We start from the raw sequence: 60,948 nt of genomic DNA, 5'->3' as shown, positions 1-60,948 counted from the left end.
TTTACCCAAATTTCATGGCTTTGAAAGTGAGCAACCCTACATCCATTTAGGAAAGTTCTTAACTATTTGCAACACTTTCAAAAACCAGAATTTGAATGACAAGGGTGTCTAATTGCGTCTCTTTCCTCTATCCCTAGAAGATAAGGCTACCTCATGGTTAAACTCTATTTCTCCAAATTCTATTCGATCATGGGATGAACTTGCAAAGAAATTCATGAACAAATTTTACCCTATGCAAAAGACAGAGTCAATGAGAGATTCCATAAGCAATTTTAGAGGGAAAAATGGAGAACAATTTCACCAAACTTGGGAGCGTTTTCATGATTTAATTCTTAAATGCCCACACCATGGCTTTGATAAAGCCCAGCTAGTTCAATTTTTCTATAAGGGGCTTTCACCTATGAACCGAACCATGATCGAGTCTATACACCAAGGTAAATTCAAGGCCCAAACCCCTGACCAAGCCTACACATTCTTAGAGGAACTAGTTGAGAATGCCCAAAATTGGAATTCGAATACTGATGAATTTTCTAGGAATGACCAAACCAATAAAACATCTTCTTGGTATGAGATCAAACCTGAAAATGAATTAAAATCTGTGATGCATAGTCTAACCATGCTTTTGCACTCATGTCCACAAATGCGTAATGTAATGTATGTTCTAGTTCATCTCATCCTCCTGAAGCATGTCATGTTTATTCTACCTCTGAATGCTCAAGTGTGCGCCTTTAATACCTATAGAAGACTAACGGCTAATACCTTTAGCCAAACTTACCATCCTGATACTAGAAACCATCCTAATTTTTCTTGGCGACAAAATTTGCCTCCCCAAAACTTAGGTGGTCAACCCAGTTTCCAAGGTAATTCCAATAGGCAACCTCAATCTCAAGGTTTGCTCATTCCTCAAAGTCATTTCCCACCGAACACCTAGTTGAGTAACAATCATGATCTCGCACTTGATCCCATGAGCAATTATGTTCCTCCTGTCCCACAGAACCAACATGTTTCCCACTATGAGGACACTCTAAAAATGCTTGCCCTTGATCTCGACCAATCAAAAAAACAATCTAATCAGAGACTTCAAAAGTTAGAAAGTCACTTTGACCTTTTGAATTAGAACCAACTGCAATTCCAACAGTCCATGCAAAATCAGTTGAGTCAACTCACTTCAGTAAAGAGGTACCTTGCCTAGCCAACCTGAAATCAACCCTCAAGCCAAAGGGGTTCAGCACATTGAAACTTCCTCTTCCACTAACCAATCACATGGCCATGTGAATTCCATCATCACACTTAGGTCAGGGAAACAAATTGATAATAAGGTTGAGCTACCCACCCAACATGAACCTGAACCATCAGAGTCTCATCCATCAAACCATCCAACAGCCAAAAAGGACCCAAATTCTCAAATTGATAATCCTACTCTTCCGCCATATATTCTAGCTACACCTTTCCCTTCCCGACTGATTAACAATAAAAAGGATTCGCAATACAGTGAGATCTCTAAAATTTTTCAAAATCTTCAAATTAATATTCCATTTCTCACTGCCATTAAGCAAATTCCTTCTTATGCAAAGTTCATCAAAGACTTAGTCAAGAGGAAAAACCAACATTCCGAAGGACGCCTTTATAGCCCAACATTGTTCCTCATTCCTCCAAAACCAAGCTGTGGTTAAACATAAAGACCCTGGTAGTCCGACTCTCACTTGTAGGATTGGCGAAACTTTTGCTGACCAGGCTCTGTTGGATTTAGGTGCTAGTGTGAACTTGTTACCTTATTCTGTGTACCAAGAGTTAGGATTAAACAATTTGAGGAACACCGATGTTAGAATCCAATTAGCTGATCGATCCCTTAAGATTCCAAGGGGTGTCATTGAGGATGTGATTGTCAAAGTGGCAGATTTTTATTATCCAGTCGACTTCATTGTTTTAGACACCCAACCTACTCAAGGTAAACAGATTCCCATCATTTTAGGTCGACCATTCTTAGCTACCGCCAATGCATTGATCAACTGTAGAAATGGGAACATGACCTTAACCTTTAGAAATATGAAAGTGGAAGTGAATGTGTTTAGTTTGATGAAACAACCCCCAGACTCAGATTTTATTGAAGAAGTTTGTCTCATCGAGTCATTGACCGCTAAAACCTTTGAGTAATCCTATCCTGAGGATCCACTCCACCAATGTCTAGCTCATTTTGGTGCTGATTTTGATGCGGATAATTATATTGGTGAGGTCAATGCCTTATTAGATTCCACTCCAATCTTTGACACACCCAAGTACAAACTCCACTTTGAATCATTGTCTTCACCAAATAACCCTAGATCTGAATCAGTGAAAGCGTCCCCTAAGGTCGAATTAAAGCCTCTCCCTGAGACTTTAAAATACTCTTGCCTAAGTGAATCTAATACTTTTCCTGTGGTGATAGCCTCTGACCTAACCCATAACCAGGAGACCCAGCTACTTGCGGTGCTTAGGGCGAATAAAGAAGCCATAGGTTGGTCTATTGATGATATCAAAGGCATTAGTACTTTATTAGTGCAACATCGTATTCATTTGGAGAACGATGAAAAACCCTGTAGGCAACCCTTAAGGAAACTGAATCCTAACTTGAAGGAAGTTGTCGGTACAGAAGTTATCAAACTCCTTGATGCCGGTATCATATATCCAATCTCTGATAGCTAGTGGGTAAGTCCAGTCGAAGTGGTTCCTAAGAAGTCCGGCATTACTGTCGTTCCGAATGATCGTAATGAGTTAGTTCCTACCCGTGTCCAAACAGGATGGCAAGTTAGCATCGACTATCAAAAGCTCAATAGTGCAACTAGGAAGGATCATTTTCCTCTACCATTTATTGACCAAATGTTAGAGAAATTGGCTATAATCAAATCCCTGTCCACCCTGATGACCAACACAAGACCACTTTCACCTGCCCATTTGGTACATTTGCTTATCGTTGTATGCCATTTGGTTTATGCAATGCATCCACTACATTCCAGTGGTGCATGGTGAGTATCTTTAGTAACATGGTTGATAAGTTTCTAGAAATTTTCATGGATGACTTCTCTGTCTTTGGCTCGTCATTTGACCAATATCTGCACCATCTTACTCTCGTGTTGCAGCATTGTCGTGATACTAACCTCGTTCTTAATTAGGAAAAAAGTCATTTCAGGCTGGTTTTTATAGGCGTTTCATCGAAGACTTAAGATAGCACGGCCTTTGACCCATCTTTTAGCTCACGATGCCCCATTTGAGTTTACTGATGCTTGTCACTCTGCTTTTGAGCAATTAAAATCCGCACTCACTACTGCACCCATAATCAGGTCACCTGATTGGACCCTACCTTTTGAGATCATGTGTGATACATCAGATTATGTAGTCGAGGCTATTTTAGGGCAAAGAGTTGATAAAGCACCTTATGTCATCTATTATGCTAGTAAGACCTTGAATGATGCCCAACTCAATTACTCGACCACTGAGAAAGAATTGTTGGCAGTAGTGTTCTCCTTTGACAAGTTTCGCTCTTATTTGAAAGGATCTAAGGTAATCATTTATACCGATCATGCTGCGTTGAGACATCTTCTCTCCAAGAAAGATGCCAAACCTAGGTTAATACGATGGATCTTACTCCTTCAGGAATTTGACCTTGAAATCTGTGATAAGAAAGGCTCTACAAATGAAGTCGCTGATCATTTGTCTCGTCTAGTTGTTGATTTGATTTGCAATTCTCTTCTCATCTCTAATTATTTCCTTGATGAGCAACTTTTTGCGGTATCTCCTGCACCATGGTATGCCGATATTGTCAATTACATTGTCACAAATCAAATCCCTTCTACTTGGTCCAAGCAAGAGAGAGAGAAATTCCTAACTAAGGTTAAGGAATATTTTTGGGATGACCCCTACTTGTTTAAGTATTGTCAAGATCAAATCATTCATAGGTGTGTCCCCGAGGTAGACCAAGAGTCCATTTCATTCTGTCATGATCAGGCCTGTGGTGGCCATTTTAGCTCTAAACGGACCGCTGCAAAAATCTTACAATCAGGCTTTTATTGGCCCACCATTTTTAAGGACACTCATACCTACTGTGTAGCATGTCCTAGATGTCAACTCTTAGGTAAGATTACCAAAAGGAATGAATGACCCCAACAATCCATACTAGTGGTTGAAATCTTTGATGTTTGGGGTATTGACTTCATGGGACCCTTTATCTGTTCATATGGGTATACCTACATCCTTCTAGCAGTTGATTATGTATCCAAATGGGTAGAAGCCTTAGCTACCAGGACAGCCGACCATAAGGTTGTGGTGAAATTCTTGAAAGACTTAATTTTGTCTCGCTTCGGTACACCTCGAGTCATAATTAGTGATAATGGTTCACATTTCTGCAACAAAGTCTTTGCTAGTCTAATGTCTAAATATGGGATCACCCATAAGGTAGCCCTATCTTACCACCCACAAACCAATGGTCAAGCTGAGGTATCCAATAGGGAGATCAAGCATATTTTAGAGACAACGGTTAAACCAGAAAGGATTAGAGTCTCTGCCTCAATGATGCTTTATGGGCATATCGTACTGCCTATAAGACCCCTATAGGAATGTCTCCATACCGATTGGTCTATGGAAAAGCCTGCCACTTGCCTGTCGTACTGAAACATCGTGCTTATTGGGCCATTAAGGCCATGAACTTTGATTATGATCAAGCCGGTGAACGTAGGACACTTCAACTCAATGAGTTGGAAGAAATCCGAAATGATGCGTATGAGAATTCAAAAATTTATAAAGCTAAGACTAAATTGGAACATGACAAACAAATTTTAAGAAAAAGAGTTTTTCAAAGGCCAAAAGGTTCTTTTATATAACTCCCGTCTTACATTGTTTCCTGGGAAGTTGAGGTCACGATGGTCTGGTCCATATTATGTACACCATGTTGCTAGTCATGGTGCCATTGAGGTACAAGATCCCAAAACTGGAAAGCTATTTAAAGTCAATGCTCATCGTTTAAAGCCTTTCCTTGAGTTTGAGGCTCATGTCATTCAGGAAATTTTCCTCGTTAATCCGGTCTATTCGGATTAATCTCTTTATGGGGGCGCTTCCCTCATTGTGTCTGGCTGAAGACGTTAAACTTAGCGCTTCTGGGAGGCAACCCAGTCGGTTGTGTCTTTTTAGTTACCTTAGATTGATTTTCGAGTCTTAACTAGTTGTGACTCACTCATACTCGTTAGCTCCGTAACTGTTTAGTATTTGAATGTGGTTATATTTTGTTTGGGGGTGCTATATTTCTCTGCTATGGTTTTCAATTATTTTCCATAACCTCTTTTGCAGTAATTGTTCTCCACATCGAAACAAGTAAGGTAATATGTTCCAATGTTTCTCTATATATCTCCACCTCTACTTGTCCATTTAATTTCCATATTCTTTGGTGTCAACACTAGGGATAGTGTTGTCTTTTGTTTGGGGGTGGGGCAATGCTTTTGCTTCTATGAAAATTATAAGTTAAATTGCATGTCATGTCAAATTTGGGTGAATTATTGTTCATGTATGATTGGGAATTGGTATTTTAGGGCAATTTTGAATCTTTAATTCATGTTTTGGTATATGCGGTCCACATCATTGTCCAGTTTGACTATTGTTAATGATAATTAGTCTCTAGCGTACGTCACTTCTCACAGATGCACATTAGTATCTTTTTGTGGGGTATAGGCCTAACCTTATATGATATATTACATATGTTGGATACGAGTTAGTAGACCTTGAAAAGTAGATGTCCTTGGCATGATGATATAGAAATATGCATTATTAGTTAATACCTTTCACAAAGTAACCAGGTCTCTTGCCTCAGTAAGTAGTGAGTGTTCACGTCAAAAAGTGGAGGGTTAGGAAAAAATGAAAGTGTTGGTTTAGGTTCGAAGCCTAGTTGACTTGAGTTAATAAGCTCTTTGGGGTGTCTTTACACCTAATGCCCTAAAACAATCTGGTTATGAGTCATTAGCCTAAAGCTCGTTACATGGGTCATCTAGAAAGCTTAAGGGACTTAAACATTGCATAGCTTGTCATCTTAAGAAAAGTCATGAATTCATGCATTGGGTACTCTAACTTAGAAGGGAATATTAATGAGTTGAAACTATTGTGATGTGTAATATAAGGACAAAAGGGTAAAACACATATTTGGTTGCTAGTTCACTTCAAAAGGAAACTAGGGATTGATTGTTATTGGAAATATGTTGAATTGAACTTTGTGTGGGGACCACAGTATTATTGCATGTAATTAGAGGTTTGGGATTGCTTGAGAATATTAATCTTTCTTTTACTTGACTTAATAGCTAATTTGATGATGATGTGTATGTAATCGTTTTTGATTCCTGGAAGTAATTGAGTTAAGTGCAAAGTGTGCACAATTTTGGATGTTTGTGGGTATCATCTCTGGAAATCCTCACGAGGCTATAGCTCGTCTACTAGGGTAACCTAAGGGTTTAAGGCCTTATTGCATATGGTAAATGGAATCGAAAGTAGCTTGCGAAAGTGGCATATTTTTAGTTAGGAGTCAGTTAAAATAATAATTTTGTAAACTTATCTCTTTTTGCCTTTAATTGCTAGAGGACTAGCAAAAACTTGTTTGGGGGTAATTTGATAAGCGCACAAAACTTGTTATTTTATACTTAATAATAAATGATTAATTAATATTTTTTATTAAATAAATATGCTTATATATGCTTTTCATGTTTTATAGGGGCTGAGTTTTGGAATAAGAAGAAAAGAGACAAAAGTAACAGAAATATGGGATTATACGATCAATCAAGCCAAATTGGAATATATAGCAAGACAGATTGAAAAACATGTCAAGTCAAAGATCAAGCCAAATTGGAAAGTAACAAGATTTTAGGAAGATTTTATTTTATTTTTATTTTCACTTCTGTAATTAGAATTTTCTCCTCCCGATCGTTCTATTCTAAACTCTATAAATAGGGACATATGTAGAGGAGGTTAGATGTACATTGTTAGTGAGATAAAATAATAAAAGTTAGAGAATTTTTGTCTTTCAAATTTATTTCTTATAATTTTTGTTATGAAGATTATTTTTATTTCTTTATTTTGTTTTCTTATTATGCTAGCTTAAACATCCCTTTTCAAGGGAGTGATGAAGCCACCATGGCTGATATATAAGTAAATTTAGTTTAAATTCTTTTATGAAATTTTCTCTTTTGAGCATTATTTTACTCTTTTATTCTGTGTTCTTATTTTGATAAAAAAAAAAAAAAAAAAAAAATTAGAAAAAAGATTCTTCGTGTTTGCCAACTAATGGTAATTCGGAGAATGCCTATTTATATTTACCAAAGATATATCAGATTAAGTAAAATATGTTCTCAAACAATTAATATTGCACGCTATTATTTTCCTTTATCTTTCCAAGTTGTAATTGGACTGGTGGAGTGATTTGCTTATAATAAGAAAATTTGCATACAAAGAAATAAACAAATTTATTTATAGTAAGCTGTGGTGGTGGTGGAAAATTTGAGACTTTTGCATACCCATTTAAACTTATCAAACACCTTACTTTATAGCTAATTTTTCATTCACCCGGAAACTGATTTGAGAAAGTAAATATACCACGTTCATCTTCTTTTGGAGAAGAATGCGTTTACTTATAGATCCACACTCCAAATTTCATTCAAAGTTTTTATTTTATAAGTTCCGTTTTGAACATTTCACCTCATGTAGAACATGTAAGAACTCAATGAAATAAATTTTAAAACAACACATTATTAAACAATAGTATGAAAAATGCTCACCATAACAGGCTTATTTTGTTGCTTCGTGACTGTAAAATCCCAAAATCCGAATCCTTTACCTTTCCGGCGGTATTATATATTACCATTGCTGGCAGAATCCCTTCACAATCACTAAAAAGCTAAAACAACTTCAAATCATCTACTGAATCATTTAGATTATTTATATAAACATATGAGCACACTGACAATTAAGCCCAAGCCCAAGCCCGGACCGGACCTGGTCGGGCGGACGGGGAGCGCGCGTGTGTGGTTAATGGTTTGGACCCAAGCTTGCCAAGGTCCTTCCCCTCTTATAAACTTGGGTGCCCTTGGGCCCAAACCCAAATCCCAAACTTGGCTTATTTAAACTCCAATTAGTTTCATCTTATTTTCAATGTGAGACAAGTATTTCCCACATTTTGCATACCCATTTAAACTTATCAAATACCTTACGTTGGAGTTAATTTCTCATTCACTCGGAAACGGATTTGAGAAAGTAAATATACCACGTTCATCTCCTTGCGGAGACGAATGCGTTCGCCTATAGATCAACAAAAAATTCTTAGCGGAACTTACTCTAAATTTTATCCAAAGTTTTTGTTTTGTAAGCCGCATTTCCAACATTTTATCTCCATTAAAACATGAAAGAACTCAATGAAATGAATTTTAAAACAACAAATTATTAAACAACGGTTTGAAAAATGCTCACCATAATAGGCTTCCTTCGTTGCTTTGTGACTGCAAAACCTCACAAATTTAAATCCTCTATTCTTCCCGCCGGTACTACATTTTTCCTTTGCTGACAAATTCCCTTCCCAATCACTAAAAAGCTAAAACAACTTCAAATCATCTACTGATTCATTTAGATTCTTTACATAGACATGTGAGCACACTAATTCATTGTGCTCGTGGACAAACTTGCGCTTTGAGTTCCTTTTCTTCCGACCCTCATTTAGAAATTTGGAAACAAAACTGCCCAAAAACAAAAAACAAAAAAAAAAGTTGGATTCCCATTCGAAAACAAAATATTAAACTACTAAGGTTGAGAAATTACAGTTTTTTATCGTTGAACTTCATCCCATGAAGATCATTAATATCCTTAAGGGCAGATTTCTCTTCATCAAATAGGACTACTCCAGAGCGAAAATAAGTTTAATTCTTAATCTTTTCACCATTTGGTACTCAAAACCGTCCCGAAACTACTACATTGGCACGCCAATGGATCGCAGCTAATTGATGCTTCAAGGATCACTAATATAATTCTGGAAAAACCCATCTTTCTTGTTGCAGCATATCTCTCATACCACATGACTGGCATTTATTTCCCATGATTTCAGCAGAATTAAAAGCAACTGATTAAAAAAAGACAAGTAGTTCAATCAGGACAAACAGAACAAAGCAAAGGCTTTATTTATAATTCTCAAATTTTCCATTTTAATCTGCAGCACCCATATCACAGATTCTTAAATTAACTATTTTGATTATGTTTTATTTCCTTTTTTTTTTTTAATTCTTGTTATAGTTTTACTTTTCTGGTATATCTGTTTGGATGAAGAGTTTGTAGAAGTAGCATATATCATGAAACAATCTTTAGAGTTTGTAGAAGTAGCATAGATCATGAAACAACTATTAAAAGACTAATTGTAAAGGAAACTTGCTACATTGGGTTCCAATTAAGTTCATATTTTTAGTTTCAACAAGTATTCATCTTACTAGAGGACTCCCTTGTGAAAAGTCTTAGTTGTCATAGTATAAGCACAAGCTCAAGCCGGGACAGGACCGTACTGGGTCGGGCGGGCGGGGCGCGTGCGTGTGTGGTAAATTGTTTGGACCCAAGCTTGCCTATGTCCTTCAGTTCTTAAAAACTTGGGTTCCCTTATGCCCAAACCTAAATCCAAAACTTGGATTATTTTAACTCAAATTGGTTTCATCTTATTTTCAATGTGGGACAAATACTTCGCACATTTTGCATACTCATTTAAGCTTATCAAACACCTTACTTTGGAGCTAATTTCTCATTCACCCAAAAACGGATTTGAGAAAATAAATATACTACGTTCATCATTTCCTTGTGAGAGTAACGCGTTCGCCTATAGATCCGCAAAAAATTCTAAACAGAACCTATTCCAAATTTCATCCAAAGTTTATGTTTTGTAAGTCCCGTTTCGAATATTTCACCTCCAAACATGTAAGAACTCAAAGGAATGAATTTTAAAATAGCAAATTATTAAACAACAGCGTGAAAAATGCTCACCATAATAGGCTTCCTTCGCAACTGCAAAATCCCACAATTCCGAATCCTCTACTCTTCTTGCCGGTACTATATATTACCTTAGCTGACAGAATCCCTTCACAATCATTAAAAAGCTGAAACAACTTTAAATCATCTACTTATTCATTTAGATTCTTTAAATAGACATATGAGCACACTAACAATTCATTGTGCCCGTGAACAAACTTGTGCTTTGAGTTCCTTTTCTTCGGCCCACATTCACAAATTTAGAAACAAAACTGCCAAAAAAAAAAAAGTTTAGATTCCCATTCAAATAAAAAAAGATCAAACTCTTAAGGTTGAGAAATTCAGTTTTTTGTCGTTAAACTTCATCCCATGAAGATCATGAATAGCCTTAAGGGCATATTTCTTTTCATCAAATAGGAGTACTCCAAAACGAAAATAAGTTTGTTTCTAAACCTTTTCTCCAATTTTGGTACGCAGAATCGTCCCAAAGCTACTACATAGGCACGCCAATTGATTGCATCTAATTGATGCTTCAAGGATTACTAATATAATTATGGAAAAATCCATCTTTCTTGTTGCAGCATCTCCCTCATACCACATAACTGACATTTATTTCCCCATTATTTCAACAGAATTTAAAGCGTTTGCAGCTGATTAAAAAAAGATAAGTAGTTGAATCAAGACAAAACAGAATAAAGCAAATGATTTAGTTCTAATTCTCAAATTCTCTGTTATTTTGCAACACCCATATCACACATTCTTGAATTAATTATCTTGATTTCACCCACAATATATTTTATTCCTTTTTTTTTTTTTAATTCTTGTAATGGTTGTGCTTTTCTGGTATATCTGTTTGAATGAAGAGTTTGTAAAAGTAGCATAGATTATTAAACAACCATTAAGAGACTAATCATAAATGAAACTTGTTACATTAGGTTCCAATTAAGTTCATATTTCTAGTTTTAACATGTATTCATCTGACTAGAGGACTCCCCTGTGAAAAGTCTTAGTTATCATAGTATAAGCCCAAGCCCGGACCGGACCGAGTCGAGCGGGCAAGGCACATGCGTATGTGGTAAATGGTATGGACCCAAGCTTGCCTAGGTCCTTCCCTTCTTAAAAACTTGGGTGCTCTTGGACCCAAACCCAAATCTCAAACTTGGCTTATTTAAACTTTAATTGGTTTCATCTTAATTTCAATATGAGATAAGTACTTCCCACATTTTGCATACCTAATTAAGTTTATCAAAACACCTTACTTTGTTACTAATTTTTTATTCACCTGGAAACGGATTTGAGAAAGTAATTATACCATGTTCATCTTCGTGTGAAAAGGAACGCGTTCGTTTATAGTTCCGTAAAAAATTCTAAGTAGAACCTACTCCAAATTTCATCCAAAGTTTCTGTTTTGTAAGCCCCATTTCGAACATTTCAACTCCTGTAAAACATATAAGAACTCAATGAAATGAATTTTAAAACAACAAATTATTAACAACAGTGTGAAAAATGCTCATCATAACAGGCTTCCTTCGCTGCTTTGTGACTGCAAAACCTTACAAATTGGAATCTCTATTATTCCCGTCGGTACTACATATTACCTTTGCTGACAGAATCCCTTTACAATCACTAAAAAGCTGAAACAACTTCAAATCATCTATTGATTCATTTAGATTCTTTACATAGACATATGAGCACACTGACAATTAAGCCTAAGCCCGAACCGGACCAAGTCGAGCAGGGCGCGTGTGTGTGTGGTAAATGGTTTAGACCCAAGCTTGCCTAGGTCCTTCTCCTTTTAAAAACTTGGGTGCCCTTGGGCCTAAACCCAAATCCCAAACTTGGCTTATTTAAACTTGAATTGGTTTCATCTTATTTTCAATGTCGGACAAGTATTTCCCACATTTTGCATACCCATTTAATGTTATCAAACACCTTTCTTTGGAGCTAATTTCTCATTCACCCAGAAATGGATTTGAGAAAGTAAATATATCATGTTCATCTCCTTGCGGAGAAGAATGTGTTCACCTATAGCTCCACAAAAAATTCTTTGCGGAACCTACTCTAGCTTTCATCCAAAACTTCTGTTTTGTAAATCCTATTTCCAATATTTCACCTCCTATAAAGCATGTAAGAACTCAATGAAATATGCTCACCATAACAGGCTTCCTTCGCTGTTTCGTAATTGGAAAACCCCATAAATTCGAATCCTTTATTCTTCCAGCTAGTACTATATAGTACATTTGCTGACAGAATCCCTTCACAATCACTAAAAAGCTTAAATAACTTCAAATCATCAACTGATTCATTTAGATTCTTTACATAAACATATGAGCACATTAACAATTGAGCCGAAGCCGAAGCCTGGACAGGACCGGGATCTGGTGGGCGTGACGCGTGTGTGTGTGGTAAATGATTTAGACCCAAGCTTGTCTAGGTCCTTCCCCTCTTAAAAACTTGGGTGTCTTTAAGCCTTAACCCAAATCCTAAACTTGGTTATTTAAGCCTTAACCCAAATCCTAAACTTGGTTATTTAAACTTTAATTGGTTTCATCTTATTTTCAATGTAGGACAAGTACTTCCTACATTTTGCATACCCATTTAAGCTTATCAAACACCTTACTTTGGAGTTAATTTCTCATTCACCTGGAAATGAATTTGAGATAGTAAATATACCACGTTTATCTCCTTGTGGAGAGGAGCGCGTTCATCTATAGATCTGTAAAAAATTCTTAGCGGATCTTACTCTAAATTTTATCCAAAGTTTCTATTTTTAAGCCCCATTTCCAACATTTCACCTCTTGTAAAACATGTAAGAACTCAATGAAATGAATTTTAAAACAGCAAATTGTTAAACAATAGTGTGAAAAATGCTTACCATAACAAGCTTCCTTCGCTGCTCCGTGACTGTGAAACTCCACAAATCTGAATCTTCTACTCTTCCTGTTGGTACTATATATTTCCTTTGTTGACAAAATGTCTTCACAATCACTAAAAAGATGAAATAATTTCGAATTGTCTACTGATTCATTTATATTATTTACATAAATATGTGAGCACACTGACAATTAATCTCAAGCCCAAGCCCGGACTAAACCGTGTCACGCGAGCGGGGCACGTGCGTGTGTGGTAAATGGTTTGAAACCAAGCTTGCCTAGGTCCTTCTATATTTAAAAACTTGGGTGCCCTAGGGCCCAAACCTAAATCCCAAACTTGGCTTATTTGAACTTCAATTGGTTTAATCTTATTTTCAATTTGGGATAAGTACTTCCCATATTTTGCATACCCATTTAAGCTTATCAAACACCTTACTTTGGAGCTAATTTCTCATTCACTTGGAAATGGATTTGAGAAAGTAAATACACCACGTTCATCTCTCTTTGCGAAGAAGAACGCGTTCGTCTATAGATCCGCGAAAAAATTCTTAGCGGAACTTACTCTAAATTTCTTCCAAAGTTTCTGTTTTGTAAGCCTCGTTTCTAATATATCACCTCCTGTAAAACATATAAGAACTCAATGAAATGAATTTTAAAATAACAAATTATTAAACAACAGTGTGAAAAATGCTCACCATAACATGCTTCATTCGTTGCTTCGTGACTGCAAAATCATACAAATTCGAATCCTCGGGACGCGCACACGTGTGGTAAATAGTTTGGACCCAAGCTTGCCTAGGTCCTTCCCATCTTAAAAACTTGGGTGCCCTTGGGCCAAACCCAAATCCCAAACTTAGCTTATTTAAACTCTAATTGGTTGCATTTTATTTTCAATGTGGGACAAGTACTTCCCACATTTTGCATACCTATTTAAGCTTATCAAACACCTTAGTTTGGAGATAATTTCTCATTCACCCAGAACGAATTTGAGAAAGTAAATATACCATGTTTATTTCCATTCGGAAAGGAACGCGTTCGTCCATAGATTTGCAAAAAATTATTAGTGGAACCTACTCTAATTTTCAGCCAAGGTTTCTGTTTTGCAAGCCCTGTTTCCAACATTTCACCTCCTATAAAATATGTAAAAACTCAATGAAATGAATTTTAAAACAACAGCCTGAAAAATGTTCACCATAACATACTTCTTTCGCTGCTTCGTGACTGTAAAACCCCATAAATCTGAATCCTTTACTCTTCCCGCTAGTACTATATTTTTTCTTTGCTGATAGAATCCCTTCCCAATCACTAAAAAGCTGAAACAACTTCAAATCATCTACTGATTTATTTAGATGCTTTACATAGACATATGAGCACACTGACAATTCATTGTGCCCATGGACAAACTTGTACTTTGAGTTCCTTTTTTTCCAGCCCTCATTCACAAATTTGGAAGCAAAACTGCCCAAAAAAAAAAAAAAAAAGAGTTGAGATTCCCATTCGAAAACAAAAGATCAAACTACTAAGGTTGAGAAATTACAATTTTTTGCTGTTGAACTTCATCCCATGAAGATCATGAATAGCCTTAAGGGCAGATTTCCCTTCATCAAATAGTACTACTGCAAAGCGAAAATAAGTTTGCTTCTCAACTTTTTCACCAATTTTGGTACGTAGAACCGTCCCGAAGCTACTACATAGGCACGCTAATTGATCGTAGCTTATTAATGCTTCAACGATCACTAATATAATTCTGGAAAAACCAATCATTCTTGTTGTAGCATCTTTCTCACACCACATGACTGACATTTATTTCCCCATGATTTTAGTAGAATTTGAAGCCTTTGCAGCTGATTAAAAAAAGACAAGTAGTTGAATCAAGACAAAACAGAACAAAGCAAATGATTTAGTTCTAATTCTCAAAATTTCCATATTAATTTACGACACCCATATCACAGATTCTTGAATTAATTATCTTGATTTTACCCACAATATGTTTTATTCCCTTTTCTTTTTTCTTTTTTTTTGTTATGGTTTTGTTTTTCTGATATATTTTTGTTTGGATGAAGAGTTCGTAGAAGTAGCATAGATCATGAGTTTGTAGAAGTAACATAGATCATGAAACAACCATTAAGAGACTAATCGTAAATGAAACTTGCTTTATTGGGTTCCAATTAAGTTTATATTTCTAGTTTCAACAAGTATTCATCTGACTAGAGGACTCCCCTGTGAAAAGTCTTAATTGTTATAGTACGAGTGTTTCTCTCTTGAATAATGAAAAGTTCAAAAATATGACACACATATAAAGGAATTAAACAGAAAAGAGAAGGGAAGGTCAATTAAATCCTAACTTACTTCTTCTGTGAACAAAACAATGAGCAAAGAGAATAGCATAATAGATTGCATATATTCTGCATTCAATATAGCCTTGGTATTCTTTTCCTTCTTGTAAGATAATTGAAAGCAGTAAAAAAACCTTTGGGTAGACTACACAGACACCCTTGAGGTTTAGGGAAAGGCCAAGCAGAGGAAAGTTGGCCTATTTTTGGACAATGACACCCCTTTAAGTTTGAAAAATGGACAAAGAGACCCTGAAGATAGTGAATTGACCTTATTACCCTTTGAAATAAAATTACCATTTTAATTGACTTAAATACCCTTTGATTAAACCCAAACCCAAACCCGAATCTGAACCCGCTTGTGTGTATATTATACAGTTCACCAGAGGAGAGAGACTGTGACAGAAGCGGTGACAGCTGTAAAGGAACCGTAGATTTGTTACGAATGGTATGCCGGATAGGCATGAGTTTCAGCCCGCGAATTTGAACTCCAAAAGAACCCTAGATTTGTTGAAATGACAGAGTAATAGTGCTACCGGAGGTGACTCAAGGATGAAGAAGAAACCCAGAAGCATCGGCGATGATTGCGACAGTGGCTGCGAAACCCAGAAGCATCGGCGAAACCCTGAAATTGTCGGTAAGGACCAAGCTCCGATGACGATGAGGCCATAAACTGAACAGTATGGCGAGGTTTAGAAAACGAGCAACAAGAGACTGACGAGCAGAAACAATCTGGCGAGGACCAAGCTCTGATGACGACAAGGTTCAGATGAACACAGTCCGGCGACTGTCACCTGCAAGGCTGAGGAGGCTGAAGTGACCATCGCCTCTACTATCCGATTAGAGCCCTTTTCCGCGCACAAATAAGAATTGGGGATGGTGATGGCGCAAATAAGGGAGTGATATATATATATGTGTGTGTGTGTGTGTGTGTGTGTGTGTGTGTGTGTGTGTGTGTGTGTGTGTGTTCGCGTGTGTATAGAGAGAGAAGGGAAAAGGGTGGTGGCAGCGGCGGCGGCGGCACCAATCTCATCCTTAAATCTTCGCTGCAGGCTTAAACATCAACTATCTGCCGCTGTCAAGAATCAAAGACGCTAGCGTGGGGAACGTCTCTGTCAATCCAAGTCAAACCCGGCTTCTCCGAGGCCGAGTTCGCCGCCCAAATCGAGGCTGAGCTTCGGTGAGGTCGAGGAGGTGGCGGTGGCAGAGCTCCTCTTCGGTGTCTTCTTTAATGGGTGGTGATTATGGAGGTTAGGGGTTGGTGATTATGGAGGTTGGGGGCGATGGTGACTGGTCGTTGGGGTGTGTGTGTGTGTAAAAAAGTATATACAGAGAGAGATGAAAAAGGTAATTTGGTCATTTAAGTTTTTAATATTTTATAATTAAAATTAATAAAATAGTGAAGGGTAAAATGGACTTTTCACATGATTTAAGGCTCTGTTTGGAGGGAAAATTTCACAAGGAGTGTGTTTGTCCAAAAATAAGCCAACTTTCCTCTGTTTGGCCTTTCCCCAAACCTTAGGGGGTGTCTTTGTACTTTACCCAAAATCTTTTTAGTTCAAATTTCACTATCACCTTAATAATCAAAATTGAAACAAACTAGAACAAAAGAAGGCCACGTGAAGGAAGTCTGGCCTTAGTGGCCTTCTCCTCCTTACAAGAGAAAAACTGCTTTAGTTGAAAGCATAGTAGCTATTTGCATAAAAGAAAATCTTTGGATTTATTTGGTTCAGTTTTTGAGAACGTTTTTCTATAAACGAGGGGCAAAAAATTAAAAAAAAATGTATAGAAATTTGTTTAATTGCAGTTTTTAAAAGACTGTTAACTGAAAATTCAGTTCAAAATGACAAATTTTTCAAGAACTCTTTTCTATAGTTCTATAAATACAACTTTTATGTTATCCTCCATTCTCAAAAACTGAACCAAAGAGGTCCATCTCTCTATTGGAAAAGTGGGTATTGCAGTAATCAACATTGTCCACGTATGGTTGTTTAGTTCATTTTGTACAATTAAAGAATATATGTATATAGTTTGAAACTTTTGCAAATGGTAAGAACGAGGGATGTGCAGTCACACACACAATCAATTTGAGGTTATTTCCCCAACAACGATGTAAGTGTGAAAAACCAATATTAAGCCGTGTCATTGTTAACAGGCAATGCAGAGTTGTTAATGTTCACGTGGCACAGGACATTAACATTTTTTTAGTATTATAAAAATAAAAATAAAAATTAGTTTTCACTCTGTATTGATTTTTCCCTCCCCTCAAATGTTGCACCCATAAATTTTCATTTATTTAATAGTTAAATTTAATATTATTTCATTCCTTTAAAAAAAAAAAATTGTAACTGGTAAGCCTTTTAAATGAGGGATAATTACATATTATCTCTCCTGTACATTACATACTCCTCAGTCCTCATTCATAAAATCGAAAAATGTAGTCTACTGTCATATTTAACATTTACTTAAAATTCAAACATACACTTAAAAAGTTTAAAAATATTACTTTGTTTATAAATAAAAAAAAATAGATATTTTCCATTAAAAATAATAACTACTATAATAGGTATAACAATAATTTAACATTTTTAAGTCAACGACTAACACCGAAATATGTCAGTGTTATAATTAAAATCATAAGAAAGATTTTTATTACTTAAACAATATACGTAAGTGTCATTATTTTTAATATTTTTACTATACTAATTTTAACTTAGTCCAAAAAAAAATATTAATAAAATTAGTCTACCTAATCAAGTCCAAGTTAACCCAGTTAACAAGCCTACCATATTAAAATAAAACTCTAAGCCAAAGAAGGCCAGGGCCGGACCCAAGGCCACAAAGGTGGTCGCCAAGGGCCTCAAAATTTATAGGCCCATGGATGATGGGTCACCAAAGAACAACATATTTTTTTTAGGGCAAATCATATCAGCCTCCTCAATTGCCTCCATCTCTATTCGCGTTCTCAACTCTGATCTTGACCCCCGCCCCCCCCTCTCTCTCTCTCTCTGCAACTGTAAACTACAAAATCTACAAGAATCAGAAGTTCAAAACCCATATATTTCAGTTTATCTATCTGTCTGCAAGAATTAAAAGTGCAAAACCCATATCGGAAACCCATATCTTTCAGTTTCCATCGCCCGCTGTTCCAGTTCGGGTTCGCCGTTCGCAAGCTTAGGCCGCTGTCTCTCAACTCTCAAGCTTGCCCCTTTCTCTCTCTCTGCAACTGCTAACTTGTATGTATGGGTTTTGTTTTAATTTTTTTTTCTAAATCAACTAATCTATCTCTGTAATTCTTATTTTGCAAACTAAATTCTATTTGGTGAAATTTTTTATCATCTTTTTTATATAAATTTTTTATTTTATTTTGTGAATTTTATTTATAAATATTTGTGAAGATAATGACTGAAACAGGATCTCCCTTTGCAGGATTTGAAAGACTAATTGGTTATCATCTTTTTTAAATATATATATGTATATATATATATTTTTTACAATATAAATTAGCAAAATATGCATTGCATATTGAGGTAACCATCGTAATCTACATTTTATTTCAGCAAAAGAAATTTTTTTTTTAATTATTTCTATAACTTCTATTTTTATTTTTATTTTTATTTTATTTTTGGCAATTATGTCTACAAGAAAATCTGGGCATGTAAAAAAAAAAAAAAAAAAAAAATCTGAATTGGATTAGAAATCTGCATAGATTGAATCTGAAACAATTTTTATCAACATGCCAAGCTTTTTGAAGATGGAAATCTTTTCAGAACTAAAAAAAAAAAAAAAAATCATAACGAGAACTTTGACAAGCAAAAGTACTTAAAATCGGGTAAAGCTCTAAAGTTACTTCTTGAAAATTAAAATACTTACAAAAAAACATGCTTTTGAGTGAATTCCATATCGTTGGAAGGGGCTTGCCATGAACTACCTCACACTCTGCTTCCACTTGTAGATTCTCAAATAGGATTAGTAAATTGGTTAAAAGAAGAGATAGGGTACTGAGTGGTGAATTGTTCAGAAATAAATTGGTAATTTTTTTTATTAATCACTCAAATAGGATTTTCTATGCCTGAGAAACATTGTTAGTTAACTAAAATTGAATTAAAGGACATTTGATTTTGGTTGATGTATTTTGATTTAGCTCACCCCATTGATAAATCGTGGATTTTTTGTTTCACGTAGAAATACAATCTCTGTAATGCACGAAGGATATATTCAATCTATCTGTCATATTTTTATTTTTAAATTTTGGTTTTTTATTTTATTTTCTTATCAGAATGCAGAATATTAGGATATTGATTTGTTAATTTTGAAGATTATTCCTAAACTGATGCATTGTACTTTGTTATTGGATTAATTCAACATAAGAACTGAGTATAATATGTGCTAATCACACCTATCCGTAATCACACCTCTTTCTACGAATAGGTGTCTAACATTTTAAGTGAAAGCATAGTTGAGTTGGGTTGATATATGATACATATAGTACTTAGATGGGGGTGTTTTAATTGTTATGAGTGAGATTGTGAAACCTTTTCCTCACAACTTGAGTGTTTTCTTATTTTTAGGGTTAGTATTGAGCATTAACATTTAGAAAGAACAAGGTTCAAGAAACATGCCTCCTTACTCATCAGGTAACAAACTCTTACTTTTTCTAAAATTTTAATTCGCATTTTTAATTTTTTAGCTATTGGTTACGTTTATTTATTCATGTTTTACATACTGATTTTTTGTTTATGTTTTTGTTTTTGTTTCTACATACATATATATAATATTATTATGATGTGATGCTCGAACAATTTATTAATGGGAATTAAAAACTTGGTAATTTAGTTTTCAATTTCAGAATATATGTTTTACAAGTTTATGAACACTTTTAAAATCTTTCCTCTCTCCTAATAATATAGGTTTCTTATCTGAAAGAAGAGTGTTGATGGGAATGGGTGGAGTTGGCAAAAAGAAAATAGGTATGTTTTTTTTGCCTAGCTAATTGAATTATATAAATCCCCTTACCGTTACCGTTGGAGCAGTAATGTTGGTTTTAAAATGACCAATTATGATAGGAAGTCTCTTTTCAATTTATCTTATTAAAATGTATATCTATGCAAGAGAATTACGTGATTCTAGATGAGGATGTTAATGTCAACGTTATGAGGATGTTGATGTCAATGTTGACTACGACGGATGATGCTGATAGTATGTTTATGCACTCAAATTAAGTCAAAGCACTTAGAATTGAGGGAAATTTAGAGTTGAAGACGTACCATTGAACATAGTGTCTAATTCTTTTAGTTACAAGAATCTTTGGTCACTTTTAGTTCGTGAAATTCTAAAGCAATGGTTGTAATATGATCTACTTGGGCTCTCTTCTTTTTCATTTCTCTAAACCCTAATTTTATTTGTGAAAAAGAAAAAGAAGACAAAGACTCCTCTATGCGGTGAAGATTGTGTGTAGACAGCGCCAACAAGACGGGAACGAAGAACTTCCCCCTCACTACTCGATCCGATACCCATTTTCTCTTCCTGAACAAACGAACAGAGCATATCGGACCCATAACAACAACCTCTTGCCAAAGCTCTTCCTATCTCACCTATGGGTCGAGATCAGTCACATACAGAGAACCACCGTACGGTGGTCGTCATCCTCGTGGTGGTGATAATGATGGTTTTGGCATTATTTTTTTTGTTTTCAAATAACAAGGGCAAAATTGAGAGAGAGAGAGAGAGAGCGTGTGTTGTGTGTGAGAGACTGAGAGGGGAAACTTTGTGATGAAGACTCCGTTTTGTTTCGACGTAAAATATTCTTTTTGGAAAATATTTTTCTTTTTCAGGTAAAATATTTTTTTATTTTTACTTTGTCCGTAGGTTGAGGTCGAGTGGGAGTGGGTTAAAAACATGTAAAATAATTTGTCGAAAATTGATGGATAAGTTATTTTTGTTAAATTTTAAATTTTTTTTTTCTTCGTAAATATTTTATGACAACTAAGTACCAAAAAATAAAAAATAAATATTTTCTGTCCAAACAAACGGAGCCGAAATGTAAAGCATTTTACGGGCACAGCAGTGCAGGGTTGTTACGGTTCATGTTATGGTTCACGTGGCATAGAGGACATTAACAATTTTTTAGTATTATAAAAATAAAAATAAAAAATTACTTTTCACTTTGTATTAATTTTTCCCTCCCCTCAAATGTTACACATAAATTTTCATTTATTTAATAGTTAAATCTAATACTATTTCATTCCTTTGAAAAAAGAAAAAAAAAATTTGTAACTGGTAAGCCTTTTAAATGTGGGATAATTACATATTATATCTCCTGTACATTACATACTCCTCGGTTCTCATTCATAAAATCCAAAAATGTAGTCTACTAATGTCATATTCAACATTTTCTTAAAATTGAAGCATACCCTTAAAAAGTGTAAAAATATTATTTTGTTTAAAAAAAAAATTAGATAGTTTACAATAAAAATAATAACTACTACAATAGGAATAATAATAATTTAACATTTTTAAGACAAAGTCTAATATCGGAATATGTCGGGTTTATAATTAAAATCACAAGAAAGATTTTTATTACTTGACCAATCTACAAGGGAGATGAGTGTCGTTATTTTTTTAATTAAACGCATCAACTTAAGATTTATAAATATCAATTCTTATGTTAAGTGGTCTTCAAAACTTCAATAAAAAAGTAACTAAAATTTACTAAAAAGTTATTTTTATTGAATTACATTGTAAAATATAATGTTTCAGTACTTTTAAGGTTCAGTTTCTATATTTTTTAAAATGATAGGAATGCATCTCTAATAGATTTTGTATATTGGTTTTCCAAAGGATTTTAGTTCACTTTTAAAACATTATTAGAAGCCAAACACAAAAAATAAAAAATAATTATAATAATAATAATTTTAAAAAATCCAAAAAAGGAAACATTTTTTATGTAAAAAGTTTTACATAAAAAAAAAATTACGAAAACATTTTACGTGGAAACAAAGGAGCCTAAAACGAATTTTTATAAATTATCACTAATGTGGATATTAGATTCTATCTTTCTCTAATCACTAGACACTTCATATCTTCTTCTTCTTCTTCTGTTTAAAAAAAAACAAATTTAATTATAATAAATAAATAAAGCAATGTATAAAAGAAAGAAAATGTACATATTGGGCCTGTTTCAGGTCCAACCTTGGTCCATGTGAAGTAGGCATTACAAAGCGTGAAATTATAAAAGGATCCTTAATAGGTCCAACCAAACGAGAGCAAATAAGGCCCAAACTTGAAACCCCAAAAAAGGCCCGTAGAAAAGCAGGTACCCTTTCACAAATTTTTTTATTTTTTTTAAAGGAATAATTACATAAAAATGGTATTTTGGTAGTCAAATGTCAAAAAGTCTAGTCAAACTTAATTTTTCTAAATTAATGGAATTTTTTCAAATACTGACTTGGAGATGGAAAGTTACTGTAGATTGTCTTTTGATTCCTAAACTGCCCTCCACACTCTTTGCGAAGGCAACCACCAAAAAAGGCTTCCCTATCTCCGTCTTCAATCAAACCATCTCCAAGGTCGATGAAACCTTAGATCAAACCCATCATGAAGGCAACCTCCCCTTGGCCGGCCACTAAACTCCACGCAACTTCGTCCTCTCGCTCCAAAAACCTAGATCGGTCATCATCCTCGTCAAGGCGGGCTCACCCATCGACCAAACCATCGCCGCCCTATCCGAGCACATGGATGCCAGAGACACCATCATCAACGGTGGCAACGAGTGGTACGAAAACACCGAGAGACGGATCCTTGAGGTCGCCGATAAGGGTATTCTTTATCTCGGGATGGGCATTTTCGGCGGCGAAGAGGGTGCTCGTCACGGACCTTCTTTGATGCCTGGAGGCTCGTACCAAGCTTATCCGTGTGTGACCTGTATTGGTGAAGGAGGGTCTGGTAATTTCTTGAAGATGGTACACAATGGGATTGAGTATGGAGATTTGCAGTTAATTTCATGAAGATGGTACACAATTGATTGAGTATGAAGCCTTTTTCGGCGGTTGCCAGAGCAAAGAGTGTGGAAGGCAATTTAGGAATTAAGAAACAATCTACAATAACTTTCCATGTCCAAACATATATGCCATGGTTACTTTACTCTGACATGTTATAAAGTTCTAAATTTGATATTTTTAGATAATATTTCAAACCTAATAGTAAGTAGCAGTCAAAATTTGTATCCATTTTTTTCATGATATTATTACCACTCGAGTAGTCTCTTGAAAACTCACTTGCATGGATCAGATTTATCATGTTGAATTCTCCAAAAAAAAAAAAACGAGTAGTCTCTTGAAAACTCACTTGCATGGATCAGATTTATCATGTTGAATTCTCCAAAAAAAAAAAAAAAAAAAAAAAATTGTCTTTCGAATTATTATGATTTCGAGTAAATACTTACATAATCTTCTTCTATTCGAGGTTCGAGCCTCAACTAGGCCCCTGTTTGGCATGTATTTTGTTTCTACTGTTTTTGTTTTAGTTACTACTTACAATGTTGATTTTGGTAATAAAAGCATGTTTGGTGCGGTCTTATTTTATTTTACACAGTGATAAAACTCTTCGTAAACAGTGATCCAAAACTAAAATACCAAAAAAATTTTTTTTCCTTATTTTGACAACTGTTTATGACCCAAAGTCATAACTGTGTATGTTTCTGCTTTCGACATTTCCATAACAAAATATCGTTCCTAAACCGTAGTTCTGATTTTTTTTCAAAACACTCTTACAACAAAAACAACATTTCTGTTTTAGCCAAAAACAAAACATTTAAAACAAAGTGCATTCCAAACAAGCCTAATTGTATTAATATTACAGATTATAACATTTTCAATATTGATCAATAGAAAGAGCCAGTCTAACCTGATGATCAACAGCTTTACAGCTTTCTTTGACTTCTAATAAATTGGGACAGAGATGCGTGTGTTGCTCTGTACGTGTTTGTAGGTACGTAGCAGTGCTTGGTTAAAAACAATGATATATCCTTAACCCTAGATCCTTTCATTTAAAAGAGTATCTCACAACCTAAACATTGTTTCCGATAAATCCATTAGTCGAAGAACATTGTCGTACAAATTTATCAGAAACTAAAATCCATTAACAAATTAAAGATATCCGATCAAGATTTCAACAAACATAGAAACACAACATATTTAGGAATAACAAATTTGATGTCCCATTTGATTAAATTCTTCAGAAACTCTTTAAAGAAAGAGTATGTCACTGGTCTAGAGTTTCTTCACGGCTCTAGATACCCCCTGCCAAACAACTAATGACAACAATACCTAGAGTCTCTCACGCACTCACTATTGGAGTTTCTCACTGTGATTTACACCTGGACCACTCTCTAGAACTTCCTACACATACTAGATATTTATAACTGTAAAAAATTCTCCACAATTTTAAAGTATTTTACAACACAAATACATGCAAGCTTTCCAACATTCTAGATATTTACAACTCTCCCTGCAATATTCCACTAACACTAAACACAATTTTGGAAGACCTAGAATGCCACACCTCCTCATCGCACACGTGTCACTTGCACGACGTAATCTCCTTACACAATTACGTAGGGGGAGTGACACACAGTCTGCTGCTATGGCAGTCCTTCTGTTTGAGGCCTTCTCCTCCTTACAAGAGAACTGCTTTAGTTGAAAGCATAGTAGCTATATGCATAAAAGAAAATCTTTGGATCTATTTGGTTATATTTTTTAGAACATTTTTCTATAAAAAAGCACCGAAAATAAAATATATATATATAAAAATTTGTTTGATTGCAGTTTTTTTAAGACTGTTAACTGAAAATTCAGTTCAAAAGGATGAGTTTTTCGAGAACTCTCTTTTATATAATTCTATAAATACAATTTTTCTATTATCCATTCCCAACAGCTGAACCAAAGAGGCCCATCTCTCTATTGTAAAAGTGGGTATTAGTTAGATATGTATTGTTCTATATTTACACATTTTCATTTTCGGATGCAGTAATCAACAGGCAGTGCAGGGTTGTTACTAGTCACTTGCCACATAAGGACATTAACAATTTTTTAGAATGATAAAAATAAAAATAAAAAATTAGTTTTCACTCTCTATTAATTTTTCCCTCCCCTCCAATGTTACACACATAAATTTTCATTTATTTAATAGTTAAATCTAATATTATTTCATTCCTTTGAAAATTTTTTTTGTAAGTGGTAAGCCTTTTAAACGAGGGATAATTACATATATATTATGTCTTCTGCACATTACATACTCCTCAGTCCTCATTCATAAAATCAAAAATGTAGTCTGCTAATGTCATATTTAACATTTACTTAAAATTCAAACATACCTTAAAAAGTTCAATAATATTACTTTGTTTATAAAAAAAAAATAGATATTTTGCAATAAAAATAATAACTACTACAATAGGTATAACAATAATTTAACATTTTTAAGTCAAAGTCTAACACCGAAATATGTCAGTGTCATAATTAAAATCATAAGAAAGATTTTTATTACTTAAGCAATGTACAAGGAAGGTAAGTGTCATTATTTCTTTAATTAAACACAACAACTTAAGATTTATAAATATCAATTCCTATGCTAAGTGGTCTTCAAAACTTCAATAAAAAGTAACTAAAATTTACTAAAATATTATTTTTATTGAATTACATTGTAAAATATAATGTTTCAGTACCTTTTTAGGTTCAGATTCTATTTTTTTTTTAAATGATAGGAATGCATCTCTAATAGCTTTGTATATTGGTTTTCCAAAGGATTTAGTTCACTTTTAAAACAAAGGCAAACACAAGAACTTTTTTTCTCAGAAAATAAAAAGAAAAAAACATTTTATATATAAATTTTTTTACATAAAATAGAATAAAAAAATTAACTGAACATTTTATGCGGAAACAAAGGGGCCTAAAACGAATAAATTATCACTCATGTGGATATTAGATTATTAAAAGTAACATTTGAACGGACAGTGAGGAAAAATGGACACCTTTTCCAATTCACTCCTCTTTGCCCACTGAGGCTCCCACTCTCAAACTTTTTTTATTTTCATTTTATATCTATAGAAAATTTTTAAACTTCTCTTTTATATTTTCATTTTTTTGTATAGATTTTTAGAATTCTAAAACTGCCCCACACCACACTTATCTTTAACCTCCAATTGATTCTCTCTTTCTCTAACCACTAGACACTTCATATCTTCTTCTTTTTTTTCTTTTTCTTAAAAAAAAAAAAACAAATTTAATTATAAGAAATAAATAAATAAAGCAATTGTATGGAGGAAAGAAAATGTAAATATTGGGCCTCTATCTGGACCAACCTTGGTACAAGGCGTAAAATCATTAAAGGATCCTTAATAGGTCCAACCAAACGAGAGCATATAAGGCCCAAACTTGAAACCCCAAAAAGGCCCATAGCAAAGCAGGTGCCCTTTCACTATATATATATTTTTAAATAAAGGATCAAAATATTTAACAAGGCGAGAAAAAGCTCTAAATAAAGCATACTTGTGTACTTACGTTCTATCGAGTTAAAGGGTTAGCTTAGTGTACAAGGCTTTTCCCACAGTACATGCAAATCATGAATTTACATCTTGTTAAAAAAATGTAAAAATCCATATTATAAAATGAGCAATTTCTTACTCATTTGATTTAAACTAATTACCAATTAATTTTTATTTGAAGAATCTAAATAAAAATAGTTAAAGTTTTCGATGCAAAGACAAATTTCATTCATTAACAATGAAAATGAAACAAAGAAAGAAAAAAAAAAAAATTCTACATGAAACATATAAGAAAGTAACTTAAAAGTCATGGTCCACAACTAAATTTTTGTTTGTTCAAGTTGTTTTGAAGCGATGCATTTGGATCGGGTGCTTCGCATGATGCCAGGTCTAACTCTGATGTAGAGTTCCAAATCAGTTAGTCATCTCCCTCCTGCTCTTTGCGGATGACATTATTGTCTTTTGTGATGCTAGCCTCCTTCAGTTGAGGTATTTACGGTGTGTGTTGGCCTGCTTTCAAGTTGTTTCCAGGTTAAAGATCAACATTAGGAAAGTGAGATTTGTCCCAGTCGGTGAGGTGGAGGATGTTCATGCCTTGGCTGATACTCTGGGGTATGGTGCTGGCTCTCTCCCGATCTCCTACTTAAGACTCCCTTTGGGAGTCTCGTCAAAAGAGAGTTGCTGTGTGGGATCCGATTGTTGAGAGGTTCGAGAAGAGGCTTGCAGGTTGCAGGTTGCAGGTTGGAAGAAGCAATATTGTTCCCCTATTAATAAGGGGGGTTTGGGTATTTGAAGGTTAGATGTGTTTAGTAAGGCATTGTTGGACAAGTGATTGTGGAAGTTTGGAACAGAGAGGACCAAGCTTTGGAGGTGCGTTATCGCTTGTCATTATGGGGAGGGGGAGGGAGAGGGAGGATGGCACTCAAACAAGGCTAGAACCCCAGCAGGAATGGGCTCCTGGAAGCTAATACGTAGAGGGTGGGATGTATTCTCTAAATGCATTCGATCCAAGGTTAGAAGCGAAAGGTATGTTAGGTTTTGGGAAGACAGATAGTGTGGGAATTTGGTTTTAGCCTTCAAATTGCCGCATCTTTACCAGATTGTTGTGTTTAGAGATGCTGTGGTTGCTGACTATTATCGTCTCAATAATGGGAGGGAGACTTGGGATGTGCAGTTTCATCGACAGTTCCATGATTGGGAACTTTTGGAAGTTTTAGACTTCCTAGCCTTCATTCATAGCCAGGTGGGGGTCGGGGTGGGCATGAATGAGATGCTGTGGGTGGGTACCTCAAGAGGGGTTTTCGAAGTCAAGTCATTCTACAATTGTATGTTGGAGCACCTGGGCCCCATTTTTCCTTGGAAAGCCATTTGGAGGTCGAAAGCTCCTAACTATTGATAATCTTAGAAAAAGGAGTCATGTTAGTGGTTAACAAGTGTTGTTTGTGCAAGATAACGGGTGAATATGTCAACCATGTTCTTATTCATTGCTCGGAGGCTTGGGATGTTTGGTATATGTTTTGGGGTGCTTTTGGTCTTCCATGGGTGTTCTCAGATTCCACGGTAGACTTGTTAGAGACTTGGAAAGGTGTACAGTGGAGAGCCGAGTTAAAGATGCTTGAAGGTCCACTCTTTTTGTATTTGGTGGGCCTTGTGGCGTGAGAGAAATATGATACTCCCATTTGGGCTATTAAATACAATATTCTTACTTCTTTATTCTTTTGAGTAAATGGGCGGAACTATAATTCAATGGATTCTCTTTTGGATTTTGTGGATAGCTTAAAGCTATAGTGTTGTCTTGGATGGCTATTGTCTTCTTTGGGAGCGCTCCCCTTTTGAGCGCCTTTTATAAAATCTTACTTATAAAATAATATATATATAATACAATATTATAAAGATTATTGGATATAATGGCAAAAATAATTAAAACTTCTTTTTTCCTTCTCTCTTAAGGAACATAATAAATACGAACTTATTTTCTTCTCTTCTATCTAACCGAATAAAAAGAAGGAAATATACAATGTCTTTCCTAGGATGTCTCATCCATCCCTTCTTTTCTCCCTTCCATACAATTTTTTTTCTTCTTTCCTACTGAATAGAGCACAAACGTTATACATTATCCTCTGTCCATATCAACAATTACATTCGTCTAAAATACTGTTGGTGAATTAAGGATCCCAGTGCTCTTAATATTAAGTGGTGTGGCTGGGGAGCGTGGCCACTTCTCAACTTACCAAAAAAGAAAATTAAGGATCCACGTGCTCTTTATATTAAGTGGTATGTGTATATATACATTCAATCATATTTGAGTGTGTGTATTTATTCATCAATACAAATACATATATATACCTATCTATATTCACATTGTGGGTAATCCATGTTTCTTCATCCAACAGTACGCAATATAATCCCATATATTCGACAGCCATTGCCTAATTATCTTCAAACTAATACATATAAGAGAATAAATATATGTATGTTAGTTCCATCACAAAGGTACAAGGAAAAAAACATTTTGCAGATCCTAAAAATGCATACTATATTTTATATATAATTGGGGAGATAAAGGATAAAAATACTATATAGAGATTTCTTTTATATATATATATATATATATTATATAGAGATTTCTCATTGCAAATTTTAAATATATATGCATACAAGTGAATATGGAGGCGAGGCATGATTGACTTGCCAGATCAGGTGCTCCTACTTGATACTTTCCACCTTCAAGCTTCTCTGTCCAAGACTCCTGCAGGAAATTTGTTTCTTGTAAATATATTAAATGATTAACTGTATAAAAACACGGGTAGCTGATTAGAACATGAAGATACTAGGGTGAATGCAGGAACTTGGGGAAACTGACGCTGAAAATGATTTTGACACTTATCGTGAGTTTGTCAGGGTTTTGAGGCTACAACCTTGTTTGTTTACAGGGTTAGCCTTTATCTCACTTATTTAATATTAATAACATGTTTTAAAATCTTATCTTTATATATATATACATATGTATGTATGTATATGTATGTTTATCTATATAGACGCGCATATGAATTTAAAATTTGTCACATTTATGGTCTCACTATGCCGGCATGGTGCAACTGTGCAAGTGCCAACACCAAAAGCCTCGCTGGAGGTCAGGAAGGCCACTAGGAAGTTAAGCTCATAGCCAAATTTATAGACACAGTTCAAGTAACAAAAGGGGTTGCTGCCATGAATGCAGGAACTTACAACACAGACCCGGGCATCAAATATAGCATTGTAATAAAGGTGTTACCCAAAACATAATGCAAAATAGAATAAATAAGTAAATAGAATTTTCATCAGAGTAATTGCAACAATATTGATTGGGAGAACTAAATCATACACTTGTTAAAAAAATGAATCAATTTATAAAATAGACCATATAAACATAGAGAGGATGGAAGACAATTACTGCGGAAGTGCAGGAACTGAAGTAGGCCACCGTGGGAGCACAAAGAGGGAGACCAAATGGTGCAGAAACTTGGTGGCACGGGAATGTGCAATTTTACAGACTGTTTCAAATTTTTTGCTCCTCCGCATGTTGTACTCCATAATACAACCCGGTGACCAGAGATATAGAATATCTCTGTCAAAGGGGTGAAAAGCTACTACTGTCAAAGGGGAAAGAAGGGATTGTACTTTTAGCCAAAGCTTGTGCACCACCGACCATTCAACCCTATCACTACTGTAGTTGTCATTGAGTTCCCAAATGGTGAGAGTGTAACCCCCAAATTGGGCAAACATGAGATGCCCGTTACACACTCCTTGGGCATGTTTACAGTTTCTGGCATGAAAACCCTTTGGCATGTCTATGGTACGATGTGGAAGGCTGGGGTTGTATGGATCAAAACCGAAGAAAATGCTCTTGAATCTCCAATATAACATTCCTTTGTAATCCACTGCACAAAACGAACCAAAAAAGGGCTCGTTGGGGCAAGATATAAAAGACTCTGTCCATGTTCCCGTCTCTGATGAAAATATCTCCAAATCGAGAGTGTTCCGATGCACTAATACTAATTCATTCCCACTACAGATTCTCACCACCCTGAAGCTACTTTTTTTGAAATCTTCAACATGAATTCTAGTAGTAAACCCAAAGCGAAAAATTTTTTGTAAAGTGAGTGGTGGAGGAAGCTCAACCCACTGCATTGTGAGGGGGTTGCATACATAGTAAACCCTATGAGAAGTCAAACTTGTAGAGCATAACACTAACCCATTGTTAGACGCTAAGAGGTGAAGGTGATCACCGAGCCCTCTTGCTGGCTGTTGCTGTTGATCATCTGCTGCTGCTGTAACTACTGCTGCTGACGATGATGATAATGGGTTGGGATGGGGAAGGAAATTCAAAGAAAATCCACGAGATTGGGAAAAAATGGGCATTTCAGATGTAAAACTGATTCCTAGTTCGTTAGGGTTAGGTTTAAGGTTAGGGTTATAATCAACTGAATTTGGTGAATGAGCATCGAACTGGTAAAAGAGTGCCAAAGGGGGAGAGGGATTGATGGTGGTCTCGAATTGGATATAAGATCGAACAAAATAGGGACTGGAGATCCAATTAAGCCAACGTTTTGAGACGCACTTGCAGCGATGAATATCTTTGAGAGGCAGTCTCAGAAGAATTTCATCGAACACTTCGTGGGGTAGATTGTCAAGGAAGGAAGATGATGGGAAAAGTTGATAGCCAATCTTGGATCGTTTATCACCATCATCGTCCCCCACAACAACGCCTCCATCACCACATCCTTCTTCAACCCACGCCATCTCCAAATCTTACTAAAAGGGCTCGTTCAATTGAAATTGAAGCCATATAAAATAAACACTGAACTGTCCCAAACAAAAAACGACACCTGTCCTAAGTAACAAGTGGGCCTGGGAGAAAAGAAAAGATACTCCCACTATTTTTCTCATTCTATCATACATACTAATGAAATATTACCTTTATTCCTCCAAAATTATTATAAAAAATTCAGTATTGTCCCTTCTCCGTAGGGCTGGCCACGGATCGGATCGGATCGGATTAGGTATAAATTCTAATCCCGATCCGCTTGCAACGAATTGGGAGATTTTGAATCCGTCACCAATCCGTTAGCCTACGGATCGGATCGGATCGAATCCATGAAATAACGGATCGGATCGGATCCAATCCGATGATCTCATCTTCATCTCCATCTCCATTTTCTTCTCCAATCTCCTCTTAGGGTTCATGTGGTTACGTAGTCTTTTCGCATGCGTCTAATCCACCGATTTTCTTCTTCTCCGATCTCTTCTTAGGGTCATTCTTTCTTCTTCGACTCTCTCTCATCATCATCATCATCAACAAATGAAAGCCAGACCTTTCCATCATGTTGATTTTCTTCTTCAAATCATTCTCAATCTCATCGATTCATCATCAATGAGAACAAAAACAATCAGCTGTTGGTAGTCTCTGATTTCTTCGGTCGCAACCTAACCCTAAATCCGAAAGAAATTCAAACCGATTTGACTGACTCTTCACTAGCCATGTGACCTTGGTTCACTGTAATCTCCCTCTCAAGAGAGGACTTGTTCAATTCCAAGCAACACTGTGGTCTCCAGATGCTTATTTCAGATCCAGATGCTTAAAGATTATTTCAGATTCAATCCCTGGGGACTTGTTCTAACACTGAAAAGATGAAGCTAAATAGCTGTGTGTGCTTAATGAATTGTTTTTCTGATTTCTCTTTGCTCTACAAATCTGTCAGTGGTCCACTGGTCAACTCCCAAAGTAATAAATAATAAATAATTAATTATATTGTATAATATTTATTTATATAAATATATATATATATATATATATATATATATATATATATATACACAGATTAGCCACGGATCGGATCAGATTTTTGACAAGGTAATCCGTAATCCGATCCGTGAACTACGGATTCACATTTGTTAAACCCATCACCGATCCGTAAGTTCAGCAATCCGATCCAATCTGTACGGATCAGATCGGATCCACAGATTCACTGATTTTTTGTCCAGCCCTACCTCTCCGTTTCTGATCGGTCCGCATCAGAATAAACCTGAGCTATGTCAGAATCTTCTATTCACTATTACATTTACGACTAAAATATATCTTTTAACAAAATTAACATATTCATCAATTTTCAACAAATTATTTTACACGCTCTACTTGATGGACTCGACTTCAACTTCGATCTAGACCATTGCCAAATATCAAAATTTTAAAATAAAAAAATATATATTTTACATAAAAATATATATATATACTTTTTGAAAAAAATATTTTTCTCCAAAACAAATAGAGCTTATTTGCAAAATACCGATTATATTTTATTAAATGATCATAATATACTAGCATTATTCTTGACTTTGACTTATTGAGCACGGTCTATACCATTCAATTTTCTTCTTTTATGTTATATCAATCATTTAAAACAACAATGTGGATTTTCATATTGGTAGACATGGAAACTATATGGACAAGAATTAAGACTTGCTTACTCATGTCATCTCTGCTCATTGTTTATATGGTCCAATCACAAACTCAGAAATAGTTTGTAATTATAAAATCAGTGATTTTCTTATTTACCACTACTCTCTTGGTCTATAATTTTTTTATTTACCACTTTCTTGATTTTGTAATTGCGAACTATTTGTGCGTATGTGATTGGACCACATAAGCGGTGATTTCGCATTCTAAAGTAGAAAATCAAATATCCATATTATTACGGGTGGGCGCTTGCCCATTTACCCAAAAACTCAAACTGTTGAGTAGTGCTGCATACCCACCCATTTATACAGGGCCGGCTTGAGTCTTAGGCGAGTTAGGCGGTTACCTAAGGCCCCAACCAATAAGAAGGCCCATAATTTTTTTATTTCTGTATATATTATAACTTTCCTAAAACAATTATAGTATTTTATTTAATTATTAAACTTCCACGTATAGAGAAATTTGACAGTTGACTTAAAAATTTTCGATTATTTATTTTTTTGAGGGCCCCCATTTTTTTTTTCTTTATACATTATAACTTACCTAAATATTTTATTTTTTTATATCATTAAACCTCAACAAATACAAAATTTAACAGTGTGCGCAAAATATTTCTATCCTTATATTATCTTCTTCTTTTTTTCTCTCTCTTATCCTCATTACATACATTCAAATTAAATATTAAATATATATTTAAGTGAAAATTGGTGAAACTTCTATATTTTTCTAGAACTCCTATTAATTTTTCTTTTCTCTTTTTTTATTTTTTTATTCCTTATCCTTATATTATCTTCTTCTTTTTTTCTTTTCCTTCTCTTATCCTCACTCCAAAAGAAGATTTTGAATATACTTATATTCTATTAAAGAATTTATTGGAGTTTTAGACCAAATTATTCAAAATCAGTTTTATTATTCTATAACTTAAATTAGTTTATAGTTTATTAATTTTTGTTATCATAAAATTATATATTTTGTTTATAATTTTTATTTATATTGTTAAATATGACTATTAGAAAGCACATATCCAATTAATTAACGATGAAACTAGAGTTTGTAAAAAATTTAGTAATAGCTTTAAAAGTCACTAAACAAATAATTAACTGGCATAAATATATGAATAGATTTAATTAAAATGCCACTTTATTTTTTTTGCCTAAGGCCTCATATTGTATTGAGCCGCCCCTGCATCTATACCCAATCATCCGGATCCGATGTGGGACAAATGGCTCCTTGTAACATTCTCCCCCACCCGAACTCGCAACGCCCTCGTTGCGGCTGGGCCAATCTGCCTACCCGAATTCCAGGACGCCTTCTGGGCCGGACGCTTGGCGTGGCATCGGATCAAGGATTGGGTCCGGGTCTGATACCAACTGTAACGAGTGGGCGCTTGCCCATTTATCCAAAAGCTCACACTTTTGCGCCTTTCTACCCACTCATCTATACTTAATCACTTTTCTATTCGGATCCGATGTGGGACAATTGGCTCCTTGTAACACATATCCTTTTGAGGATAAAGTGAATGCGTGAGGATAAAGTGAATGCGTGAATATGTTTTAATGTAAATATGAAATAAAATAATAATAATAATACAAGCCCTATATTCAAAATGACTGTCTTGGGTGACAATGGCATTACATCAATAAAATAACAGAAAATCTCAAGCTAAGAAAACTATACAGAAAAGACTTACTCACCGGTGAGTAGGTCATCTCTGCTCACCGCTTATGTGGTCCAATCATAAACACATAAATAGTTTGCAATTAAAAAATCAAAATAGTGATAAATAAGGACAATAACTTTTTTTGAAATAAATTCGGTGTAATTTTCTTATTTACCACTTTCCTGGTTTTGTAATTGCAAACTATTTGTACCTTTGTGATTGAACCACATAAACGGTGAGTAGGTCTTTACTCACCGATGAGTAGGGAAATCTTATACAAACCATATCGCATTCTAAAATAAAAAATCAAAGATCAATAATAATAATAATAATAATAATAATAATACCAGCCCTGTATTCAGAATGACTGTCTTGGCTGACAATGGCATTAGAGCAATATAATAACAGAGAATCTAAAGCTAAGGAAGTGAGATGTAGAACCACAATAAGAATCATGTGAGTAGAAGTAGAATGACTTGATGCTATATTACTAGTGCTTATGGAAACTATTGTTTAGAACTCCCACCAATACCACCTTCCTCAAAGAAAAATAGATACAGTAATTAATTATAATTACATGACGATAAATTTGCTCTCAAAGCTTGGAAGTTTTTTCTTAAATTGTGCTAACAGAAAAAAAATATATATATATATATACACATATATTTGGTAAAACTATAAACTATCGTCAGTGAAACAAGTATCAAGTATACAAAAAAATTCATCATATTCAAGTTTTGATTGGATCAAATTACTAAAATCAATTTTACTTTAATTATAATTGAATTTTAATATTTGAATTCAGATTGGAATCATTGGATATCATTTAAATATTTAACTGAATTTTAATCGATTAAGATACAAGTCGAAGTTGGAAAAATCTCGACCCAACTCGTTGATAGCCCTATGATAGATGAGTGTTTTGATACTACAAAGATAAAATAAGGTGTTATCTAAATTTTCATTTTTTAGCCTTAATTCAATAAGATTCGTGTCATGTTTGGATAGGCAAAAGACATAATAATTTGATGTAGGTACTAGCCATACGATATAATATTAGGACAATACTTGGTCCTCTCATGGGAAGTTGAGTTCAACTCCAAGTGAGGTGGACCAATGGAATTAGAACACATGTTCAAAAAAATTAATAAGTAAAAAGATGGGTATTACCCATTTCTAAAATCAGTGAAACAAGTATTATAAACTATCGTCAGTGAAACAAGTATCAAGTATACAAAAAAATTCATCATATTCAAGTTTTGATTGGATCAAATTACTAAAATCAATTTTACTTTAATTATAATTGAATTTTAATATTTGAATTCAGATTGGAATCATTGGATATCATTTAAATATTTAACTGAATTTTAATCGATTAAGATACAAGTCGAAGTTGGAAAAATCTCGACCCAACTCGTTGATAGCCCTATGATAGATGAGTGTTTTGATACTACAAAGATAAAATAAGGTGTTATCTAAAATTTTCATTTTTTAGCCTTAATTCAATAAGATTCGTGTCATGTTTGGATAGGCAAAAGACATAATAATTTGATGTAGGTACTAGCCATACGATATAATATTAGGACAATACTTGGTCCTCTCATGGGAAGTTGAGTTCAACTCCAAGTGAGGTGGACCAATGGAATTAGAACACATGTTCAAAAAAATTAATAAGTAAAAAGATGGGTATTACCCATTTCTAACGGGCGAAACCCTTCCCCCTCTCCTCTCTCTCTCCCCACACAACCTAATTTTCTTACCCAACCTCCATCTCAATCCCTAAAACTCCTCTTCCACCCCTTACCGCAGCTTTCCTCCTCCACTCCGTGCTGCTATCTTCCTCCACTCTCGCCCAGCTGCCTCCATTCTCAAACCCTATCGGTATATCGTTCATTGATATGAATGAGGCACATCAGAGCTTGATCGATCCCAATAGCCTCTATTCCTTTGTTTGAAATTTGAATAGATCGTCGATGTAGGCTCTGTCTCTGTTTCATAAAGCCGGCTCCACTGAAGGAATACCGTGAGATTTTGGAGTTTCAGGACTGTACTAACGAGCAGAAAAGGTGTGTAGTGAAAGCACTTTCTGGCTTATAGATAACAGTAGTGAACTGACTAGCTTTCCTTTCATAAACTTCTTATTCTCTCAAGTAGGAGCAACTATAAGCAAGAAAAAAAGATATACCAAGTCGATGAAATGTGTAGTACGAATATGAAAGGCTTTATTCTTCCTTCTTGCTATTTAAAATTGTAACAAGTCGAGACAACATTCATTTGTATCAATCAAAGACATTGTGGTTACAGCAATTTGAAGTCCATTCTGGTACATAAATGGAACTTTCTTCTTCGGGCTGTCACTGTGTTGCGGTAATTTGAAGTCCAATCACAAAGTTCATCTCATTGCTCCATCATTTAGTGATGTTTTGGTTAGCCTTTTTTCTTTATATGCATTGTAGTCACCTAACCTCATGTACTCGTTCTGGAACAATTCAAAAACTTCAGGGGTATAGATTTCTGCGCTATAACGTAACATCTCAACATTATTTAATGGCACAGACATACTTTGCATCATCTTGAAATCTGCACGTAGTTCTTCATATCGCCGATCATTCAAAACCCTCTCATAATGCTCAAAGAAACACACCAGATCAAGTCCTGGCTTCAAGTAGTTCTCTAACACATTGTTCATGTAATGTTTATGATTTTCACCATTTTTCATTTTTTATAATTTTTCTATTTTACGAGGGTATTTTCATCTGTTCTCATTTTGCGTACCGGACACCGTGGGGTGTGCTGGGTGTGTTAGCGTGTTGATTAGGACATTTTCTTGAATTCAGGACTTTTGGAAATACATTGGTCGCCATTTTGGCATTTTTTCATTTTTCGGGCCGGGAATTCCCAAGTGGGACCCATAACCGAATTTATGGTGCACGGTATTATTTTTCGGGTCCATTGCATTTCATGCATTGTTATTTTGTGCATAGATTATTTGTTTACATATTTATTTGGTGGCTATTACTTGGTTAGTGTATTTATAATTATGTTAAAATAATAATAATACTAATAATAATAATAATAATAATTTTATAGAGTCCGTGGGACCCACCACTTGACTTATACAATATAATGACCAAGGGTCGTTACAGACCCTCAGTTCCTTCTCTCTTTTGGCTGCGTCTTCTCTCTCTCCCTCTATAATTCTATTTCTTTTTTCTTTTTGAAATTTCAAAACTTAATATCTCTTTCACTACTAAGAATTAGACTTTGCCACTGAAGGCAAAGTCAACGAGCGCGTTGAGAACTCCGTTTTGATCGGAGCAATTTTCAGTTTGAAGCAATTTCTGATTTTCAAAAATTGGGTGCAATTTGGGCCTTTTTCTTCTAATTGAGGTAGGGGTCTCTAATATACACATTCTTTGATTTTAGTGAGTCACTTTCTTATAATTTGACCCTAGCATGCTTTAATTGCGTAAATCTTGTTATGGTTATGAGGTGTATTTATATATGATGGTTATGTTTTATGTGCTAATTGAGTTTATACACATACTTAATTGATTTGTATGAAGGAGCATGTTAGTTTTAAATTATTTCATGTCTAAGGTGCTTATATGCTATGAAGGTATGATTGGTTATATGAAATTTAATATGAAAATTGTTTCTTAATTATGTAAACATGATGTAGATGAAATGTAAGGAAATTGTATATTTGATATGGTTGGAAATGCATGAACACTCATGCATATCATTGGTAAAATAAAAAATAAAAAAAAAAAGGAAAAATGTTTTGAAAAGCAAGAAAATCATTTTGCGAAATGTTTTGAAAATTGTTTACGAAAATCGGATGCCTAGGAGGTGCCTAGTAGTCCGTGGCGTTAATGTGATCTAGAGGGAACTAGGGATAGACCCTAGCATCGTTGAGCTACCTAGGCTCGAAATGACGCCATGGAGGTGCCATGTGGTTGGGGATAGCTAGCCAATCATTCCCTCGTGGCGCCATAAAGATGTTATGAGTTGGGTTGCATTAACGATTTAGAACGGTGAAACGGAATTGTTTTGGAAAATGGGGAGCGACATTGGTATGACATTGCACTTCATTGGCATACATGGTGCATTTGTGATTGGATGACATTTATGTATATACTTGTTGTTGTGGTTGTTGATGTGCTTTCCCCTATGACATGATCTCGTCTACTCTTTACCTATGCTTTGCGTGGATTCACAGGGTCATTAAGAGGTGTGTCTTAGATACTTCCTACTGAGCGGTTGGCTCAAATCATTACTTTAATATTTTCAGGATACGAGAAAGAGGTGGCGAACGACGATCCAACACAAGTTTAGACGAGATTGGAGATCTATATTTTGTTATCTTTTGTATTAGAACTTTAATATTTTGTAAATGTAATCTTGACTATTTAGTAAAACTTTAGTTTAATTTGTATGATGTTGTAAGTTATGGACTTTTAATTTTAGCTATATTTCATGGACTGTAACTTGATGTAATTAAAATGCGTTCTTTATAAAGAATTATGGGACTAGGTAGGGGACTGGTGTCTCCATATTTGGATGAGATGGAGAAACGGGACTCTTATTTTATGTATGTAATCATTTTAGGAATGTGACATATTATTTGCATTATGCGTTGGGACAGGATAGATTAGTTTTAAGGCCAAGTGAGGCCATTGCATTTTTATGTATTTCAACAGGTTATAAAGGGACTTTTCTGTAGAGGTCATACAAAAATTTTATATTTTATTATGATTATTATTATTATTTGGGTATCTTTTTAGGTCGTTACAAAATTGGTATCAGAGCAATGGTTCGAATACCATTAGGACGACGGGTAAAAGCCTACCTAGGACTGTATAAGAAATTGAATTGCATGTTTATCCGCTTATGTGTTAAGGTGTTTAATTGTTTAAAAAGCATGTCTAACTGCTTAATTCCTTGACTGCTTATGTGATTACGTGCTAAATGTTTAAAGTTGATGTATATTATTATCATGGTCATGTTTATCATTAGTTGCGTATTTCGGGAGTATGGAAGGTGTTTATGTGTTTCCATTCTTGTCAAGTCATTCGTGTGAGGACTCCCCATTCTCGTGCGTATTTTAGTGTCATCGTTTTGACTCATTTCCTTTTTCTTATAACGTCATGCCACAGAGAAGGGATCCAGGGGAGAGCTCTAGCTCCAATCCCACGAAGAGGGATCAAGAGCAGGTTGAGGAAGATGTGTTGTTATGGGATTTGATCCCACTGAGAGCGGGACAAGCAAGGGGAACCGTCAAGCCACCTCCTCAAATAAGTGAGGAGCAGTTTAGGTTGGCTGTACAGGAGGTCTTTCAGGATGCATTCTGGATTACAATGGCATCTTCATTATAAGTTATGCCACCACCGGCACCACCTCCAGAGAAAAGTGAGTCAGAACAAACTCTTGATCACATTGCAAAGTTTGTAAAGTTGATGCCAACTCTATTTGAGGGTGGCCCAGATCCGCTTGTTGTGGACAGTTTTATGGATAGGGTGAAGAAGCACCTTAATGCTATGAATCTAGCATTAGACAGGTTGAAGATTATTTTGGTAACCTACAATTTTACTGGGGATGCAGAGATTTGGTGGACAACCATGTCTCATACCCATAATGTGGATACCATAACATATGATGCTTTCAAGAAACTTTTCTATGAGAAGTATTTTCTGGTGCCTAAAAAAAGAAAGTTGAAGAAAGAGTTTGATGGCTTAAAGCAAGGAAATATGACAGTCACAGAGTATGAGAATAAGTTCACATTTCTTTTGAGGTTTATGCCAGAGATTGCTAAAAATGAGGAAGGTAAGACAGAGAAATTTATTGAAGGCCTTGATTTCTCTATTAGGCCAATTGTGACCGTCGCAAAATTGATCGAATATGCAAAAGCTATGAGAAAAGCCTTAGTGGTTGAGGCTAAAAGTAAGGACAGAAAGGCTATTAAAGAGTCCTACAAGCACAGCAGGAGCATGGGTGCTATTTGATGAGCGCTAAATATTGCATATTCTAGCCCCTAAATATACGTATGTTAAGACTTTAACTAATACTTCTATCCAGTTTTAGACTGATTTATGTTTATTTCGTGTTTGTAGGTACTTTCCCAAAGAACAAGTTAAAACCGTGATTTTATGATGAAAAGACTGATATTGAAGCTTATAGAGCCGTTGTCGGTCATCTAAAGCTAGCTTGGAGTAAAAATGATGAGAATTCTGGACCTACTTCAGTATTTTAGGCATAACTTTTCACTCGAAACTCCAAATTAAGCAAACTTAGCTAATCTGGAAATAAGACTTGAAGCCCGATATTTTGTCTCTAATAGCCATCTCGAGATTCGCACCCTAAATGGGTCAAAATTACATGAGCTCGAGCCCAATTCTTGAAAGTTCGAGCCCTGTACCTAAAGCTCGAGCTTTTGCTCCAAAAAGCTTGAGTTGAGACCAAAAAGTTAAGGATTGAGCACCATGAAAGGGGGATCGACCACTATTAAAAGGAAAAACCCAAAATATTTTAGGTGTTGAAGAAAAAGATGCTTCGGAAAATATTTGAAGAAAATTAGTCAAGTATAGAAGTAGGGATCGAGCACTGTACCCAAAGCTCAAGCCCTGTACCTAAAGCTCGAGCCCTGAAGCTAAAAAGCTTGAGCTTTGCTGTTAAGTTAGATTTTTAAGTTGCGGGATTTGTTCTAATTCAGTCATAATTCATCCTAGTTAGGCCCAGATTACCATAGAAGACCTAAAAACCCATCCAACCCTTATTAGAAATTAATTTTTCTATAAAAAGAGGCACAATCCCATCATCAAGTCTCTCATATCTATCTCTCACGATGACTTTTAGGGTTTTGAAGAAGAAGATCCAAAAGGAGTTTTGACAGTTCATGGCGATAAAGACTACAATAACACAGATGATATCTTGTGTCGTCATAAGTAGCTAATTCCTCTCTTAGGGTATTGACGTAGCCCAAATCCGAATACTATGGTTTGATTATTTTGTACTTTGGGAATTTAATATATTATGTATTTTGATTACATGATTTCGGGCAATTGACTTAATTCAATTAGATTTTAATTATTAAATAGTTTTTGAATGATTAATATCTTGAATTATATTCAACCCATTCTTATTAGACGATATTTGGTGGAGGCCTATCGGACATAAGAATGGAAATCATACAATGGTGTTCAAACATTTTTCATGAATGAATGTTTTCATAGTCTATGCCTAAGGAAGACAAGTTATACTGCAAAATTAGTTAGAAATAGATAGGTAGATAATTCGTGCTAACCGAAGATAGGTTATTATTAACTGAAATTCATGAAACATCTTTCTTTAAATCTGAATTAATCGAATGTTATTGAGTTTAATTCCATGTGATACATAATTATTGAAATCCTAAGGTTGAACAGTTGACCATAGTATGAGGTTCGTGATGAAATCAATCTCTAAATATTTTTTCTCTTGATTTCAATCATTTCATTTTATTTATTTTCTATTTATGTTATTGAATTGCACCACAACACAACAAATCAAATCATCTTTCTAAATTAAAATAATATTAATTAAAAACTCGATAAACCACCACAGTCCTTAAGTTTCGACACCCTCAACATAGCCCTATCCTACAAGGATTTGTTCTATTGCGAGTGGTATTTTATTATTGATAAATAAAAATATACATCACTACTTCCGAGGGTCAGTCACAAAAAATGCAAAAGAATGAACCATCAGGGTTTAGGGGACAACAGTTAGCCAGATCTACACCTGTAGCCTCAATGTTCATTAGGTGAGACCGAATATTACTTATTCATATGTAGGCAGCCGGGACATTACAAGTCCCAGTGCACTCAGGCTCAGGTGGTTTGTTTCAGGTGTGGGCAATCGGGGCACCACAAGTCCCAATGCACTCAGGTTCAAATGGCATCAGGTGAATGTTTTGGGTATGGCCAGCAGGCCATATGGTGAGGGATTGTCCACAGCGGGGCAGTGGTTCTGGCAGGGGTGGAGGTTCACAACAGAGGCAAATGCAGTCTGCCACAGTTCAGTCAGGGTTTCAACTGCCACCACCACGTCAGCCAGCTCAACTAGCTATGACAGCTCAGAGTTCTCGACCAGGCAGGGGAGCCCCGTCTAGTGTTCCTACTCAGCAGTCTGGTTATCAGGCCGGTGATTCTCAGGAGCAGAGGACCCAAGGTCGTGTGTATGCAGTCACTCTAGCCGAGCCATCATCCAGTCCTTCAGTTGTCAGGGGTATATTCCTTGTGTCCCATTCATGGGTCAGAGTGTTGTTTTATTCTGGTGCTTTCTATTCATTCATTGTTTCAACATTTGCACGGGCATTGGGATTGGAGGTCAGTCAGTTAGACAGACCATTTTGCATTGACACGCTTGTCGGGGGTTCAGTTACTCTTAGTAGAGTTTGTCGGGGTTGTTGTATTACCATTGTCGGACGGGCACTGGAATTCGATCTCATCCTTCTCGAGATGACAGGGTTTGAAGTCATTCTTGGGATGGACTAGTTGTCGTCCTTCAGACCTATTATTGACTTTTTCAGGGGAAGAGTGTCAGTTTGTACCCCGGATGGGGATTGCTTCTGTTTTGTGGGAGATCAGTGTGACTCTCTGTGATACCCTTCAAATCCGAGACACGAGTTGATCAGGCCCAAGCCCAAACCCGAGGGAATATCAAACAATTAATATTTTAAAATGAACACAGAATATAAAAAGATTTAAGAAATAAATAATGAAGCTGAAAGAAATTCTAAAATATAATCCTTTAAAAATTAATACTTAAAATCCAACTCTCCAAAACCTCTAAGAGTACAACTCGGGAATCCATCTAGTGGACCCCTAAATAAAAACCCAATTGAAAAGTAAACAACTAAAAATAAAACCAAAACTAAACCATGGAATGAAATCCTACGTCATTGGTAGAGTGAATGATAGTCTCTGCTCAGCATGATCAGGCCTAAGACTGGAACCGTCCGATACCTGAAAAATATAAGAGTGGGTCAGGCCCACGAACAAGTTCTATTCTAACTACAATCCATACAATGACCCGATACACAGTTACACCCTAGATATCTTGGTGTCTCGACCCTAGGTGTGCACAAAATAATGCACAACACCTTAAGTTTGGAAATTAGTGTCAAGTGGGCATCATAGTTAAATTTATAAATCGCTTAACAATTATACTATGTAGTATGAGTGAGAAGGGATCGTCCCAAGGGATTATGGGGATTAAGCAATGTCGTCGAATCACAATTAGGGCTAGTAGGTCGAGTGATCAAACAATTGATTGGTTGGTTGATTAAGGAGCAACTAAATTAAACTAAGTAATAGCAAAAGAGTGCAATTGAGAGTAAGTAAGAGAAAGAGAGAGAGGGATGTTGGGGTTTAGAGATCACCACCAAGCAATGCATTTCTATATCATTGACAAGTGATTAATGAGGGCAAATAGTGGGTTGCAATATTGGTGTGTGTGTATTTGGTTGATTCAACAAGCAAGGATGACTAGTTAAGCATGTATTGTCTAAACATCATGTGAACGGCACAATATAACGAAGCAATGAAGCATATATTGTCTAAATAACATGTGAAAGGCACAATAGATCAAAATAAGTCATTAATCCTTTCATTAAGCTCACAATCCAAATACAACACAAGGATAGAGACATATGCTAATCGCATTCAAAAGCTTGGATCATCAAACAACAGGCATAGATTGTCCTCCCATTTAACACTACACTACATCTACACTACTAGCATGAAAATAAACTAAAGGAAAGGCACAATCCATCAAGAGATAAGCATGAACCATTAAGAGAATCACAAAAGCATTCTTTTAAGCACAATGTTTTGATAATCTCCAAATCTATAGCATCAATACACATAGACATGCATCAATAACACAAAATCTAGAGGTAAACACATGAACATCTATTCTAGCATACATAGACATATGGATATAATGAAATGACCAATTGGAAGCATTAAACCACATAAATCATTGAATAAACAAGATCTAAATATATATCAAAATGTCAAAACATCAATTACAACACTAATCCCTCAATAATACACAAGATTAAGATATAAAAAGCATGCTTGGGGCTAACTCTAGCCCCAAGAGGATGTTTAGCCACTCATGGTGATGATGCCCCAACCCTCAAGGGCTAATTCCATGGTTGAAATATGCTCCTTGTTGCTGAAGAGTCTCCAATGGTGTCTCTAGCCTCCTCTTCCTCTAAGTTTCCTCTCCAAGAGATGATATGAAAATAATATTGGCCCCCCCTTGAAAAAGCAATCCTTATCCTTATATAGGTAGGTCAAAATGACACCCAAAATGAGCAGGGGTCGTGCACACAATATTCCCTAATGATTGGATAAAGGACAATTTTCAATGAGATGGAATTTTAACTTTTTTCGCACTGGAGGAAGTTCGATCAATCGAACCTCGAACTTGGATCGATCGAAGGTAAGTGAGATCGATCGAACTTAGGCTGGATCGATCCAACTGGCTGAGCTTTTTGGAAAAAAACAAATCCGAGATATTTATGAGAGATATAAATGGGAAAAGGACAAAAGTGGTTAGTGGGTGGTACAGCTGTGGATAGGATCAATCATTTGAATAAAGACAAAAGTGTTCGATCGATCGAAGGATGGTGTTGGATCGATCGAACTTTTGGAACTTTATGCTTTTGGGTCAAGGCTTGGATCTATTTTGAAGTGCTGAGATCGATCATTATTCGATCGATCGAAACATGAACTTGGATCGATCAAACTTTGCTGCTTGCCATCTTTGGCTTCATTTGCTTCCTTCTTTCTCTACTTTGCTCATTTCTTTGATTAATCCCAGAATTGCTTCAATTAAGCTCTTATTTGGCTGAGTTAGCTTATTTTCAGGATAAGTGCCTAAAAAAGGAAATAATACGAAATCAATCTAAAACGGTAAAGTAAGATAGATAAAAGTACTAGAATGCCTAAGTTTAAAGGGTTTAAATACGCACTTCACACCCCCAAACTTAAATATTGCTAGTCCCTAGCAATGAACTAGAAAGAAAATGAATGAAATAAACAACTATACAAGTATGAACCTAGAAAACAATAAATGGATAACGCCACTTTCGTAGGGAACACGATTGCATTTAGCATATGCAACGAGCCTTTTAAACACCTAGTGGACGAGTGAAGTCTCTTGAGGGTTTCCAGAAATGGTACCCACAAACATTAAGCTCATTCTTTCAAAAGAGGCACCAATATTGCAAACAAGTATTAGGAGAAAACTAGCTCAAGTATGCAATGTTTCAAACATTTCTAAGCAATCTCCCAAAATTTCAACATCAAGAAAGCAAGTACGATCCCCCACACATCAAGAAAATGATCATGCAAATCAAAACAACTCTAGAATCCTTTTAAGTGGACCGGCATCAAATGTGTTACAATCTAAGACAATGTCACGACCCGACAATTCAAATAAAATTCTCAGTTTATACAAAAATCAGATACACCAAAATACACCTATGATCACAAAAATTGCCCTCTCTTTTATACAAAGTCAATTGCCTCAAATATACAAAAAAAAAAAAAAAATTCTCCAAATAAATAAAATAAATCCACCTCGCCAACTCTTCATCCAAAAGCCCGTATCTACGATCCCCATCCATCTTCGGTACCTGAAACTGGAGGGTGGTGAGACAAAAGTCCCAATAGGAAAAACCATAACAAGAATCTCATGGAGGTTTAATAAAACAGCCTCACAAAACATACATAATCATGTGAGTATATAGACAAAATAAATATGCATTTAATCAAAACATTTCATAAAACATTTAATCAAAACCTCCCCATGCCATTCAAGGTATAGAGAACCCTACACTGAAAAACGAATATTCCTCGCTGGATCATAAGTCACCAAGCTTCCGCTGCGTCCTCTGCAACTCTCGGCCCTCTCTGTTTTTCCTCAAACTCACTTTCTATTTCTACTCTCTTTCTATTCTCTAATTTGTCTCACTTCGTGTATGAAACACTCAGGACCAATGCTTCAATAAATAGGCAATTTGCACCAACCCAAACCATACAACTCACCCAACAAATAATAAATAAGTGGACCCCGCTACCCATGCCTTCTTTTCATTTCCCACACCACAAAACAAGGCCACGTGCTTAAAAATCAAAGCCCAAAAGCATTTTGGCCACAAAACACCAAGTGGGTCCCGCGTCAAAGCATTCACATTTCCACCTTTTTCTTTCCTCATTTTTTTTTTTCACCAACTGCTCCCTTCTACTTCTTTATCTCTTCAGCCGTCCACCTGCTCCATCAGACTGCAACAAATAAATAAATAGAATATATAAAATACAACCAAAACCAAATTCCATTCTCTTTAAAAATCTTTCATGTGGGTCCCACCAAAAAATCATTTTTCACCATTTTAACTCCCAATTCGCTGGCTCCCTTTACTTCACTCTTTATGCATTAAATATATATGTAATATATGCATTAAATATATATATCATATATTTACATAAACATGTGACAACTATGACAAATGGGCCTCGCCAAAAACAACCTTTCCTTGTCAATTTCTCATATCTTTAATTTCGTCCAAGTGCATTCCTATATATATAAAATACAACAAAATTAAATAAAAATTCAAAACCCATTACCTTTCAGTAATAAATAATTAATTTAGACAGCCTAAAAATCATAAAATAATGAAATTAAAATTTCAAAAATTCGGGTCATCACAATCTCCACCACTTAAAAAGAATTTCGTCCTCGAAATACAGATTCAACAGTCTACGTAAGCCCGAAAACACCAATAATCACAAAACCAAATCCACAAATCCTTACCCCAGGCGATGTGAAATATAGTGATATGTAGGACGTTGTGGTAGCTGACAGTGTTAGTCACCCGCCCACACACTCCGTAACCGTTGTGGTAGCTAGTCGATGCGTCACCCGCCCACTAAAAAAACACAAATACTAACAAATCTGGGCTACCTGCCCAACCACACCAACTAACCATCACAGTAGCTGCCGGTGAACGCCATCCGCCCACACACACCCGGCTACAAGTGGTAGCTCACCAGTGCTACACACTCGCCCCCTCACACCCATCTACATCATCACTATACCCACACTTCCGGCTGGGTACAGCTCTGATACCATTTTTGTCACGCCCCGACAATTCCAATAAAATTCTCAGTTTATACAAAAATCAGATACACCAAAATACACCGAGGATCACAAAAATTGCCCTCTCTTTTATACAAAGTCAATTGCCTCAAATATACAAAAAAAAAAAAAAAAAAAAAAAAAAAAAAAAAAAAAAAAAAAAAAAATCTCCAAATAAATAAAATAAATCCTCCTCGCCAACTCTTTATCCTAAAGCCCGTATCTACGATCCCCGTCCATCTTCGGTACCTGAAACTGGAGGGTGGTGAGACAAAAGTCCCAATAGGAAAAACCATAACAAGAATCTCATGGAGGTTTAATAAAACAGCCTCAAAAAACATACATAATCATGTGAGTATATAGACAAAATAAATATGCATTTAATCAAAACATTTCATAAAACATTTAATCAAAACCTCCCCATGCCATTCAAGGAACCCTACACTGAAAAACAAATATTCCTCGCTGGATCATAAGTCACCAAGCTTCCGCTGCGCCCTCTGCAACTCTCGGCCCTCTCTGTTTTTCCTCAAACTCACTTTCTATTTCTGCTCTCTTTCTATTCTCTAATTTGTCTCACTTCGTGTATGAAACACTCAGGACCAATGCTTCAATAAATAGGCAATTTGCACCGACCCAAACCATACAACTCACCCAACAAATAATAAATAAGTGGACCCCGCCGCCCATGCCTTCTTTTCATTTCCCACACCACAAAACAAGGCCACGTGATTAAAAATCAAAGCCCAAAAGCATTTTGGGCACAAGACACCAAGTGGGTCCCGCGTCAAAGCATTCACATTTCCACCTTTTTCTTTCCTCATTTTTTTTTTTTTCACCAACTGCTCCCTTCTACTTCTTTATCTCTTCAGTCGTCCACCTGCTCCATCAAACTGCAACAAATAAATACATATAATATATAAAGATACAACCAAAACCAAATTCCATTCTCTTTAAAAATCTTTCATGTGGGTCCCACCAAAAAATCACTTTTCACCATTTTAACTCCCAATTCGCTGGCTCCCTTTACTTCACTCTTTATGCATTAAATATATATGTAATATATGCATTAAATATATATATCATATATTTACATAAACATGTGACAACTATGACAAATGGGCCCCGCCAAAAACAACCTTTCCTTGTCAATTTCTCATATCTTTAATTTCGTCCAAGTGCATTCCTTTGCATCAATTTATATATATATATAATACAACAAAATTAAATAAAAATTCAAAACCCATTAACTTTCAATAATAAATAATTAATTTAGACAGTCTAAAAATCATAAAATAATGAAATTAAAATTTCAAAAATTCGGGTCATCACAATCTCCACCACTTAAAAAGAATTTCGTCCTCGAAATTCAAATTCAACAATCTACGTAAGCCCGAAAACACCAATAATCACAAAACCAAATCCACAAACCCTTACCCCAGGCGATGTGAAATATAGTGATGTGTAGGACGTTGTGGTAGCTGACAGTGTTAGTCACCCGCCCACACACTCCGTAACCGTTGTGGTAGCTAGTCGATGCGTCACCCGTCCACTAAAAAAACACAAATACTAACAAATCTGGGCTACCTGCCCAACCACACCAACTAACCATCACAGTAGCTGCCGGTGAACGCCATCCGCCCACACACACCCGGCTACAAGTGGTAGCTCACCAGTGCTACACACTCGCCCCCTCACACCCGTCTACATCATCACTATACCCACACTTCCGGCTGGGTACAGCTTTGATACCATTTTTGTCACGCCCTGACAATTCCAATAAAATTCTCAGTTTATACAAAAATCAGATACACCAAAATACACCCAGGATCACAAAAATTGCCCTCTCTTTTATAAAAAGTCAATTGCCTCAAATATACAAAAAAAAAAAAAAAAAAAAAAAAAAAAAAAATCTCCAAATAAATAAAATAAATCCTCCTCGCTAACTCTTCATCTTAAAGCCCGTATCTACGATCCCCGTCCAACTTCGGTACCTGAAACTGGAAGGTGGTGAGACAAAAATCCCAATAGGAAAAACCATAACAAGAATCTCATGGAGGTTTAATAAAACAACCTCACAAAACATACATAATCATGTGAGTATATAGACAAAATAAATATGCATTTAATCAAAACATTTAATCAAAACCTCCCCATGCCATTCAAGGTATAGAGAACCCTACACTAAAAAACAAATATTCCTCGTTGGATCATAAGTCACCAAGCTTCCGCTGCGCCCTCTGCAACTCTCGGCCCTCTCTGTTTTTCCTCAAACTCACTTTCTATTTCTACTCTCTTTCTATTCTCTAATTTGTCTCACTTCGTGTATGAAACACTCAGGACCAATGTTTCAATAAATAGGCAATTTGCACCGACCCAAACCATACAACTCACCCAACAAATAATAAATAAGTGGACCCCGCCACCCATGCCTTCTTTTCATTTCCCACACCACAAAACAAGGCCATGTGATTAAAAATCAAAGCCCAAAAGCATTTTGGCCACAAGACACCAAGTGGGTCCCGCGTCAAAGCATTCACATTTTCACCTTTTTCTTTCCTCAATTTTTTTTTTCCCCAACTGCTCCCTTCTACTTCTTTATCTCTTCAGCCGTCCACCTGCTCCATCAGACTGCAACAAATAAATACATATAATATATAAAGATACAACCAAAACCAAATTCCATTCTCTTTAAAAATCTTTCATGTGGGTCTCACTAAAAAATCACTTTTCACCATTTTAACTCCCAATTCGCTAGCTCCCTTTACTTCACTCTTTATGCATTAAATATATATGTAATATATGCATTAAATATATATATCATATATTTACATAAACATGTGACAACTATGACAAATGGGCCCCGCCAAAAACAACCTTTCCTTGTCAATTTCTCATTTCTTTAATTTCGTCCAAGTGCATTCCTTTGCATCAATTTATATATATATATAATACAACAAAATTAAATAAAAATTCAAAACCCATTAACTTTCAATAATAAATAATTAATTTAGACAGTCTAAAAATCATAAAATAATGAAATTAAAATTTCAAAAATTCGGGTCATCACAGCCAACTAAAGAATTAATCATATCCTTACCATCAAACTAGCACGCAAATCTAGTACCGATCGTTAAGACTAAAAGTGGACCTTTTATTAAAGCTTTATTCATCTAGGTGCGCTTATTCTTTTCACTCAATATTTTTTTTTTTTTTTTTTTTTTTTTGAGGATCAAAGATGGAAGTATAGTGCAATGTGTTGATCTATTAAGCTTTCTAGCGATTCATGAGGTCGAGCGTTAGGTCAATGACTCCCAAACCAGACGGCTTTAGGGCATTAGGCATTCAAATACCCCTACGGACTTACAAGCTCAAATCAACTAGGTTACAAATCAAGACAACAACTATCTAATCATTTCCTACTTCTCACCTTTTTGGGAGAAGTCCTCACTTTTTTTTTTTTTTTTTTGAATTCAATTATTAACCTAGAGTTTGGGCCCTTAACCTTTCAGCGCGAGAAGTTCAGTGTTTGATGAGGCTAGAATCCCGGCTACTTAGTGAAAAGGGGTTGTTATCCACCTTTATCAAGAATGAAAGCTTTCAATGCACTATTAGCTTAATTAAGATATAACTAATTCAATAATTAACAAAGCATGTACCCCATAAATGAATGCTAGTGTGCGCCGGTGCTAGTGTAGAAGACTAGAGTGAATCTCAAAACAATCACAAAATCAAGATGATGTGGACCACAAGGGCAAGCAAGATATCAATCTTTCGAAAAATTTACTCCTAAATGGCATCCATAAGGCATACAAAGAGTATTAGACTCTCAAGTCAAGCAATTTTTAAATTTTAAGCAATATAGTCCTCAAAAGATCAAAATCATAGCTAGATATGGACCAATCATAGAAATATCCCTCAAATACACAAGTCATGCTAAAAATTTGAATTTAAAACTAACACTGTAGAGCACCATTCCCCCCAAACTTAAATTGCACAATGTCCTTAATGTGTAAAGAGAACAAAAGAAATAGTATACTAGTGCAACTAAGCAAGAATGATCGGGACTGAAGTATCCAAAGTGGGTGACATGGACCCCCCAAACTTGGGATGAACTGTGGTCCTGAAAATTGGCACTTTGATAAACTTATCAGATAACAAAATGGGATAATCAGTGCACAGTGGTCAAGCAAGTGTAAATGGGATAAACAAATAACGAAATGAGAAAGGTATAAGGGTGGTCCTAGAAATTGGGTAGCACTCTCTTACTGAAGTCACTGTGATGCACCTGATGGAGTCAAACATACAGATATGAGAATACAATCATATGACATTTATAGCAAAAATAGATATATAAAATAGAGAAAGTGTAAGTACAACAAAAATATCAAAACCGACAGACCGGCTGTAAAAATAATACAATGATAGTAATAAAGTATCAAAATGAGAGAGGGATCATAAGATAGAAAGGACTGGGAGCTCGGGAAGATGAGGTAGGACGGGCAGGTCTGGCTCTGTGGATGTCTCTGGATAAATCTATGAACATGGTCGCGACATCCGTGCGGAAGGCAGCAAACTCAGCTCTGTGGGTTGTGAGGTCAGCTCGGATGGAAACAACAGCATCCTCAAGCGTCTGCAGACGTACTCCAAAGCCGGGGGTCATATCTGGAGTCTCAGGCATAGATGAATCAAAAGAAAGCTCCTGAGTCTGATCCTGCTCACGAATGGGCGACCTGGCTAGGGAGTCCTGCTCTGCATCATCTGCAGGGTGCTCTAAGTCTATGTCTAAATACTCAACAGCTGGATCGACTGGTGCGTCGTCCGCTGCGGGATGTGCTGCTGCTGCCTCTGCCGGTGCCTCTGCCTCTGCCTAGGCTTGTACCTGTGCCTCTTCCAGCTCCAACTCCGCTGTAGCCAGTACCGCATGGTCCTGTAACCTGGTAATAAGGGAGCAGTAGGTCTTGTTCCAGTCCTTCCTAAGGAAGTGATAGGAACCTCTCTCGGGGTGCTCCCGAGGATGGATGGGATACCGAAGTCAATGAGAATCTGGGTGATGAGGTGGCTGAAAGAAAGAGACTTAGCCCGTCCGGGTGTCTCCTTGCTGATGTACTCATCATACAACTTCCTCATCACGCTCCAGATGAGCGCGGGAATGGACACCCAGTGCCCGGTGTAGAAAGAGTAAAGGGCTGTCAGATAATCGCCCCTCCTCTGAATCTTGTGCCCCGCCATGTAGATATTCCGGTAAAGGATGGAATCAGTAAACCATAGGTCATCTGGAAGGTATGTCCGGGTGGCGAAAGTCTCACCACTGGCATGGTGACCTGTGAGGGAAACTGCCATGTCGGCATATGAAAGCCTGAATAGCCTCGGATATGTGTCATAAAGCTCTGGAGGACATCTGTGTGGACAGCGGTAAAAGCGCGCTAAAGTATCCACTGTAATGGTGATCGGATGGCCATTGATGGAAGTGACTATCTCGGCTGTAGTACACGGTGATGGTCGGAGGTTCTGGTAGAACAACCGAACCGGCCGTGGGTAGACCGGCTCTGTTACGGGGGCAAGAATAGCGGTTAGGCCACTCTGAATAATATCCTGGTAGGCGGATTGGGTCAGCACCGAATGAGAGAAGAAGGCCATGTCAAACTCTGACTCATGGTCGAGTGTCATGTGTGCATATCGAGGCGTGGGCCTATCACGCCGCAGGCTGAGCTGGCTGAGGTGGTATATGTGAATGCTCAGCTCCAATCTGCAGTGGAGATGGTGATTGAGTGAAAGCAGGATGAGCTGTAGAAGTGGATGGTATATGATCATCCTCAGGCTCATGAGATGGTAACTGAGGCGGGGTAGCCTGTGCTGGCTCCCGCTGTTCATGAAAGGGCTCTGCGGGCTCCTCTGTCCATGGCCTAGTATGGCGGGTGGGCTCGTGTTGCCTGTTGGCAACGGTTTTCCTCTTTACCATGGCCTGCAAAAAGAAAAACTTGAAATGGGAGTTTAAAAGCACAAAATAGAACCATGTATGTCAAGTAAAATAGACAAAACAAATATGACATGAATCTATGTAAGTGGTATAATATGAAACATGCTAAACAATGTAAGTATGAAATGCATCCAATGTGGAATATCACAGGCATTGGGCATAGATATGATAGCATGAACATAAGGTATGATGAATGAAGTGTGTGTGTGAGATCTGTGAAGTTCGATCGATCATAAAAAGAAGCGAGATCGATCACAAAAGTTGGATCGATCGAAAGTAAGTGAGATCGATCTCATTACTTAGATCGATCGAATACATGAGTTCGATCGATCTCTCAAGATCGATCAGAGATACTAGTTCGATCGATTGAACTGTGCGACGATGAAACCTAACGTTCACAGATCTGTGACTTTTGAAGCATGGGGCCCAAACGAACGTGTTCGTGGATCCTCCAACAACACAAATCAAGCCTAAATACACTCCAAATGTGGCCCAAACACCCAAATCTAACAAAATCTTCAAAATATATGCACACATATACACACATATATATATATAGACATGGATGCTAAGGCTTTGAGAATGGAAGATTCAACATAAGAGCAACATGATTACGACATTTGAAACAAGTATTGATGCATGAGAGTTCAAATCTAGGTAAGGATGTCTCGGATCTTACCTCAAGAGAGCGAGAGAATGGAGAATGAACTGAGATGATCTGAGATGAAAAGGATGGAGATGAATTGAGATTCGAGATGCTTGGATCTCGCCGAAGGAGTTGCCGAAGCTTAGAGAGATGATTCACAGTGAAGAGGGACGAGAGGCTAGGTGTAACGACCCGCTCCACCACATGGTATGATATTGTCCGCTTTGGGCCTAAGCCCGCAAGGTTTTACTCTTGGGCTTCATCCCAGAAGGCCTCATACCAATTGGAGGTGACACACTTACATATAAGCACTTCACCTTTCCTCTACCCAGGCGATGTGGGACTGTGCACCCGTAACTCGCCAGTGTGGTAGCCTGACAGTGTCTCTCGCACCCGCCCACGACACACCCGCCCACAAGGTCATCACACTAGGGTTTGGTGAGTGAGTGAGATCCAAATTATCGATCTCAAGACCCTTGGATCTGCTTTTAAAAAAAAACATTTCCCGACTAGTTCGATCAATCGAATATGAGTTGTGATCGATCGAACTTTGATGAACTCCTTTCAAGGTATTTTTGGATTTTTGGTTTTTGATGAATTTTTTTTTTTAAATCAAATTTAATTAATTAAAAACTAAATAAATTAAAATATTTTTGAATTTCTGAAAACTTGTTGAAAATTAAAACAAAATAAAATGAGAGTGAAAATAGAATAAAATGAAAATGAAAATATTTTTGGATTTTTGAAAAGTTGAAAAGTTAAATTAAAGTTAAAATAATGAAATGAAGATTGAGATCGATCGAAACAAGAGTTCGATCGATCAGACAAAGAGCAAAAATATGCAGGTTTTTGGTTCAAAAATTTGGCTAAGTGTTAGAACATGAGATCGATCGAACTGGGAAGTTGGATCGATCGAAGAACTTTCAGATCGATCATGGAATGTTTCGAACGATCAGACAGAGAGCTAAAATATGCAGGTTGATGCAGGCTCAAAAAAATTTTAAGTGTTGAGTCATGAGATCGATCGAACTTGGAAGTTGGATCGATCGAAGGTCTGTTGATCGATCTTGGAGTTGGTTCGAACGATGGGACAGAGAGGTGATTTGGATGCAGGTTTCTGCAGGTCGAAAAATTTTCTAAGTGTTGGATGCAGAGAAGAGTTCGATCGATCGAACTCAAGTTTGAGATCGATCGAACTTTGCAGAATGCTCAATAATGACATGAAAGCTTATGCAATCCTCACCAAAGTTCCTTGAAATGCATATGAACCAAAAACAAGTATCTAGACTTCGCAAGAAATGAAATGAAAGATAGAAATGGTGGAGGAATAGGGTTTTGGCACCCTACGAATACTTTTGCTAGTCTTTAATGTCTCTAGCAAGACATTGGGCTTTTTTAGCCCAGATCAAAGATCTTATAATGCATCCCCTCCTTGTTGGGGTGATAGATGTTTTGAACTCCACCCAACAAATGGTTTTTTGAAGAACTTATTGGATTAAGCTCAAAGGAAGTCTTTGGTCCCTTGTCTATGCAATTACAACCTTTGGGCTTCCATGCCCTCTCAAAGCAAGAGTTTGAAACAAGACTTTTAGAATGCAAGGTTGAAAATGACCCTTTGGAAGTTTTGGTTTTACACAAAAGCCCATTTCCTTGGCATTGAAGATCATGACATTCATCTACAACATTGACTTCTCCTTCATATTTGTCAAATGAATTGGGTGTGGGATTAAAGATATTCAACTTCACCTTCACGTGGCCAAATGAAATCTTCATTATCCCCGTCCTACAATTGATGTTGGCATTAGCGGTTGCCAAGAAAGGACGGCCAAGGATAATGGGAATTTGGCTCTTAGGATTGGGAACCGGTTCCGTGTCTATGACAACGAAATCAACCGGGAAGAAGAATTTGTCAATCCTTATCAAAACATCCTCAATTATACCCCTAGGCTTCTTAATGGATCGGTCGACAAGTTGCAAAACTACCGACGTCGGTTTCAATTCACCTAAGCCCAATTTGACATAAACCGAGTATGGAAGAAGGTTAACACTTGCTCCTAAGTCAAGAAGCACCCGATTAATGATATGATCACCAATATTGCATGATGTAGTGGGTGAACCGGGGTCCTTAAATTTTAGAAGAGTGTTATGTTACAAAATTGAGCTTACTTGCTCGGTCAAAACCACTTTTTTTGGTGCTTGGCTCTTGTTCTTCCGCTTTTGGGTGCACAAGTCTTTCAAGAATTTGGCATAAGTCGGAATTTACTTGATTGCATCTACTAGTAGAAGATTAACTTTCACTTGCCTAAACATTTCCATGATTTCATTGGTTTTTGCCTTTTGCTTATCTTTTGAAATGGATCCTCTTAAGGCATCCGGAAATGGAGCCTTTGGTTCAAACACTTTTTCAAAATTTTCTTTTGAACTCTCTTTGACATAAGAAGTTTTCAAATCATTTTTCAATAAAACCTTTTCAACAACCTTTTTTAAAACTTTTTTTCAAACACATCTTTTAAGCCTTTCTCATTTACAAGGTCATATGTATGCAATGAAGGAGGAATGGGATGCGAAACGGGACGGGTGATAACTTGAGGTTACATCGATTCACTCTCTTCATTAGACATTCCAACTTGATTGTCCATAATCCTACCACTCCGCAAGGTAGTCACCGTATTAACATGTTCAATGGCATGGCCTTCCGATGAGGAATGGGTTTCCACAACACATTGTTGCTTAGGTGGGGCATTTATAGGCATCTTTTCCTTTTCTCTTGCATTGAGAGTGTTTGCTATTTGCCCTACTTGGGTTTCTAGCTTTGCAATAGATTGAGAGTGAGAATGAAGCAATTGAGTGTTAGCCTCTAAAACGCCCAAAGCATTCAAAACTTTCTCTTCAAAGGCAGGACTTCTAGTATTACCTTGGGAATAGGATTGGTTGGGAAAATGAGAATTAGCAAATTGATTCCCTTGTGATTGATAGGGTCTATAACCTTGGGATCCTTAGTTTTGAAGTGGAGGTGGAATGTACTTCCCTTGAAAACCGCCTTGGGAAGGGTTTGAGCCCTCTCCTTGGTTTTTTCAAAAGAAATTCGGATAATTCCTCCAACTTGGATTATAATGAGTACCATAAGGATTGTTCCCTTGGTTCACAAAAGCCCCATTGACTTGTTCATTAGGTTCACTTTGCACTTATCCGTGAGGACAATGAGAAGTAGAATGAAGAACACTAGAACAAGTCATACATGTTTCATTTGATGCACGATGAGAATGGTTAGGGAAGGAAGATACTTGGTTCGCCGAGTTTTGGTTAATCAAAAATTGATTAAACCTTTGAGACAAAGATTTCATTTCAACGACTATTTCATTTGAATGTTCGACTTGATGTAAGCTAATACTCTTCCTACCTTGTGAATTTATACCATTCTTGGATGATAATGTTCTATGCAAAGAATTTTCACTCATGCTTTCATAGAGACGCCACACGTCATCCTCATGCCTATCAATGTATGAGCCACCCATGGAAGCATCAACCATACCCTTATAGTTGTCCGATAAGCTCTTAAAGAAGTATTGAACTAATTGCCATTTGGGCATGTCATGATGTGGTCACTTCCTAAGCAATTCATTGAAGCGTTCCCATGCCTCATGAAACGTTTCTCCATACCCATGTGAAAATTCTCGAATTGAGGTCCTCATGGCATTGGTCTTAGAAACCGGATAGTACTTCTTCAAGAACTCTTGTTGCATTTCTGCCTAAGAAGTGATTAAAAAAGGCCTAAGATTGTTAAACCAATACTTTGTGTTGTCTTTTAAGGTGAATGGAAAAAGTTTCAGTCTTAAAACCTCTTCCGGTATGTCCGTATATTTTACAGTGGAACATACTTCAAGAAACTCATCCAAATGCTTGTAAGGTTCTTCACTTGGAAGTCCGTGATAGTTATGAAGCATTTGAATGGTTTGTGGCTTAATTTCATAATGATGTGCTCTAAATGGAGGCAATTGGATGTATGTAGGTGCATTATACTTATTAGGCACATAATGGTCTCTTAAAGTAAAATGTGGATTAGCTACTTGAGGTGCAACATGAACACCTTGGTTTTGAATTCCTTGATTGTTGATGGGAGGTTGTAGAGCATACATTGGCCTTGGCATTCCATATGGAACTTGGCCTTATTGTTGTGGTGGTTGGTGAATGAATGGCCTAGCCATGCCTAATGGTACTTGTATGTTCTCATTGTGCACATTGGGATGAAGGATACCTTGTTGGTCTATGTGACCAATGTCCTCAACATGATTATCATTATGGTCATCCATTGAAAGATTGGCTCTATTTGAACTTCCTCTCCCCCTAGGATTTCTAACGATAGATTCAAGATGCAAATCAAAAGGGACAAGAGTTGGTCTCAATGAACGACGCTCATGCATGCACAATACAAAACACAACAAACACAAAGAATGACAAACACTATGCCTTCACAACAATGCAATTAGACTTCTTTCAAAAACATTTAACTCATACTCCCATACTTTAACAATAATGATGCAAGACAATTAAAAATAAGCCTCCACGCAGGCCGATGATTTAACTAAGGGATTGAGTAAACAAAATCTCACAAAGGTCCTTTAGCACTTCAACTCCAAATTTTAAAGCTTAGCCTAGCAATTTTAGAATTTTTAGCTTTTTGCTTTCTTTGCTTGCTTGAATTGAATGCTTAATGGCTCCTTTGCTTGTTTCCTCTCCAACAATGCACCTAGTTAAGTAAGAACAACACAATAAGTAACCAAACAGAAAAATAAAAATAAAGTAAAGACACGATCAAAAGAGTACTAATCCTAATCAATTCCACAAATCCGACATTGCCAAATCTAATCAACAAATCCCCGGCAACGGCGCCAAAAACTATGGTGTCTCGACCCTAGGTGTGCACAAAATAATGCACAACACCTTGAGTTTGGAAATTGGTGTCAAGTGGGCATCATAGTTAAATTTATAAATCACTTAACACTTATACTATGTAGTATGAGTGAGAAGGGATCGTCCCAAGGGATTATGGGGATTGAGCAATGTCGTGGAATCACAATTAGGGCTAGTAGGTCGAGTGATCAAACAATTAGTTGGTTGGTTGATTAAAGAGCAACTAAATTAAACTAAGTAATAGCAAAAGAGTGCAATTGAGAGTAACTAAGAGAAAGAGAGAGAGGGATGTTGGGGTTTAGAGATCACCACCAAGTAATGCATTTCTATATCATTGACAAGTGATTAATGAGGGCAAATAGTGGGTTGCAATATTGGTGTGTGTGTATTTGGTTGATTCAACAAGCAAGGATGACTAGTTAAGCATGTATTGTCTAAACATCATGTGAAAGGCATAATATATCTAAGCAATGAAGCATATATTGTCTAAACAACATGTGAAAGGTACAATAGATCAAAACAAGTCATTAATCCTTTCATTAAGCTCACAATCCAAATACAACACAAGGATAGAGACATATGCTAATTGCATTCAAAAGCTTGGATCATCAAACAACAAGCATAGATTGTCCTCCCATTTAACACTACACTACATCTACACTACTAGAATGAAAATAAATTAAGGGGAGGCACAATCCATCAAGAGATAAGCATGAGCCATAAAGAGAATCACAAAAGCATTCTTTTAAGCACAATGTTTTGACAATCTCCAAATCTATAGCATCAATACACATAGACATGCATCAATAACACAAAATCTAGAGGTAAACACATGAACATCTATTCTAGCATACATAGACATATGGATAGAATGAAATGACCAATTGGAAGCATTAAACCACATAAATCATTGAATAAACAAGATCTAAATATATATCAAAGTGTCAAAACATCAATTACAACACTAATCCCTCAATAATACACAAGATTAAGATATAAAAAGTATGTTTGGGGCTAACTCTAGCCCCAAGAGGATGTCTAGCCACTCATGGTGATGATGCTCCAACCCTCAAGGGCTAATTCCATGGTTGAAATCTGCTCCTTGTTGATGAAGAGTCTCCAATGGTGTCTCTAGCCTCCTCTTCCTCTAAGCTTCCTCTCCAAGAGATGATATGAAAATAATGTTGGCTCCTCCTTGAAAAACAATCTTTATCCTTATATAGGTAGGTCAAAATGACACCCAAAATGAGCTGGGGTCGTGCACACAATATTCCCTAATGATTGGATAAAGGACAACTTTCAATGAGATGGAATTTTAAC

The 60,948-nt window shown here is 36.2% G+C and overlaps 3 protein-coding genes and 1 long non-coding RNA gene across 5 annotated transcripts; 3 read left to right on the top strand and 1 right to left on the bottom strand.

Moving 5' to 3' along the window:
* The first annotated feature begins 18,199 nt into the window (after window positions 1–18,199).
* On the top strand, window positions 18,200–21,557 carry LOC132284764 (uncharacterized). Its single transcript, XR_009472345.1, has 3 exons — window positions 18,200–18,441; window positions 19,777–19,842; window positions 20,116–21,557. It is a non-coding gene; the product is annotated as an uncharacterized LOC132284764 (long non-coding RNA).
* A 1,381-nt stretch (window positions 21,558–22,938) lies between these two features.
* LOC132281273 (6-phosphogluconate dehydrogenase, decarboxylating 1, chloroplastic-like) lies at window positions 22,939–28,403 on the top strand. The gene is made up of 3 exons (XM_059782990.1): window positions 22,939–23,166; window positions 27,844–28,069; window positions 28,297–28,403. The coding sequence occupies exons 1-3, from the start codon at window positions 22,939–22,941 to the stop codon at window positions 28,401–28,403; spliced, it is 561 nt and encodes a 186-aa protein (XP_059638973.1).
* Window positions 28,404–28,673: 270 nt separating this feature from the next.
* On the bottom strand, window positions 28,674–31,539 carry LOC132285832 (F-box protein At3g26010-like). Of its 2 annotated transcripts, none has more exons than XM_059788061.1 (2): window positions 30,979–31,539; window positions 28,674–29,493 (listed from the first exon to the last, which is right to left on the bottom strand). In XM_059788061.1, the coding sequence occupies exons 1-2, from the start codon at window positions 31,524–31,526 to the stop codon at window positions 29,451–29,453; spliced, it is 591 nt and encodes a 196-aa protein (XP_059644044.1). In that variant the 5' UTR covers window positions 31,527–31,539; the 3' UTR covers window positions 28,674–29,450. The 2 variants fall into 2 exon arrangements, with proteins under 2 accessions (XP_059644044.1, XP_059644043.1); XM_059788060.1 differs by having other exon boundaries at window positions 28,687–29,493; window positions 30,178–31,539.
* An 8,742-nt stretch (window positions 31,540–40,281) lies between these two features.
* On the top strand, window positions 40,282–40,905 carry LOC132281272 (uncharacterized). Its single transcript, XM_059782989.1, has one exon. The coding sequence runs from the start codon at window positions 40,282–40,284 to the stop codon at window positions 40,903–40,905; it is 624 nt and encodes a 207-aa protein (XP_059638972.1).
* Window positions 40,906–60,948: the final 20,043 nt, after the last annotated feature.

Source organism: Cornus florida, unplaced genomic scaffold, assembly GCF_030987335.1.
Source record: "Cornus florida cultivar Cherokee Brave unplaced genomic scaffold, ASM3098733v1 CherokeeBrave_3.0.0_Hap2_Chr11, whole genome shotgun sequence".
NCBI lineage: Eukaryota > Viridiplantae > Streptophyta > Magnoliopsida > Cornales > Cornaceae > Cornus > Cornus florida.
Note: the sequence above shows the minus strand (reverse complement) of the source record. Positions and strands in the feature narration are given on the sequence as shown.

What these genes read in the sequence shown, in the direction of transcription:
- LOC132281272 (XM_059782989.1), top strand. Translation starts at nt 40,282, where the DNA reads ATGCCACCACCGGCACCACCTCCAGAGAAAAGTGAGTCAGAACAAACT.
- LOC132285832 (XM_059788060.1), bottom strand. Translation starts at nt 31,526, where the DNA reads ATGGCGTGGGTTGAAGAAGGATGTGGTGATGGAGGCGTTGTTGTGGGG. An exon ending in TCAGTTCCTGCACTTCCGCA is followed by an intron (nt 29,494 to 30,177) that starts GTAATTGTCTTC and finishes AATTTCCTGCAG; the next exon opens with GAGTCTTGGACAGAGAAGCT.
- LOC132281273 (XM_059782990.1), top strand. Translation starts at nt 22,939, where the DNA reads ATGGATGCCAGAGACACCATCATCAACGGTGGCAACGAGTGGTACGAA. An exon ending in CTGGTAATTTCTTGAAGATG is followed by an intron (nt 23,167 to 27,843) that starts GTACACAATGGG and finishes CATCTTTACCAG; the next exon opens with ATTGTTGTGTTTAGAGATGC. An exon ending in AGTCAAGTCATTCTACAATT is followed by an intron (nt 28,070 to 28,296) that starts GTATGTTGGAGC and finishes GGGTGTTCTCAG; the next exon opens with ATTCCACGGTAGACTTGTTA.